Source organism: Nyctereutes procyonoides, unplaced genomic scaffold (assembly GCF_905146905.1).
Source record: "Nyctereutes procyonoides isolate TBG_1078 unplaced genomic scaffold, NYPRO_anot_genome, whole genome shotgun sequence".
Classification (NCBI taxonomy): Eukaryota; Metazoa; Chordata; class Mammalia; order Carnivora; family Canidae; genus Nyctereutes; species Nyctereutes procyonoides.
In genome coordinates, this window is record NW_026575133.1 from 20,453,182 (window position 1) to 20,523,701 (window position 70,520).

The 70,520-nt window shown below is 50.0% G+C and overlaps 1 protein-coding gene and 1 long non-coding RNA gene across 3 annotated transcripts; one reads left to right on the plus strand and one right to left on the minus strand.

Moving 5' to 3' along the window:
- Nucleotides 1-10,204: 10,204 nt before the first annotated feature.
- LOC129493672 (uncharacterized) lies at nucleotides 10,205-22,552 on the minus strand. Its single transcript, XR_008661185.1, has 2 exons — nucleotides 22,270-22,552; nucleotides 10,205-12,169 (listed from the first exon to the last, which is right to left on the minus strand). It is a non-coding gene; the product is annotated as an uncharacterized LOC129493672 (long non-coding RNA).
- A 97-nt stretch (nucleotides 22,553-22,649) lies between these two features.
- Nucleotides 22,650-29,711, plus strand: EMX2 (empty spiracles homeobox 2). Of its 2 annotated transcripts, XM_055345844.1 has the most exons (3): nucleotides 22,656-23,857; nucleotides 25,775-25,959; nucleotides 28,189-29,711. In XM_055345844.1, exons 1-3 carry the CDS (start codon nucleotides 23,449-23,451, stop codon nucleotides 28,354-28,356), a joined length of 762 nt encoding a protein of 253 aa, XP_055201819.1. In that variant the 5' UTR covers nucleotides 22,656-23,448; the 3' UTR covers nucleotides 28,357-29,711. The 2 variants fall into 2 exon arrangements, with proteins under 2 accessions (XP_055201820.1, XP_055201819.1); XM_055345845.1 differs by lacking the exon at nucleotides 25,775-25,959 and having other exon boundaries at nucleotides 22,650-23,857; nucleotides 28,189-28,292.
- Nucleotides 29,712-70,520: the final 40,809 nt, after the last annotated feature.

A 70,520-nucleotide genomic window follows, 5' to 3' on the forward strand; every position in this document is an offset into this window, starting at 1 on the left:
CCTCCCGAAGACATGAGGAGGGAGTGCTGTGGCTTAGAGTTTGGGGAATCTAAACCAGTGTCCACAGGATTCTACGTGTCCAGACGAAGGGTCCAGAAAACAAACTGAACTTTCCCCTTTCTACTCAGATGTTTTCCTGTTGGGTGGCCAAAAGCCTGAAACAGCTGAATTCCTGGGCGCTCTACAAACCTCTCCCATCCCCAACTTTCCCAAATATTTTATTCCAAAACTCTGTCCAAATAAAAAATCCCTAAAGAAACTCAAGTGCTAACACTGAGCACATGAGTCCAAGAACCAGAGATCCGAGTGGAAATAAATACCCTGTCTTTGCCAGGTAGATGTTGTCAAATATAGGAACATGCAAATATATTTATCTCAAGTGGGTTGTAAACAAAGCATGCATCTCCCTCGAGGTCCAAGTTCACTTACAAAAAGATGGTAACTGGTTTTGGAGAATCTCATACGCATGAAGCCAAGGATCCTCCCTTTCTGTGTGATCCAGGAGATTTGGCACTGTGCTGTGAGCAATGTGGTTTTAAAACGAAGCCCAGTACAAGCTTTTGATCTATATAGGACAGTATGTGTGCATGTGCAACCCTCCTGAATCGACAGGCTAACAGTGAATGCTTCTTTCCCGTACAGAATCTGGGTTTATTACTTTGCTTTGGGACACACACATCTTTGGGGTTTTCTACATATATAACATGTGCAGAAGTGAGGTAGGAGTCTGTGGACCAACACCCAAGTATGGCCTTGGCAGCTCGGGACACAGTCCTATTTTCAACAAGTGATTGCTGTTAGAGGGTGAGCTAGTAAAAATGTTCCCCTGAACCCATCGTGAATTGCAACAGGAGGAAACACTCCATCACTGAGGAGTGACACTAATGTATTCTATTAGATTTGCTTATCATGTTAAAGAGCATATTAAAAGGAAATGTTTGGAAAAGAGATGCCATAATGTGGTATGATGGATTGAGAATTCCTAATTTGGAAAAAATGTGCTAAGACAACATGATTGATGTGAGTGACCTACTTTATTTTATAAGAAAGTATGAGTTGCCTCGGGCTCATTGGTACACATATTTGGAAAAAGTTGTTTTTTTTCCACATTAAGTTTTTATTAACATTTTCAAAAGAGCAGAAACACCATAGAAGGATATAAGTTGTGACTTGTCAATGCAGATGTGTTTGTAGTCACTTGCTGCTTAGAAAAACTTATCCCCTTGCTGGAAGGGTTTCTGAATTAGGAGTTTCTTGCCAAGTGAACACCTGATGGGGAGAAATATGACACCTTTTTCACTGATAAAAAACGACAGGGAAGGGGCATTTTTATTTCAAGCACAAATGGGTCTTCTGCTACTTGTAGCTAGTGATCTCTCAAATGATTAACATTTCATGGAGCCTCCTGGCCACCTTCCTGCAGCAGAGCCCAAAGGAAATTGAGGCTGATTTAACCATTTTTATTTCTCCTCTGGAAACTGGAGCCCAAAGTTGTGGTTCTCCATTCTCAAAAGAAGCTGCTTGGTCTGGAATTTGGGAACTCTAGGGGTTTATCCCAGAAGCAGAACTGTGGGGGTTCCAACAGAGGGTTGGTGGCTGACAAAACACTCTGTTACCATTAAAATGACGTTGCCTGGGAGTTTAAGGCTTAGGAAATGCCCACGGTACAAATGTTTACAGAAGAAAGTGGGATCTGAAGAAGAAATATGTATTGAAAAGTGGAGGTAGAAGAATAAATTGGTACAAGCTTTCTGGAGGGCAATTTGTCAACTTGTCACCAAAGCCTTAGATTTCTGCATGCCTGTGGACCCAGAAATCCACTCCTAGGAAGTTCTCCTAAAGAAACAATCATGAATACTCAGAGAGTTTGCAGTAATTAAGATGTTCTCTATAGATTCCTAAAATTAAAGAAATTTACTCTCTAAATGTCTGCAGTTGGGGGTTGCTTAAATAAATTCATGCATTTAATGCAGCTGTTGACATGATAATGTAGAATAACAACACTGTGGAAAAAGGTTTGTGATAGTTTATTAAAGAGGAAAAGTGGGTTAGAAAATGTTATGCATAGTATGATGCTATTTGAACAACTCTGTATACATATACCTACTTAATTCTTAGACCTATGCATTATACACCTCAGTAGACATATGTGCAATGTCATATATGTTATGATACTATTTTATGTATATATATACATATACATAAATGTATATAATATATACAGTATATGTGTATATTGTTTCTTTTGGGGGGGTGAGACATTCATCAAGTGCTAAGAATAACTTTTCCTAAGGAGTAGAATTTATAGGTCCTGTTTGTCTCTCTCCTTTTGTGTGTTTTCATGTTCTACAATAGATATGTTTCCCTTTCGTAATAAGTAAAGCAGCTATTAAGTGGAAAATCCAAGAGACTCAACAGATTACTTAATAGAAACAATAAGAGAATTTGCAAGGATTCCCAGACACAAACTAAATAGTTTTCTCATATAATAGAAATAGCCAGTTGAAAATATAAAAATTGTTCCTTTCGCTACAGCAAAAACAAAACAAAGCATAAATCACCAAAAAATTGGAAATACCCTAATCTGTGTAAGAAATACCTTAGACCTGTTTAGAAGCAAGTTTGAATACACTGAAGAAAATCTAAATAGAGCACCTGGGTGGCTCAGTTGGTTAAGAATCTGCCTTCAGCCCAGGTCATGATCCCAGGGTCCTGGAATCTAGCCCTACATCTGGCTCCCTGCTCAGCAGGGGTCTGCTTCTTCCTTTCTATCTGCCTCTCCCCCGCCTCATGTTCTCATTGTTTTCTATTTCTTAAATAAATAAATGAAATCTTAAACAAAAGGAAAATCTAAATAAAATATATTTCTGCTTGGGATGTCGAAATATTGTTAAGATCTCAATTCTCCCCCCAAGTTAACTTGTTTATAAATGTTATGCAACTTCAATAAAGTTTCTGATTAAAATAACTGGCAAGTTGACTTGCAATATTATCTAGTATTATCTGCCTACAGAGGGCAGATACATGAGGATAGACAATTTTTGTAAAAGAAGAAAAATGAGACGGGGCTTGCCCCATTGGACTTGAAAAGATATTACAAAAGTTAGAATAATTAAGCAGTATGCTAATGTACAAATATCAAATAGATAAAGAAATAAAATAGAATGTAGACTAGAATAAAATAGGCTAACGGAATAAAATGTAAGTGATGTGATAGAGATTGTAATTTGTATTTGTGGAGAAAGGCTACATTCGGTGCATCGATGGTGCTGGAATAATCAGTTACCCATTCAAGAGGGGAAAAAATAGGTTTTCACCTCATGTCACATTCACAGAAAAAAATTCCTAATGTTTTAAAGATGCACACATTTTTCAAAATTATAAAAGTTGCAAAAGAAACAAGATAAAAATAATTCCATAATCTTAAAAATGTGAAAACCCTTCCTTGAAAACAGACAAGCCTCAGAATCCATAAAGAAAAGAAACTAGGGGAATCCCTGGGTGGCTTAGAGGTTTAGTGCCCGCCTTCAGGCCAGGGCGTGATCCTGGAGACCCGGGATCGAGTCCCACATCAGGCTCCCTGCATGGAGCCTGCTTCTTCCTCTGCATATGTCTCTGCCTCTCTCTCTCTCTCTCTCTCTCTCTCTCTCTCTCTCTTTCTGTGTGTGTGTGTGTGTCTCTCATGAATAAATAAATAAAAAAAATCTTAAAAAAAAGAAAAAAGAAACTAACAATTTTACCTGCATAAATATTCAAATCTTTGGTATGGGAGATACACACTATAAACACAAGACAAACTAGGGACATAGTATAACTGATATGACAAGCAATTGGTTAAAAGCTTTACTATATAAAGGGCTGCATTACAATAAGAAAAAGACCATCACACCAAAAAAAGATCAGGAGACAGAAATGAACATTTTACAGAAGAAGAAATACAAATAGCCACTAAATGTACCAAAAAAAAAAAAAGAAGCTCAACCTCATTAACTAGCAGTTTAAAATGAGAAGACAATAATATTTTCCCTCATCACTATCAAAGTCTTAAAAAGGAAGAGAGTACTCAACGTATTGAGGATGCGGAGAAATATTTTTGATCCATGACAGGGAACTGATCCAATGAAAATATTACAAAATGGCCCAAGAGATGTAGAACACTCTGCAGTTGGTTGAAGGAAAGAGGCAGACCTACCTACGTGAAGATTAAAAAAAAGTCCAAGAGACAAGATATCCTTGTGATCTCAATTTCTGTTTAAGAAGTAGGCAAAAAAAAAAAAAAAGAAGTAGGCAAAACTATTGGTGTATTGAGAAGAATTTCTACAGCGGACTGTCAGTGGCAGTGGAATGGGGGAGGCGTCTTCACTGACTCTTTCCTCTTCTGTCACATTTACATTTTTTATGATCATGTATCACTTTTATAATAAAAAACAACATACATCTGACAGCTCTGCCCAGAGGGGTGAGGCAACTTGCCCAAGGTGGACAGTACATGAAGACCAGCGGCTCTGGGTGTCCCAATGCCCAGGCTCCCACTGCCCCCAGGGTTCCTTCTTCCTGCTGAAGAAGAGCTTCACCCCCATGGAACCCATGAAGCACCCTGAAAAATGCCATTTGTCGCCACCTGTCGGCCATGCATGGCATTGGCTTAATGGGTTTCAAGTGGGGCCTGACAGCTCAGTCAGTGCCCGGGCCAGTTTGCCCACTTGCCTCCTAAGGAAATCCTGTGAGGGCGTCTGTGGTTCTAGAAGGACACCCTGGGAAATACAAATCAAAACCACAATGAGATACCACCTCACACGAGTGAGAATGGGGAAAATTAACAAAGCAGGAAACCACAAATGTTGGAGAGGATGCGGAGAAAGGGGAACCCTCTTGCACTGTTGGTGGGAATGTGAACTGGTGCAGCCACTCTGGAAAACTGTGTGGAGGTTCCTCAAAGAGTTAAAAATAGACCTGCCCTACGACCCAGCAATTGCACTGTTGGAGATTTACCCCAAAGATACAGATGCAATGAAACGCCGGGACACCTGCACCCCGATGTTTCTAGCAGCAATGTCCACAATAGCCAAACTGTGGAAGGAGCCTCGGTGTCCATCGAAAGATGAATGGATAAAGGAGATGTGGTTTATGTATACAATGGAATATTACTCAGCCATTAGAAACGACAAATACCCACCATTTGCTTCAACGTGGATGGAACTGGAGGGTATTATGCTGAGTGAAGTAAGTCAATCGGAGAAGGACAAACATTATATGTTCTCATTCATTTGGGGAATATAAATAATAGTGAAAGGGAAAAGAAGGGAAGGGAGAAGAAATGGGTAGGAAATATCAGAAAGGGAGACAGAACATGAAGACTCCTAACTCTGGGAAATGAACTAGGGGTGGTGGAAGGGGAGGAGGGCGGGGGGTGGGGGTGAATGGGTGACAGGCACTGAGGGGGGCACTTGACGGGATGAACACTGGGTGTTATTCTGTATGTTGGCAAATTGAACACCAATAAAAACTAAATTTATTATTAAAAAAAATAGAAGGACCCCCTGAGCTGAGGAGTGGTGAGCCGGCTAGGGATTCCTTCTGCCACCCACACGAATGCTCCTGGATTTGCATACGGGGAAACCTCACAAAGCTGGTGGCACAGGGCATTCCTGGTGGGGTGGTGAAGGTGGGCCTCAAAGTCCATGATGTCAGCTTGTTCCGTAAAGTGCTTTATAATGTGCTTTTCCATCGATTACCTCATTTGATTTCCAGAGTCATCTCCTGAAAGAAGAATCAGCGGACTGTTATTCCCATTTTACAGAGGAAACCACCGAGACTCAGGAGGCTGAGCCACTGGCCAGGTCACACAGCCGGGAGGTGGGGAAGAAGGAATGAGAGGTTGGGTCAGCTTGGCCTTCATTCCCTGCTCCTGCCACACTGCTGCTTCTCTTCTGGAAAAACATCCACCCACCCTCGGTGCCTGGAAGCAAGTTCCCCTTGCTGGAGATTAGCCTTGACCATGGACACTGTGGAGTTTTCTGGGCGGTCTAGGATGACTTCTGGCCCCAGCCCCTACCCCAGTGCCTAGCATACCTGGGTCTCCTCTGCCAGCATTTTTCTCCTTGGCAGCTAAGACTGGTTGAGTTGACTGCTTAAGGGGCCCAGGAGAAGCACACAGATTTGAACATTCTCCAACAGAGGTTATCATCCTGCCCAGGAAAGGCTTCTAACCACCAGAACCTGGTCTGGGAGCCCCAAGAGGCATTGGTTCCCACTTGTGCTACATCAATCTAGAATAATGCCTGCCATACAGCAAGTGCTCAGGAAAGGTTTGCTGAGTCAGTAGATTGGTAAGATCCTGGGTCCCCACTCCAGGTTTTTGGATCTCACCCTGACCTCAGGCTATCCCTGTCCCCACCCTGAGACTCTTCTTCCCCCAATATAGCATGGGTGTGGGCCAGTCTCTGGGACTTGAAGCAATGCCACATGGCTAAGGGACACTACGAGCTTACATTCAGAACAAAGGGGTTGGAGGAGCAGAGGTCAGCTCTGTGCAAGAGACATAGAGCCAGAGGCTGCAGAGAATGGCAGGAGGGTATCCAGAGAGCTATTCTGAGCCCACCTTTCTAGTAGTTTCATTGGCTTCAACTTCCCCAAGAATTTGACTCCACCAAGAGCAGCCCCTTAAAATCAGAGACCTTGCTTTTCTGCTTCTGTTTGTCCTCAGCACATGGCAGGTGCATGTGAATGAATGTGGGCTCTTGTAACAATCTGCCACAGTAGAAATGAGAAGTTTGGGAGTATAAATGACACTATAGGCTACGCAGGCCAGCTCCCTCCATTGGAACCCAGAAGATTTGCCGACAATCCCAGAGAGAGAAGGAGAGGGAAGCAATGGAGGAGATCTGGGCAGGATGAAAGAGATGATTTTCAGAGATCAGCCAAAGCCAAGGCCAGCTCACTTGGCTTGGGTTGGGAGCCAGGGGAACCTGATTGGGAGTCACCTAGCACATACCAGAACCCCCACATTGGCTCCAGCCAAAGCTCAATTACTGCTGGGAGAGGCATGATGCTCTCATAATGAAGTCATATCTATCGAAAAGATCCTTGAGGCTACTTACCTGTGAAATAATTACATGTGCCTCAGAACTAGGAGATCAAGGATTTTTATCCAACATCCCATGATGCTCTTAAAAAAAGGTTTCACTATAAACTGCAGGTGGGGTGGGGAGAGGCAAGATTTCTGAGCCAGGGCACCATGTTTTAATTCCACCTTTTATGTTTTGGCATCATCTCATCTACGTGTATATATCTCTCTATAGACATATTAAAACAACATTAAAGGAGATTAAAAGAGCAACAATTGTCATCCATAGTCATATTGCTGTAACTCAGTTGTACTCACATGCATACACTTTATTTAATTACACAGGCCATACACCAATGTACTTTCACTGTCAGAAGCGAAACCATCAAGAAGTATACATTGTATAGTTGTATACATACATTGGAGTCAGTAATCCTGCCTGGTGCACAGCATTCCTCCACCCGTTCCCCTTTCCTCCCTTGAAGTAACACTGTTGTCACTCGTGTATCTTTCCAGAATTTTTCTCTAAGATCTCATTTAAGTATATACATGTAACTGTATATTAGGTAAGTGTTTTTTAAAACATTAATGGGATCATATTATGTATTGTTCTGGAATGTGCTTTATCCCCCTGTAACAGGTCTTGGAGATGTTCTTATAATACTACATATAGATAGCTACTCCCATCTTTTTAATGGTAACATGATTTTCTGTAGTATGGAAGCAACACAATTTTTTACTAGTCCTCCACTGAAGGACACGTGGGTTGTTTCCAATTTTTCAATATCCTACATAGTGAATATATATATATATATATATATATATATATATATATATATATATATATAGCTTTGTTCAGCCTTAAGCTTTCTGCCTCTATCACGTGGCTGATGAATCTTTTTATTCATGTCAGCAGATTGTCCTATTGGGGAATGTCAGCTCCACGAGGGCAGAGATTTTGTATTTTCTTTACTTCTATGTCCTCAGCGCTCATCCCCGTGCTTGCTCGGTAGCCGTGCACAGTATATATTTGTTGGACGAAAAGTTGACCAGCAAGAAGAGGACATAGCTGCAAACCATTTTAACATTAATGCTGGTCTAATGCTGGAACTTTACAGAGGCATGTTTGCTTCCTAATCACATTCTGTCCTTGGAACAATTGTGTGAAGTCAGTAGATCCTACATTGTTGTTACCCCCAACTTGGTGATTGAACAGCATCAGGAGGAAAAAAACATAGGGGATTTTATATCTGGGCACACTAAATACTAGTTATCTAGTTTCCCAAATAATCTTTGAGAGCAAGAATCATGATCCACTAAATTGTTTAAGCCCTGTTAATTGCTGGTCAGGTGCAAATTTCCTTATAAATGGTAAATGCGCTATATTGATTGAATGACTAAATGATTCCCAAATACTATAAATTCATGATTGATTGATTGATTGATTGATTTTTGAGGGAGAAGCAGGTTTTGCTGAGCAGGGAGCCCCATGTGGGGCTTGATCACAGGACACTGGGATTGTGACCTGAGTTGAAGGCAGATGTTTAACCGACTGAGCCATCCAGGTGCCCCTAAATATGTGATTTTAAGTGGTGCCATACATCTGTGGGCACAGTCTACTAACCCACTTTGTTTTCAATACAGCAACCAAGCTATCCTGGCCCAACTTCACCCCCTGGTGGCTGGTATGGGGAATGGCCTTTCTTTCTTCCCCTGTGTTGGGGTTGATGCTTTTACCTCTTTCACCACTGGGTCAAGTTTTACCTGTGACAATCCTTTTCCGAGGTTTACACATTTTCTAAATTTCCATTCCTTTTCTCTTTGGAATATTAAGTATTGCCCACCTCTGCTCCTTTCTAATTTGAAAGTCAAAACCAAGCAACCCCAAACATGACTGAGAGGTCCAACGGTCATGCTCTGCCAAGAGAAGGAAAGACATATATTTTGAAGTAGAATCAGATCTAGGACCACAGCCCTTCAAAGTGCCCCAGGACCTGAAGGGTGTCCCTACAGAGCTTCATCTAATTCCTTGTCCCAACAACTCACACCGCTTCAAAATGTGTTCTCCTCTGCCAACTAGCATTCACTTCTATTTTTGTTTTCTTTAATTATGACAACCTCTGTCACCACATCTATGAATCTTATTTATTTACAAGGTCATCTTCCTCTACTAGACAGTGAGCTGCTTGAGGGGAAAGATCATGAGATTTTTCATTTTTGAATCCCAAATGCTAACACAGTGTCTGGCAGAGAGCAGGCACATTTTGGTGGGGAGAGGGGGAAGGAATTTGCTTTTCATAGCAGTACAACCAGTACAATTCAACACACTTCTATTCCTACCAAGCCTACAATCCTTTATCTTAGGAGTAGGCATCCAATAGATTTTTGAGGGGAGGAGAAACTTGAAACCTTGACTATTGTTTACCATTTTTAACACTGTTGCTGTGGGGGACAACGTTCTGAGTCCTAGACAGTGATGAAGAGAGAAACTTTTGGAACATAATCTATTTGAAACTTTAGGCCTTCCAGCTTCCTTCCTGACTCAGCACAGATTCTTGTTAGGATCCAAGGGACACCACGCCTCTATCAGGAAATGCAGTTCCTGACTACAAACATGGAGGAGAAACAGCATCAAAGAAGAGAGAGTCTGGTAGATGGTGGGTCCCAGCAAGATCTTAAGATTGCTTAAGGATCCAGTCCTCTTGGATTTAGCCGTGGGCCTGCAAAAGGAGGCTGCTGGGGGCGGCTGCTTTATGGGGCCAAGTCTGGTATTCCTTTCTGTAAAGGTCCAGGTTCTGTGTATGGTATGTCTTAGCTGAGCATCTTATGCTTTTTTTTTTCTTTTACCTCCCCAGCTTGGTCTTTGGCTATGATATTTGCCCAAGATTCTTCCTTTTCTTTCCTTTTCCTTTATTGAGGTATAAAATTCTATAGTAAAGTCCACAAGTCTTAAGTTCAATGAGTTCTGGCAATTATATACATACATACATATTACCATCACCCAAGTCAAAAAAGAGGACCTATCTAACAGCCCTCAAAGTTTCCTTGTGCCTCTTTGTACCCAGACCTCTGCCAGAGGCAACCACTGTTCTGACTTCTATATCCAGTTATGCATTTCATAAAAACAGAACTACATGGCATGTTTCTTTTCTTTCTTTATTTACTGGAACAGCAATAATGAAAATGTGTAGACATAATCAAATTTCTTTTCTTTTTCAAGGTGTCAAAAGTTAACATCCCCAAATGTTTGACAGTGGTGGCCTCTGGCTAGGGGAAATTCAAGTGCTGTTATTTACTTCTTCACACATTCTGGTCTTGTATGAAAATATTCATATAATTTTATAATAAATAATGAGACAAAGCTTTTCCATGGAATGGAAGGACATGGCTCCTGGAGAAGTGCAGAAGTGAGGTTCAGATGGGCATGGAGATGGAACCCTGGCTGTCTGAAGGCTTATGCCATTCCCTGGCAAGTCTCTTCCTGGTGGCAGGGTACTTGGTACATCCCCTCCAGGTTAGAGACCTCCCAAGTAATTTCCTGTATGGATTCTTGGTTATGCTTTTGGATACGGAATCATTTGACCAAAGGATTCCTCCTGTAAACTCTTCCCTTTGGATCTTAGCAAATAGGAAACACTGTCTAAAGCAAGGTTTAAAAATTCCATTAAAATCATGAAAAATACACACATACGTAAACTTGAATTTTTATGATACATCTGAGCTTTAGTGATGAGCATAGGGCAAATGATTATAGAGCAAAATATATAAGTGTAGGTAAAATCTATACACGGTCGTCTCTGAATATCATTGAACACAGACAAGAAGCAATTCCCTGTTTTGTTTCTTTGATGGCTCTGTGACACAGCCGGGTACACACATGGAGAAGGAATGAGTACAAGAGAGGCATAAATGAAGAGAAAGTTTTGAATCCCCCAAATAATATTTGCAGGAACACTTAAAGAGAAAACAACCTAGCAATTTCACAACAGAATGCAAGGCCTGACTCTGTTGGTTAAATGGTCCCATATGTGGTGTGCGGAGCTGGGAGGCTTGGAATGGGCTGGCCCGGGCCAGTGCCAGGGCTCTGCGTGAACTGCCTGGGCAGTGAACACGTTGTTCAACTTTGCTGAGCCTCTCTAACTGGCTAGTAACAGCAGTATCCACCTTGCTGGGCATGTGGGAAGGTGGCTGAAGCAAGGTGTGAGCAGGCTGTCTGCAAGCCATATATGCTACCCATATGCCATCTCTCTTGTCTGTTCCAGATCTGGAATAAATGCTCCGGAGAGAATGTGGGATCTAGGATCTGTATTTTGTGATAATTGACTTACTGGGGGACTCAGAGCAAAGTGTTATCCCTTTTCTCACAAAGTGTTATCCTGATTTCCTCACTGGGGAGAAGAGGAGCATTATGTTAGGATGCAGGGGCTAGGGGGAGGAGGACAAGTTGTTGGAATCACACAGCCCTGGGTTAGAATCCAAACCCCTTCATTTACTAGCTGTGTGTGTGTGTGTGTGTGTGTGTGTGTGTGTGTGTGTGAGAGAGAGAGAGAGAGAGAGAGAGAGAGAGAGAGAGAGAGAGATCTTGGGGGTGAATCCCTTTCTTTCGAAGTCTCAGTTTTCACATCTGGAGAGTGGGAATAGACTGATACTTCCATGAATTTCTGAGAAGACTGGATAAGATAGAACCTTGTAATGGATGCGTAGCACAGCATCTATACAGGTGCCATCAGTGATAGAAGTGGACTGTCTCTCATGCAAGATGCCCCGCAGCAAATGAGCAACGAAATAGACCCTATCTTGTTCCCAGCACACCTGAGCAGCTGCCCCTTGAATCAGAGTCAGCGGGGCTCAGAGCAAGGGGCAGAAATATGGAACTCTCATGCTTACACAATGAGAATCAAGTTTTCCACCACGCTGGGCAGAGGCAAGATGGATCACCTGGATGGAGAAAATGCTACAGATGGGCCAGATGTGCTGAAGCCCATCTGGGGGAGATCCACGTCCACATGGTTGGCACTGTGATCCACTCTTCATCTGGAAGGCTTGGCATCCCCTGCGTGTTCAGACGCCTCGCCATGCAGCCAGGCCTGGAGACTGCAACCACTGGGGAGGGGGAAGGTCGGTTGTTTTATTTTTAGCAACACGAAGACGCTCTCCGGGTCCCCAGCTCTGTCCTAGGAGCCCCCTCAGGGACAGAGCAGGGAGGCCCCAACCTGCAATCTTCCACCCCTGTGACTTCCACCAAAACCTTTCCGGAAGGCTGGGGATTGGACCCAGATCAGAGTTGGGCTCCGTCTCGCAGAGCTCAGGTTTTTGTTGGAAATGGGAAACCCAAATCTCTTGGTGAGCTGTGTGTGTGTGTGTGTGTGTGTGTGTGTGTGTGTGTGTGTGATTACAACTTTCACTGCTTTATTTCACAAGACCAGGTAGCCATTGGGGGTGGGGGTGGGGGTAGGGGCTCTTTTTAAGAAATGGCCCACGCACCCCGTCAGCCTCGGAACCTCCGTCTGGCCTGGCCGCTAGGTCTTCTTGCTCCCCCCACCCCCCCAACCCGACCCAACCCCTCTCCCGGACTCCCAGGCCTGGAAGTGGAAGGAGCCGCCTGCGGCTTCCCCAGCTGGAAAGTTCGGGCGTTTCTCAGGTCTGAAGCTGCCTTGGCCATACCTGGCTTCGACAGTCTCTTCCTTTCCTTTCTCGTCCGCGCCCCCTCCCACCACGAAGTGGGTCTCGGGTGCGGTTCCTGCCTCTTCCAGGGGCGCACGCGTGCGACCTGTGAGATGCCCGAGCCGGTGCTCCCCGGCCCACGCCGCCGCCGCCGTCCTGCGGGAGCTGGCGACTCCGCTCACTCGGGCCCCTAGAAGAAGCGGCGGCCGCGGGCAGCACCGGCCGGGCGGGCGCTCGAGCCCCGGGCAGCTGCTCGGAGCGCGGGCCCCGGAGGGCGGCGGCCCGCAGGCGGCCGAGGCCGGGACCCGCCGGAGCCCAGAGCGCCCCGCGCCGCCGCACCCCCCGCGAGGCCCGAGCCCGCCGCTGCGGCGTCTGCAGCCCCGAACCTCCGCCAGGCCTCGGCTGAGCATCTGCCGCACTCCCCAAATTCATTTTTAATTCATGACATCAGGTTAGGGACCGTCCGAGCCTCTAAACGGCCTCTCTCAAAACCAAAACAGCCACCACCACGCAAATGCAAGGTCCAGAACCACAGTCTCCTCCGTCCCCCGGGGGAATGGGGCGTTTGGAAAAGCGCGCTCCAGAGAGGGACCGGTCCTCCCTCCCGTCCCCAGGGCCAAGAATTGGACCCCCGGGTATTTGTCATAAAGACAGAGCTGGCGTCAAGGTGGTTTCGATCAGAACTCTGTAACGTTGCATTAAACAATCAAATATACACTTTCAGGGAAATTATAAGGCTCCCCCAAGTACTTTTGCGCACACGACACATATATAATACATGTATGTGTATGTACCTATGCATCCAGAACTGTATACAGCATACAATATATACTGTGTAATTAAACACACGTTAATAAGTAATATAATGTAACATAAGAACTAGACGTTAAATATACGCCAAACAGCATGTAATATGATGAAACCATATAATCCATGTTATGTTAAATATTATGTAATATATAGCACATGATTGTATATTATATATAATAATAGGAATGATGCATAATACAAACGGACCATATACAATAATACATGATAGGTCACATAGATTAAACAGAATGTCCTCCTCCGAAATATCCCAGAGGCCTCAGGAAGCCCGAGAAGGAGGCAGGTGTACAATGGTTCTGAATGCTGGTGGCACCAGCCCCAGTCTTTGCTGCATCCCAGTTCCCCACCAGCCCACGTGTCTTGGGGTGGACATAAAGATTTCAAATGACTAGCTCCTTATTGGAGTAATGGAGTTAACAGATTATCTCTTATAGAGGTCAGTCTCCAATGAGGGGGGTGGGGCGACACAAATTTCGTAAATGAGACCCTAGGGCATCCTTCCTTACGTCGCCTGAAAGCCCTGAGCACTTGGCATTCGGTCCCCCCCCCCCCCAGCGTCAACCTAAGTGTTCTGTCTCAGACACGTAAGACAACTTAAAGTGCCATTTTCGAATGTCGGCATTTAGAGGCAATTTGGAAATTGAAACGAATCTTTATATGCAAGACTTGACGTTTCGGAGGCCCTTTAAAGCTGCGGTCAGAAAGGCAGCTAAGAAACCCGTGGATGGGCTGCGAGGAGACGATTCAAAGCAAAGCAAAACGCACAGTTTGAAATTCGATATTAACCGCGCACTTCCAAGTAATGCAGCGTAATGATAATTGCTGCGAGTGTTTACTCTTCTCATGCCGGAGAAATAGGAGAAACGCTTTGACTGAGAAGTTTACCCTGAAGAGTTACATCTTTTAAAAGGGGGAAAATATCTTACAGGCCGACGCTGGCTTCCTGGCAAGCCAAAGCCGGGTGAACGGGAGCCAGTTTTTCTCCAGTTACCTAGAGGCGGCACCTCAAAATCCAGCGTCTGGGAGGTGGGAGCGTGTGCTCAGCGAGGGTGGTTCTGGTGGGAAGGCGCAGCGCTCCCCCAGGGCGGGCCGGGCCCCAGGCGCGGCCTCCCGAACCCCGGCTCCCGGGTCGGAGGCCCGGGGCGCGCGCCGCGGAGAGCGCCCGGCTGCGGGCTTGTCCTCCGTCCCGGGGCGCGCCGCCGCGCCGGCGGCTTCTGTTTGCGTCCCTTTAACTTTCCATTTCTGATTCTCTTCCCTCCGAGCGCCCTGCCGCGGAGCGTTAGGCAAGCTCTGTCGTCTGTGGGCTCTCACCTCAGAGTCAATATTATCTCAGATGGGCACAATAGACTGGAATGAAAAGCTAATATTGAACCAATGAGGTCCCTGCCCGCGCCGCCGCGATGCCACCCTTTGTTGCGCTGCTCCCGGCGAGCCGCGGGCGGCCGGCTAAGCGGAGGGCGGCTGCGCTCCGGCCTCTCCGGGTCCCCGCCCGGGTGGGGGAGACAGGCGGACCCCGCGCGGAGGCCCCGCAGGCCCGCCCCGGAGGTCCCCTCGGGCGCCACTCCGCCTGCCGCCAGGGGCTGGCCACCCGGCCGCGCGGATGCTGGGCGCACAGCCGGTGCCCGCGCTCGGACGCGGAGGGGACGCAAACGCGGGAGCCGGGCCTGATGCGTCCAACCCCCGGGCGCTAGGAGTCCCGGAATGAGAATGTGGTGGGCAGGGGTGCAGCTGCGGGGCCCCAGCTGGAGGGGCTCCCTCCCACGAGTCCTGGGGGCAGCCTGGCCGCCGCCTGTAATTAAAGGCCGCGGGGGCCCAGGCTCCAGGAGTGGGTCTCATCAGGACCCGGGCTGGGTGGGGGGAGGCCGTCTCTGCGGGCCTCCTCGGAAGCTCCCAGTCCCTGGGCACTTTTCTGTCCCCTAGCCGGGTCCGCGCTCGCCGGAGGAGCTAGGGAGGCAGGGGTCGCTGGATGAGGGGCCTTCAGGCCGCCCTGCTGCCTGGGAGGGGAGCTGGGACCACGCTCTGCCTTTTCCGACCGCAGGCGCTGCTCTGTAGGCGCAGGGCCTCTCCGAGTCGCCCACGAGAGCCACCCCAGGGTGCGGGGCGCACGGAGTCTCCGCCGCCGCCGGGCCACCAGCGTTGCCCTGACAGCTCTCCGGCTCCCCGGCTGCAGTGAGGCCGATGTCGGCCCTCTTGTCCTAAACCCCGAGCTTGGATCGCGGGAAGGGACCAGGGAAAGAGAAAGAGGGTGTGGGGGCGAGGCCTGAAAAGGTGGCCTGGATGACAACGGTGGGCAAGTGGCTTCCAGGCAGGCGCCAGAGTTGCGCCAAGTGGGGCCTGGATGAACCTCCCTGCTGCGACGGTTTGGGTGCCCGCCCCCCCCCCCCCCCCCCGTCTGCCAGCGGGTTGGGGGGTGGGGCTGTTTGCTTTCTTTTCTCATTGGCTTGAATGTAGGTGTCTGGCAACACTGGGGGGTGGGGGTGGGCAGGTCGGGCCCAGGGCCCCTCTTGGAAGGGCCACAGCATGCTCAGCTAGGGGGTGAGAATGCTTTGTGTCACCTCTTTGAGCCTCAGTTTTCTTATCTGGAAAACGGGTATTATGGCTCCTTCCACATCAGATTCTGAAGTTCACTGAGATTACCAATGTGAGAAAACAGGCTTTTAAATGCTACAACTTCTAAACCTTCCAGGCATCCTCTCCAGGTTTCAAGGAGAGCTGCAGCCTTCAAGAGAAAGTTTCCAGTCTCCCTCTTTCCTCAAATGGCAGGATCCCTTTCTCAGCCCTAGTCCAGGCCCCTAGAGTCCAAAAAAAGTGGAGAGATACCGAGAGTAGACACAAATTCCTGAAAGAGGGTCTGGTGGGGCACCAGTGTTTCAGAAGCCATCCCCAGGTCTGATGGTTCGTTAGTGCTGACCATCTCAAGGAGCTCCTAAAAGGACCGAACCCCAATTTACGAGGTCGGTCACGGGTGGCAAGAGCAGAGTCTCAAAGCAAAAGATGCCAAAGAAGGCAGTAGAGGAGTTAGAAGGTGTGTCCCCCACCTTCCATGCTGGTCCCGTGGCCTTTTGGACATCTTGTCCAGCCTCCGGGAGCACCGGGCAACAGTCGGTGCCCTTGAGTCCCAAAGGAGACATAGTTATAGGGGTGGGAGGAGGGGAGTGTGACAACTATCTACACAGCGAGGGGGGAGTGCAGGAGAGACAGGACTATCTCCACCCCTGTGGAGCAGTCCCTAGAGCAAGGCCAGTGGTTCCTAACCCCCGCTCGCGGGTCTGTGTCCATAAGTCTGTCCCTCACGCTTCTTTGCTTGGCCTTAGACTCATTTGAAGGCAGCTGAGGGAGATAGAGACCGGCGCCTCCTCTGATTCTGTTTCTTTGCTTTCAGTAGTGAGTCCAGACAGCCTGTGTGTTGAGGGATTGATGAGTGAGGTAAATCTCTAGGGTCAGGTCCTGCCTGTAGCTCCAACCAGGGCGGAGTTCCTGGCTCTGAAATGTTAGATCTAAAATTGGATAGATCTCTGGAGCCCCAGGGGTTCACAAGCCCCTGCTAACATGCAGAGAAGGGCAGCACCAGTTTCCTGCAGTCGCCCGCCCGGGACAGCAGAGGCCAGGCCAGGGTCCAGACACTGCGGTGAGGGCTTGGCTCCCAGGTGGACGCATTGAACAGTTACCTGGGGAGTGCCTCTCGCATTTCCAGAGACCCCCGCGAGGATGCCACGGCTTCACCTCACCGGAGAGGCTAGCCTGCCCCGGAGACAAGAGCAGGTCCGCGGGCTCCGAGAAGAAGGAGCCTGTCACCCGGCCCGCGGTGGCGGGGCCACCTAATTTCTTCTGATGACCAATCGCCGCCTCGGCAATAATCACCAGGACCCCAGTCTCGAGCGATCATTGGCCGCCCACGAGGGGGCGCGAAGCCGGAAGAGCCGCGCCCCGCGCCCCTAGCTCCTCCGACTCCACCCCGCGTGGGGCCAGCGCTGGGGAACAGGGGTCCATTCTCTGAACCACCGCGGTTGGGCGGCGGGATCTGGGACCTCAGGCACGGGTTTGTGGGTGCATTTGCGCAGTAGTTGGCCATCGCCCTGGCCCAGGTGATCACGGCCCGCCTGGTCCTTTTGAGAACTGAACCGGTTCCCCCTTCCTTGCACTCTTCGGAAAGAAGCCCGACTCCTCCAGGAGCTGGGATTCCAAGAGCTGGAGCTGATGGAGGGAGGAGGGACCCATTTCCAAGTCGTCCTCTCTACTGTGTAGTCAGTGAGCCTCCATAGACCGCCTCTCCCGGCCCTGATGGCGGGCCCCGCAGGAGCTTGGCAGTGGGGCGCACCCCAGCACTCCCCAGGGCGCGCGGGGCTCAGGGCGCCGCGGCTATGCAGCCCGCTCCGGCCCTCGCCACTAGGCGCCGCTGCGCGCACGCGGATCCCGGCCCAGGGAGCTGCCTCGGGGAGGACGCCAGGGAGGGATTTTGCTCTAATAACAATTTTTAAAAAACATGTTTTTAAAGGTATGAATTCTTTTCCTCTTCCCACCCTCTCCCTGCGCGTTCGAAGAGGCCGGGTTGCTGGGAATCACGGTGGGTGGGAGGAGTTGTTAACGGAGCCCCGAGGCCCTGACCATCCCCAGGTACCTTTTGCTTGTGTTGGGCCCAGGAAGGGGCTCTCCCGGGAAGGGGCTCACCCTTCTCCGACGTTCATGCTTCCCCTGCTTCCTGGAGGGCTCACGGACCCCCTACTGGCTCCCAGGGAGGGCCCTGGACATCGCTGGGGTGCACGAGGCCGCCTGGACCACCCCAAGCCGTGGCCTAACAATAATATTTGATGAACGGTGACTATGCCAAACATTAACTCACTTACCCCTCAACAACTGTTAGGATAATGCTATCTCCTATTCACGGATAAGAAAACCGAGAGTCTAGAAGGTGGTCGCAAATGTAGTGATCCCAGGCAGCACCTGGGCATCTATCCTGAATTGCAGGAGGCGGTGAATGCACCCCAGGGAGGAAACTCAGAGCAGAGAGCTATGGGAGATTCCCCTCTCCACACACACACATTTCTGCCCTTTGATACCTCCCACTAGCCAGGAATCCAGGCTTCTCTCACCTCAGCACCAGCCCAGGGAAGTCCTTGGCCTTTTGGGGGAGCATGGAGAAGCTAGTGGCAGGAGTGTGAGACCAGCAATGGCTTATGCTTGCACAACTATATTGTTCAGTTTTGAAGCCCAGGAACAAGCCCTGGAGGTGGCAGGTAATAATAACAGCAACGCAGGAACAGGAGCTAACTTTTATTACAGCTCATGATGTGCTAATCACAGCCTAAGTAAGCACTTTGCTTGGCTTATCTCCTTAAACAACCCCAAGGGCCAAGATACTATTATTTATCTCCAGTTCACAGGAGAGAAAGGCACAGAGAGGTCAGGTAATTTGCTCAAGGTCACCCAGATCTGACTGCTGTTTTGGGGTGGGGCAGATTCATTAGGGTCTAACATCTAGTGAAATTCACCCTTCATGGTGTAGAGCTCTATGAGTTTTGGAAAATGCTCCTAGAGTTGTAATTGCCACCATCATCAAGAAATAGAAGGGTTCTATCACTCTTCAAAACAAGCCTGACTTCTACGCTCCACTGTCTTGGGGGCAGCATTGGCCATATTTTTACAGATGACAAGATGGAGGTCTGGAGAGGTTGGGTGTCTGCCCCAGATCCCTCATCAGACAGTAAGTGACACATCTCAGATTTGAACCTTCATCTTGTGTCTCTTAGTCCCACTGCCTGTTTAGTGGAGATTCCTGAATCTACAGAGTCCCACTTGAGGTGGTTTGGGGCATGTACGAAAAAGAGCCCCTTGCCCTAAGAGGGAGCCTCAGAAATCCCCTCATGGCTCACTGCATACTCCAATACCTCACCAAACACCCATCCTGCTAGGGCAGCTAGGGAACAAAGAGGGGCCGGATTCTGCAAAGGCCTAAGCCTCCAGGAAAGTAAGTGGCGAGGAAAGTAAGTGGCAGCCGCACGGTGCAAGGAGCAGGGGTAGAGTTGGCCCAGGGTCCGAGTCCAGATCAGAGTGTCCAGTGCCCTGTTGAGCCTCTCCCACTGGTCTTGGTTAATGAGTTACTGTCCTCCTTAATTCTCCTGTATGTCGGGGCCGCCTTTCGAACCTTCCTGAGTTCCTCAGGTCTCTGGCCGCATGAATTAGCATAGATTATCTGGCTTCCCCAGCTTCTAGGAGGCTCAAACTCATTTGTCCCTCCTGTGGGCCTGAGTGAGACTTGGGGCCCCCAGCACTTGGGCCAGAGGAAACGGACCCTGCTGCTCCTCCACCCTTGCCCACCTGCCAGCCACAAGAGACCCTGAGGCAAATCTCTGGGCACTTTGCAAGAGGCGGGTGGCTGCAGAGGATATTCCGTGACCGTGACCAGAGAGGAGGCTCCAAGCAATCTGGGCCCTTTGCCCCAGGGCTAAACGTTCCTGCCTCCCGCGGCAGGAAGAGGAGGGGTCTGGGCTCCAGACTGTGGTTCACTCCCTTCGGCACTCTGGATGCTTCTAGCCAAAGGTAGGAAAGAGTTTAAGGGAGTACCACCAGTACTTGAGCGCCTAGCCTCTGACTTTTAAAAAAGGTCAAATGCCCTACATTTCACACGCCACAGCGGCCTCACTCCACCTCCCAGACACTAACTGGATCCCCTCTGCCCTCAAGGTCATCTACTCTCATGCCCCTAGCCAAGATCACTAATACTGTGAAATAAATTGTCATTCCCCACCCTGCAGCCAGGGCAGGGCTTCTAAGTGCCCCTAGTTCGGACCCTCGTCTTTCCTGGAGAGCCTGCCCAGGAGAAGGAGGACCTTGCCCCCTGGTTCCAGGATCCATGATCTAAGCCCAGCTAAATTGGGTGTCCTTTTCTGGCTTTAGAAATGGAGGGCTGACCTCTACCCTCCACCCCCAGGCTTCTGGCTAGCAACAGCCAACCGCCTTTTCAGGTGGCTTCAGGTTCCCTGCTGGCCTGGGCATGGTGGGGTTTGTGTCCCTACAGCTTAACTGAGGGAGAGATTTCTGAACTGGAGACGATATTTCTGGAGGAGAGGATATTTCTGGAGGAGGTCGGTGGTTCACGCCACAGGCAGGCAGGTACATCTCCAAATGCACCCCATTACAAGAGGCTGGACTGAACACCCTGCATCCTTGGGCCTGGGGAAAAGGATAGGGGGATGCTGCAAAGCAAAACCACAGGAACCTGGTAAGGGTGAAAACCCAGCCACCACCCCAACCCAGAGCTGGCGTCAGAGGTCTGAAGTCTGAGACAGGGTCAGGTTTCTCAGGGCATGAGGGCAAAGCCAAGGCCCACACCTGTCTTGTGTGTGAATGTGTGCATGTGTGCATGCTCTGGGAAAATTGGTGGTGGTGGTGGGGGGGGAGTGCGGCAGATGATCTCTGCTAGTTAAGGTCAGGTGCCCAGACAACCCCAGAAGACACATTTCTAACTTCTCTTGCCTGGAGAGTTTTCCTGAAGGGTTTTCCCTCCCCACCCCCAAACAAGTTATGCCTGGAATAAAGAAGTCAAGAGATTGATGTGAACATAAAAATACATCAGATGAAACCAGAGAGGGTCAAGGGAGATCCCAGGGCAGGGAGATGGGTGGTTGGGCAAGCAGGGGGCTAAGTGCAAAGACCCAGACCCTCCACTGATGAAGCTGGTGGTGGTAGCCATCTCCCTCTCAGGACTTTGCTCTTCTTCCCCCTCCCAAATCGACTTTTCCTGGGTCTCACGGCAACCTAGTCACCAAACACTGGCATTTCTTCCTCCTTAAGAGAAATGGCACGGACCTCTAAGTGATAGATTTAAAGGATGCCGGATTTTTTCCCTCATTAATTGTAAACGTGCAAAATACCTGCTGGTACTTCACTTAGGAAGAATGCAATTGGCAAGAAGAAGAAAAAAAAAAGGAAAAAAAGAAGCGGCTGATGAATAGATAATAGATCTTTAACCACCAATAAACAGAGAGCAGCGCCAGCAGCCTGGGGGATGTGATCATAATTATGCCGCGGCGCGAGCCAATGGGGACGAGGGAACTCGGCCCTAAAATCATCCCAAAACCGAAGGCGAGCTCGAAAATGCGGACACGGCCTGGGACCGGAGACGCGATCTGCAGTCCCTAGCTGCAAGCCCTGCTCAGCAACCCGCCCCTGGGACGACAGATGGCGGAATAATAATAATAATAATAATAATAATAATAATAATAATACAGAAATAATAATAATAAAACAATAACAACAGCAGCAGCAATAATAATAATAATGCCAAAACTAACGCAAGTAATACCGACAGCGTAACGATAAGAGTAACACCACATCCGTCTTTCCCCTGACCTTGGACCCCTTGGTCCCACATATTACAGAAAGGAACAGTTTGGGGGAAGGAGGGGAGGACCCTCCCAGAGAGAAAAAAGCCGGGAGCCCGCGGGGCCGGTGGGAAGCGCGTCCCCCGGGCAGGGTCGCTGACTCGTGTCTCAAGTTGCAAACGAAGGAACCCGGTGGAGGATCGCGGACGCGGCGACCCTGGGACCCCAAGGCCAGGCGCGGCTGCAGGACCCCCTCCGCCCCCACCCCCGAGCCCGGGCGCCCTCCTCACCTGGGAAACCGCCCCGCGATCTGCCGGGGGGGTGGGGACTGGGGAAACGGAGCGGCCCCGCTAGCCCACCCTCGCCCGGAATCCTCCCCGCCGTGCTTACCCTCGCGGGGCTCCGGGGGCCATCCCCGCTTCCCCGACGCGGGGCCGCGGGGGGCAGCGGCGGCCGAGAGCTAGCGCAGGGGCCTGCGGGTCCGTCCGTCCGTCCGTCCGTCGGTGCGTCCCACCGGCTCGGGATCCAGGGGGCCGCGGCGGAGGCGGCGCGGGCCGGGGACTCTGCGGGGACCGGGGTGCCCCGGAGGGAGTGGTGGTGGTGAAGGAGGAGGCGGTGGCAGAGGGGGAGGAGGTGGGGAAAGAGGAGGAGGAAGGAGAGGAGGAGGAGAAGAGGGAGGAAGAGGAGGAGGAGGAGGAGGAGGAGGAGGAGAGGAGAGGAGGCCGGAGGAGGAGGAGGAGGAGGAGGAGGCGAAAGAGGAGGAGGCGAAGCCGCAGGGGCGCCGCGGAGCGAGCGGGCCAGGAGCGCGGGGCGAAGGCGCGGCGAGCGGGCGGCCTGGCGGGCGCGGGAGGCTCGGCCGAGGCCGCGGCGCCGACTCCGTTCCACTCTCGGCCGGGATCCAGGCCTCCGGGTTCCCAGGCGCTCGCCTCCCTCTGACGCACTTTAAAGAGTCTCCCCCCTTCCACCTCAGGGCGAGTAATAGCGACCAATCATCAAGCCATTTACCAGGCTTCGGAGGAAGCTGTTTATGTGATCCCCGCACTAATTAGGCTCATGAACTAACAAATCGTTTGCACAACTTGTGAAGAAGCGAACACTTCCATGGATTGTCCTTGGACTTAGGGCGCCCTGCCCGCCTTTTGCAGAGGAGAGAAAACTTTTTTTTTTTTGCCTCCCCCGAGAAACTTTCCCCCCCTCCTCCCTGCCTGTAACTCCGATCCCCCCACGCCATCTCGCCAAAAAAAAAAAAAAAAGAAAAAAAAGAAAAAAATTACCCCAATCCGCGCCTGCAAATTCTTCTGGAAGGATTTTTTTCCCCCCTCTCTCCAGGTTGGGCGCGTTTGGTGCAAGATTCTCGGGATCCTCGGCGTTGCCTCCTCTCCCTCCCCCCTCCCCCCTCCTTTCCTTTTCCTTTCCTTTCTTTCTTCCTTTCCTCCCCCCACCCCCACCCCAAACAAACAAGTCCCCAATTCCCGTCCGTGCTCGCCGCGGGCAGCGGGCGGCGGAGGCAGCGCGCCGCGGTCGGTCGCCGGGAGCCGGGAGCCTCGGGCGCCCGCTCCTCGGCGCAGCATGTTCCAGCCGGCGCCCAAGCGCTGCTTCACCATCGAGTCGCTGGTGGCCAAGGACAGTCCCCTGCCCGCCTCGCGCTCCGAGGACCCCATCCGTCCCGCGGCGCTCAGCTACGCCAACTCCAGCCCCATAAACCCGTTCCTCAACGGCTTCCACTCGGCCGCCGCCGCCGCCGCCGCCGGCAGGGGCGTCTACTCCAACCCGGACTTGGTGTTCGCCGAGGCGGTCTCGCACCCGCCCAACCCCGCGGTGCCCGTGCACCCGGTGCCGCCGCCGCACGCCCTGGCCGCCCACCCCCTGCCCTCCTCGCACTCGCCACACCCCCTCTTCGCCTCGCAGCAGCGGGACCCGTCCACCTTCTACCCCTGGCTCATCCACCGCTACCGGTATCTGGGCCATCGCTTCCAAGGTACGTGCCACGTCGCGGGGCTGCAGCGCGCCGCGTCCTGCGCTGCCCTCGGCCTGCGCCGGGTGGGCGCTTGGCAAGGCCTGGGAGGAGGCGCCTGCAGCTCGCGGGCCCGCGCGCCCCGGTGCGGGAGCTGGGCGGCGAGGGGCCCGGCGCGGGGCGGGTGCCCGGGTCTCCGGGGCTGCGGCCGCGCTGGGGGGCCGGCCTGGGGCCGCTGGACCCCTTAGAGAGGGGGCGCAGACGGAGAAGTTGTCCCCGGGGCGCCCTCGCGTTGGGGACAGGCTGGGCAGCCTTCCCGGAGCGCCGGCCTCCGCGCAGTCCCGGAGCCCGCGGGGTACCCAGGCTCTCCGCCTCCTCCGCGGCGCCCCGGCTGCCCTCGCGCCGAGGGCGCACGGCCACGGCCCCGGCCCGGCCGCCAGGTTCGCCGTCGCCTGCGCAGGACCCTGTGTGTCACCCACTCCTCGCGCCTTCAAGCCCAGCCCTGCGACTTCTCAGCTTCCGACCCTCTTCGGGCGGCGAGGAGACCCCCGCGCCCACAGGGCGAAGTCTAAGGGGGTTCTTCTCCCCCCTTTCTTTGGCGGCCCGGGGAGGGCCCTGGAACCCCCGCGGGTAGTGACCTCGGCGGCTCGGCACCCTCGCGGAGACCTGCTCGAACGCGGCGCGGGGCGTCCGCGGCGGGGAGGCGGGTTCGCTCTGGGTTTTGTTTTTGATTTTGTTTTTGTTTTAAAAGAAACGAACCGGATCGGGAGACGGGCTGGACAAAAAGATCTGTTTGGGTGTTTTCCCTTCCTGCTATTTTTTTTTTTAAAAATTTTTATTTATTCTTTCTCTGGGTGGAGGTAGGAGAAAAGTTAAAACTCCATAAAAGGGGAAGAGTAATTAGTTTAGCGGTCGGAGCCCCGGGAAGAGACCTTCCTCCCCGCGACAGCCGATCAATACTCCGCGGCTGGTCCATCCATTAACCCTTTGCGTTCCTGCCAGAGCCTAGAATCCGGGAGATGCCACTTCCACCCCCCAATTACATACAAAACAAAACAAAACCAAAAACGACCTTTCGTCCTAATTTTGGGGCCGGATTTGCCTCGGTTCTCGCCTAAACTGTCCGTTTGTTTTTCTTTGGGTTTTTAGCGAATCGATTAGCCACCCTCCAGAGTGAACCCGAAACTACTCTAGCTCTGCCCACAAAGTTTATGGCTCCTCTCCTCCTTCTCTGCCGGCTTTGCTCTTGGTGCCCCCAGCAGGCCCGAAGTAGCCGGGATCTTCTGGGACCGCGGACAGTCCCATAGGGCGCCCGCGGCTCGGCAGCCCCGGGTTTCGATCCCTTCGCCGGTGTCTGCTAGTTCTCTGGAGCGGGGCAGTGAGGAAGCCGGGTCCTCGGGCCGCGGTGGCCCCGGCAAACCCGCGCACCCGCCGGCGAAATTTCGGTCCCGGCCGGGCGGCAAGCACGCGCCCGGTTGCTGCACTTTCCCGGAGGGGAAGAGCCTTAAATAATTTAAAATTAAGTCCCCGAGAAAACTCTGGATAGCGGCCCCCCCCCCCAAGGGTTAAAGTTCCCCGAGGGTAGAAAGAGGAGAAAGTTTCGGGCCTGGATCTGCTGCACCTCCTCTGCCCGGAGCGCGCGGCACCGAGGTGGTGAGGACCGTGGCGCCAGGGCGGCTGCAAAGCCCGCGGAGGTCAGGAGCCTGGGGACTTGGCCCGCCAGGCAGCTGCTGGGTGGGTGCCGCACAGGTAGAGGCTCGGTGTTCCGCGCAGGGAGGCTGGGCCGTCGTCCTCCTCCCGCACCCCCGGGTCCCCACGGGCCGTGTGGCATCGGCTGCGCGAAGGCCATGAGCGCTGTGCCCCACCAGCCCGGCTCGGGAGAAGCGCGAGGCCCGGGCCAGGACGGCCCCGCTAACGGGACTTCTGCTATGTCCCTGGCAGGGAACGACACAAGCCCGGAGAGCTTCCTTTTGCACAACGCGCTGGCCCGAAAGCCGAAGCGGATCCGAACCGCCTTTTCCCCGTCCCAGCTTCTGAGGCTGGAACACGCCTTCGAGAAGAACCACTACGTGGTGGGCGCCGAGAGGAAGCAGCTGGCGCACAGCCTCAGCCTCACGGAAACTCAGGTGAGCGAGGCGTGCACCCTGCGAACCCAGCCCACAACTCTGGCCCCACGCAGCTAGCACACAAGTGCGGAGCTCGGAGAGGGCCTTTGGCGAAGAGCCGGGGAGCTGGCTCCACGCTGGAGTTCATAATGTATAAGTTTGGAGGCGCCTGGCTTCCCTGGGCTCCAGCAAGGGACTGCAGGAGCCGACCTACCCCAGGCTCTGGGGAGACAGGCTGAGTATCTCCTTCTGTCCACTGGGCATGACTTACAGTTCCTGGCTAAGGCACCTGTGCACTTTTGGTGACACTTTCAGTTAAAGTCTGGGGACTCGGCTGAGTACTGGAAGAAGGAGAGGCAGGAGGTGAGGGGTGGTGGCGGAGGGGATGCATGAGGTTCGAATCTGGAGGTGTCTCCAAGTGAGTTAAGCGCAGGTTCTGTGCCACAGCAGACCCAAGGTACACACAGGCGGCTCCGGTTTCTCCCCTTGAGGGGATCAGAGAATCAGAAGGCAGAGGCCAGACATCCTAGGTGCGTCCCTAAATCAGCGAAACAGAGCTGAAGGCTGCGGAGAAGGGCTGCCTCGAGGGACAGATCCTTGCGGCGCCACGGGGCTCGGAGGCGGGCCTGGCTCTGGCCTGCTGGGGTCGGGGAGGGGGCTTAGGGCTACAGTAGGCGCTACTGTACGTGGAGCTGCAGGGCGGGGTCAAAGTTCCCGACAAACAGTAACGTTTTGGGGCAGATTAAGTTGTAACACTTTTCCTGGGAGGCGCAAAGAGGTCGAGGCTTTTGTTTTAAAACGTCCCCCTGGACAAAACCGAGGAGGGCCTCGCGCGTTGGTGCGGGGCCCGGCACAAGGCGCGGCCCGGCTGATTTCTCCTGGATAGCCGAGGCCGCGGTGGTCTTTGTCCGCCTCGCTGCCCACGCTGCCTGGAGTCTTTGTGTGCGTGTCAAGCCCGGAGCGCACCGACGCGCGCCTTGGGCGAGCGCCGGGGAGAAATGAACCGTCCTCCCCCTCAATTAGCAAACTCAAAGCAAATTAAACTCAGCCTTGTTCCAGCTCGGCTTTTTCATGGGGCACTTTGGGGGACTGGGGCATTGGGGAGAGCAAGCTGGGACCTGGGCCGGCCTTCTAAAAGGAGGGAGTGGCGAGGGCTTTAGGGGCCTGGGCTGCTTGCTGCTTTGGGGACTGGACAGCCTGGGGGCAGGGGAGGTGCAGTCACCCGCTTTTCCCTCACTGTACCGCACTGGTGGGAAGGTGGGACAACGTTGGTGTCTCCTCTGGTGGCTGAGTGGGGACTCGCTGCCCAGCTCTCCCAGGGGGTGATGGTGATTGCAGTGCAGCCCCACATCATTGCTCCCCGGACCTCTAGCAGCTGCTCTGGGGAGATGAGGCCGCCAGCCCCACTCTGCTGGGAAGTGATGTGACCAGAGTGGGAGCCTGGGCCTGGTGGGTCCTGGGGGTGATGGGGGGGAAGGGAGGGATAGGAGGGTGCTCCATCTCTTCTCTCCTCTCCTCTTTCTTAGTTTCTCTCTCACTTCCTCTTTATCCAAAGGTCTTTCAGAAGCTTTCACTTTTGAGTGTCTTTTCCTAGCTGCAAATGTACAGCTGGGTTGGTCCCCAGGCCTCTGCATCCCACCATCCCCTCGCCTTCTTCCAGTACTCCTGCACCCCCCAACTCCTGCTCACCTGCAAGAGTCCTGGGCAAGGAAGAGGAAGCTCAGGCAAATCCTGACTGCCTACCCCAGGCCGAGGCCTTGCAGAGGAGGCGCTATATTTAGGCAATGCTGCGGAAACAGGCAAAATAGGAAGCACATTGGGCCTTGCACAAGAAAGCTGCTGCGGCAGGGAATGAAGTCTTGCCTGCACTGGCTAGGTACAGGGAGTCAGGGACCTGTCTCTTTTTATTTTACCTTACTTATTATTGTTGTAGGGGTTTCCCAGGGTTTGTAAGACTTTGGCTTCCCAGCAGGAGGTGGGTGTCCCCTCCAAGGCAAGGGAGCAGGGGCCCTGTGCACCCTGGGTCACCTGGCCCCGAGGAAGCACCCTGCCAGGGCCCCAAAGGGTAGGAAAGCCAGGCTTCCTAACTGACAGCAGTAAGGGCTCGGCTCCCAGAAGGGAGGCCTTGGGGAGGCCCACCCTTTGGATGCACAGCTGGGGGACTGGGGTTTCGCAGGCGCGCTCACAGGAGGGAGCGGGAGGAGGGCGCTGTGGAGGAACTAACGTGCCCCATCTGCCTCTCGGCCACAGGTAAAAGTATGGTTTCAGAACCGAAGGACGAAGTTCAAAAGACAGAAGCTGGAGGAAGAAGGCTCAGATTCGCAACAAAAGAAAAAAGGGACGCACCATATTAACCGGTGGAGAATCGCCACCAAGCAGGCGAGTCCCGAGGAAATAGACGTGACCTCAGACGATTAAAGACATAAACCGCACCCCACCGAACGGACAACACGGAGCAAAACAGAGACAGGGAGAGGAGGGGTAGAAGGAAAACAAAACAAAAACAACAACAAAAAACCCTATGAAACAAAACAAAACAAAACAAAAAACCGCACACACATGCACGGAGAAGAGGAAGAGGGATTCGGAGAGAGCGTTGGCGCGTCGCAGACTTTGGGCAGCGAGGGCACAGGGTCCTGATCCCAGGCTGCGTGGAGATGGCAGAGGACGGAGGCTTCTTGATCAACATGCAACCCTTGTCTAAAGAGGCAGCTGAGTGAGAGAGGGAGAGAGAGAGAGAGAGAGTGAGAGAGGGAGAGAGAGAGAGAGATCCAAATGTGGCACAGCCCGAAGGCGCTCTGAACAAGGGAAGCTGCCAGTCAAACACCAACCCAGCGAGACAAGATGATTGGCAGGTATTCCGTTTATCGCAGTCCTGATTAAAAAAAAAATGATGATGATATAATGATGCTAAAAAAGAAAACCCCAACCAGGCACAGGACTTTTCTTTTGCACTTCGCAGAGTTTCCCCGCCCCCCCAATCTTTAAAAATAATCAGTAATAATAGCAATCGAAATTCCGTATCCAGCCCCATCCCACACCTGTTCAAAAACTTGAATTGCATGTAGCAGTTGTTGGGCGAATGGTGTCTAAAGACAGAAAATGAATTGTAATTTTCTTTTCCTTTTAAAGACAGGTTCTATGTGCTTTTTATTTTGATTTATTTTTTCGAGAAATGTGCAGTCTGTAAACACTTTTTGATACCTTCTGACGTCAAAGTGATTGTGAAAGGTAAATGAAGTAGGCTCGACGATAGTGGTCCTCTTACAGAGAAATGGGGAGCAGGATGGGGGGCTGGGGGTGGCGGGGGAGGGTGCCCATGAGAGGAGTCAGGACTTGTGCTGGGAAAGAAAAAACCCTAAATTAATTCTATTTCTTGAACATTCCCTTTTCCTAACATCCCGAAGGCTTAAAACCATGAAGTAAACTCCTTTTGGTGGTTGGAGAGATTGGCCAAATTCAACCATTCGCTGTAAAGGCCATTCCCAAACTTTAAATCTATCTGTTGCAAAAACTGAAGGACTGTAGTTAGCGGGGATGATGTTAAGTGTGGCCAAGGACATGGCGGCAAGTTTTCAAGCACTGAGTTTCTATTCCAAGATCATAGACTTACTAAAGAGAGTGACAAATGCTTCCTTAATGTCTTCTATACCAGAATGTAAATATTTTTGTGTTTTGTGTTAATTTGTTAGAATTCTAACACACTATATACTTCCAAGAAGTATGTCAATGTCAATATTTTGTCAATAAAGATTTATCAATATGCCCTCAGAGTAGTCGTTTTGAGAAATTGAAGTGAGTTTTTTTTTTAAAGTATCTATAATTTGAGTGTGGTCCTTCTCCAATGAGGCTCAAGAAACCCAGGCTCCTCACCCACAAAGGGCCAGACTGATGGATTCTTGGGCATTTTAAAGGGAGATGAAGGTGCAAAAAGGAGAGGATTAGGAAAACTTAAGTCCTTCAGAAAAGGAATGGGAGAAAAGTTTTCCAACCAGACCTTTGCCCACTGCAAGGCTCCCCGAGGGAGTTTGGTTTGAATTTCAGGTTAAAAATGCTTACTTCTCTTAACTTCTAGTTTGTCATCATAGTCGTCGTTGTTGTTGTTTTAATCCAGACATGTAAGTTTTGCGTTGAAGGATATTCCCCTAGGATTGGAGGAAGCACTTAGCAGAATCAGAATCCTGGGACTTTTAAACTGGTTCTGACTTCAAACCCCAAAGTACAAGCTCCTACCCACCTCCCACCAATCTTTTCCTTCCTTCCTTTCCCTACATTCCTCCTTCTTTCCCTTCCCCTCCCTCCCTCCCTTCCTTCCTCTCCTTCCTTCCTTCCTTCCTTCCTCCCTCCCTCCCTCCCTCCCTCCCTCCCTCCCTCCCTCCCTCCTACCTTCCTCTCTCTCAGGCCCCAGTCTGCTGGAGGTGAGGAGGCAAGCCCAAGGGTCTCGGCAGCCTTATAAGGCAAGCATTCCGAGAAACCTTCAACTTTTAATTTTAACATTAAAGAAAAAGTTGTAACCAGTCTTGGAGGAAACTTAGCTTTTTTCCCTCCTCCTTCCCCCTTCTGGGGGTACGAGGTTGTTTTTGCATGCTTCATTTGCTTCTTATCCTGATAGGCTGCATTAATCAGTTTTATTTCCATTGATAGAGAAACCTCGTCTGTTCTGTTCGAGCTACAAAGCGTCCTGCGAGCTTTTGTGAAAGTGCAAATCAGTTTAAGCAATTATCATACCAGGAATATGAAGGGGAAAGAGGAGGCCTGGCCCAGTGGTCTCCTTTAATCTCTTAATCCACGGATCCAGGGGGGCTGCCTGGACATAATTTAGGACAATCTCCCCACCCTTTACACTGTGATAAGGCCAAGTTACAATGCAGGGCAAAAATACAAGCTTTGTTAACATCCTGCCTTGAAAAGTTAAGATTAGACATTCCGTGCACGTGTGGGGACTATAGGGCACTATGGAAATTTTTCTTTCTTTCTTTTTTTTTTCCTCCCCTCCTCTCTTCTAAAGTAGAATTCATTCTTGGTTTCTGTCTTTTTTTTTCCTTTATCTCTGCCTGTCTCTTCTTTTTTTTTTTTCTCCGTCTCTGTTCCTTTGGAGAACCCTGGCTGTCCATGGCACATTTTCTGGCAGACTGTTCTGGGAAGGTGTGTGTATTATGGGGAACACTTGGTTGCAGGAGGATGCGGGGTGAGGCAACCTGCCCAGGGAGATCCAGGCTTGCTTCTCAAAGGGACAGGTGCTACCCTGGGTATCCTGGAAACTCAAGTTGGTTTTCCCACCGCTTTGACAGCCAGAACTCTCTGTCGGATGGCTGTTCCCAGTACTTTGCAGTCACTGCTACAGTACGTCTTCCCCTTTTCTTAAACAAGTCACCTTCTCTTTCCACTCATTTTCCCAAACCCAGAATGCCTCAAACACGGAGCACAGACATGTCAAAATTCCAAATGGCCTTTCCAGAAAAAAAAAATTTTCCCATCTTAATAAAAGGCTTAATTTTGCAGAAACTATATACTTTTTTTAAGTACAAAGAAAGGGGTAAGGTGACGAAGATTTTTTTTTTTTTGGTAAACGTCCTACGTAGTGTAACAGCAATAAAATCATCAGAGAATACTATTAGCTTTGAAAAAAAAAAAACTAAAAGCTTTATTACAAACCAAGCTTTGAAAATAGGGGGGATTAGGCGGCTGAAAGGGTCCCACAATGGTAAGAAGAAAAGGTTTCATGCTAATGAGGTTAATGCCCTTTGTATCTCAGGCCTCCACATCTTCATTACGCGCTATCTCCGGCTGCACCGAGCGGCTCAGAGAGCCGCAATCCACTCCAACGCCCCCCTTCCCGGCCCAAAGAAGGATTTGATAGCAGCTCTGTTCAAACTAGATAATTATATCTTTTCAAGTCGGAATTAAGATAAAGAAAGTGAAGCAGAGGCGGCTCGCCTTGATCCACTGCAAACAAATTTGGCGCACTTTCGAGTCCTTCCCCCGCCTCAAAAAGGCAGGACAGTCAGCTTATTAGCCGCTCGTTTGCTTTATTAATTCATCTATTTAAAGTGGCAGGATTAGAGTGTCTAATGTGGACGCGGGCTGCCGTGGCGTTGAGGAATATAAATATTTGCGAGATGCCATCCCACGATGACTATCTGTGCGAGGGGCGCAGGGCGCGGGGCAGGGTGCGGGGCGCGTGTGTCTTGCGGCTGAGGCTGAGTCCCCTTTCCAGTGAGCGCATGCGGGACTGGAGGGAGCCCTTTGGGCTGGGGTACGTGGGAGCCGTGTGCCCCAGGTCTGTGTACTCCTGCGTGGTATACGGGTACCAGGCCTGGATGCCCCTGGCAGGGCTCTGCGGGCATCGAGGGGCAGGTTCTGCGTTCTTGCCTGCACATGGTGGAACCAAATGCAAGTTGCCTTACGGCCCGCCTGTTACCCCGAATGAGGCGTGGGTTACAGTGGATCTGCATCTTGCTCCCTTGTGGATTGCTTGCGGGCCTTTCCTGAGTAACCCCCCTGTGCCAAGTGGATTTGGGGGTGGGTTTTCAGATGCGTTGCCCTGAGAAAGTAAAGCGGAGCGTACAGTGCATGTGTGCTCCAGCTACGTTCTCCTGCGGGGTACACGTGGGCTCCGTGTGCGTTTCTAGCTTGGAGTCCTGTTCCTCCGCAGCCAAGGGTCGGGTCTGTGGGCGCCGGGCCGGGCTTTTTCGAGGCACCATAAACTCCGGGGGTGGGAGCAGCCTTGGACCCCGAGACAGTTACCCCTTTCTGCTTTTCGTTCTGGGTGTCCGGTGCCCCCAGCTCCTTCCAGCCCTGCTCCTGGCAGCCGAGCCGAGCTGGAGCGGGAGCGTTGGCGGCAGCCCGGAACCTGCCGGGCCACTTTTGTGCTAGGGGCGGATTGTGGCAGGCAGACAGCCACGCCAAGTGGGCCTGGCAGAAAGGGGGCTCGGGCCTGCGCGAGGCCCTGGAAACCTCGGCTCCTCCCCGTCCCCGCCTCAGAGGCTCAGGAAACAAAGTCTCCGACGCGCAGGCCGGCTGGGGAGGGACTCTGGTGACTGGGCCCCGGGCCCACTGCGCAGTGGGGGCATCTGGGCTGGGCTGCCCGCCTGTGGGCTCTTTCAAGTCGGAATAAGCGGGTGGATGGAGCCAGAGCGAGAGGCCATGGTAGTGTGTTTAGGTCTGTGAAACAGTTGTGTCCGTGTGGAGATGTAATTGTGTGTCTGAGCCAGGACTCAAGTCAGGATGCATAGGTGCTGAATATGCCAACTGCGTGTTCGAGGCCGAAGCGGCCAGTGCTACCTGTGTGGCTAGTGTGAGCGTGTCAAGGTGTCCAGCTTGCCTTGTGCAACGAGATCATATTGAGGCAGGGTGAGAACAGTGCAGCTGGGTGACTGTAGTGTCTGGTGAGGGGGTTAGAAATGCGGTTTGTCTAGGGAATCTGTGTGCCAGGGTCTGGTCCAAGAGTGTGTATCTGGGAGTCTTGCTGTAGTTGTGAATCTCAGGGAATGGGAGTGGCCTCACTGTGTGTGCGTGCGTGTGACCCGTGGGAACAATTCTCTGTGTTTGGGTGGAGGTCCCCGTGTGACGGCGTCGGTGCCCAGCACCAGGGCAGCATTTGTTCGTCTCAGGATCTAGGCGCGTGTGTCTAGCAAGAAGCTCGAGTTCACGTATTGTTTCCGCGGTGCACCACTCGCTCCGGAGTTGGGTAAACAACAGCCGTTTTTGGTAACTGCGCATTTTTTCTAGGCCGGCCTTTCGTGTTTCTGCAGCGGGCCTTAGGCTTGGGTGCCGCCTCCGAGCAGCGAGCAGCGGCGGGCAGGCCCGACAGGAGAGGGCCTGCGAGGTGGGGGTGCCGGGCCGAGCTGCGGGCCGGCTGGTGGGCCCAGCGCCTGGCCGCCAGATTGACCTCCTCCAACCAAGCCAGCGGGAAGTGGGAGTTTTGAGAACCCGCTGACCCCAGCCGTGACCCCGCTCTGGGAGGCGGCCTCTCCCGGCGCGACCCCGTTCGCCAGGAAACCCGAGGCGGTGCCACGCTTGAAAGCGAAAGGTCCATTCATCAGCCGCGCCCGGCGTCTAATTGGCCTTTTGTTCATTAGTGCCTATTGCCCAGCGGGAGCGGGAAGGGGGCTTGGGAGGGCCCCGGGGGCTGCAAGCAGGGGTGCTTGGCGCCCCGGCCCGGGTCCCGGTAGGGCAAGGCGCGTCGCACTCCTCCGAGGGGGCGCCAGAGCGCGCCAAAGATCACGCCCACGTGCAAGGATGCTCGGCGGGAGGCTGCGCTTCTAGCGTCCCGGCCGGGTCCTCCCAGCTGTGGCCGCAGGCCCACGCCCCGGTCCTTGCCCACACCTCCGCCCGCCGACCCAGGACACGTCTTTCCTCGGCTCCCTTGGGATTTCAGGTCTGCCTTCCCGCCTCTCCCAATTTCCCAGCTCGGGCGCTGGCCTTGGGGCCGGGCTGGGCTCACCTCCCGCCTTTCTTCACGCTTCTAGGGTTCTTTCGCCCTGGCCTTGCCGCCTCCCCCATAGCGACTCACGGTTCCCCTCCCTAGGCACCAACAGTGCTCTCACGTCGGGCCAGTGCCCCGCTTCTCTTGGGGGAATTGGGAGAAAATTTTGGGAGGTAGGAGGCGGCCCACTTTTGTGGGATCCTTTGGAGGAGGAAGCCCAAGTCTCCAGCGCTCCGAATTCTAGCTCCTTCTCCAAATCAAATCTTACCTTCTCGCTCCCCATCTCCTACCCAGTGTCCACATCAAGCCTCCACGTCCCCTTCTCTACCCCACACCTGCTGCCCCTCGGCACACCCGGGGAGGAGTCCGAGAGAAAGTGCAGGGATAAGGGCTCCTCCCAGCAGAAGCCCAGAGGTCCAGACGCACCTGTAGGGCCCAGGAGGTGCCTGGAGTGGGGGATGCGCTAGCGCTTGGACAAGCATCCAGGCCCCCAGCCCCCATCTTTCCCCTCTTTCCCTGGGAAGCCGGGGTTTCCTGGCGGTGGGCTGGCTGCTCCGGACCTCCCGGCTCCCCAGCCTCAGCCCAGTCCCAGGCCACCCCTGCCCCCAGCCCACTTCAGGCCCTATATATAGCCCGGGTCTCCATAGCCCTCTGCTGGACCTGACGTCAGGAAGAACTTGATCTTGCCTGCTTCGCTCCTGCTTCTGAAACTGATCCTTGAAATGAGAGAACAGACTCTACACAATTCCCATGGCCTTGACATAAGGTACAGCGATAAATATACACCACTAATGAGCAATTACCATATAATCACCTTCCAATTAGCTCGCATAATGATGAATTAAACATTCTAGCAGGCGGGATTAGGTTTCTTACTTTGTATATTATTTACGAAGGCTATAGCGTCTGCAAAGAACCAAATATCAAATTAGATGGGGAATTTTCGCGTGGGGGTAATTATGCATTCAGGCCAGCGGCTGTGTGCTGGTCACTTGTCAAATGAGGCCTGCAAGGTACTGACCGGTTCGTTTGGGCATTTATTTCCCCCCTTTCCTCTTCTCTCTTTAGGTGCAATTGCCTTGCCTTTCCCTTTTACCGCCCTGGCCGGCGGGGTGGGAGGATGAGGGTTTTGGGGGAGGGGTTTGGGGAGGGACCCGGGTCTCAGCAGGGAGGATGCGGGTGTGGATGCGGTGCGGGCTTGCAGCCCTCTAGTGCCTCGCCCCCTCTGGCCCCCTCTGCTCCCGGGGCGCATCCTGGGGCCTCGGAGCCCTCGGAGCTTTCGAGCTTTCAGAGAGGAATCACGCTGCTTGGGCGCTACTGCCCGGCTCGCAGCGGACGGCTGGCCTGCCATCCCCACGCGGGCCACCTGCCCCAGGCCCCTCGGGCTGTTGGCCTCCACCCCCCACTGCCACCCCAGCGGCGGTGGGGAGAGTGTGTGCGTCTGGGGGGGCGGGGGAGGGACACTGAAACAACCAACCAACCTCCACCCGCCCGCCCACGGCCACCTCTCTTGTTCGGAAATGAATTTTGGCAAGAGATTAGCTCCTAATCTGATCTAACGCTGCTGACATTTGGGAAGAAGATGAAAATGGCAGCTCAATTTCATTCAGAAACGGGGTCACTTCTCGGGGCTCCGCTCTGCTCCCCAGAGAGCGTGGATGCTCCTCCCCTACCACCCCCCCCCAAACGGAGGAGCTAGTCTGGAACTGGGGGGCAGGCAGGCGGGTGGGTGGTTCTCTGCTGGACCCTGTCCTGTCCCGGGTGAATGGTGGAGGTAGGAGGGGGTTATTGGCTGGGGCATCCTCCTCTGTCCTCCCCCCTCCCCTTGCGTGTCTTCAGGGTACTGTACTTGGGCAGACGTGGGGACTCCTGGGCCAGTATGAGGTCTCTTCAGGTGGGAGAGCCTCTTTCCTGCAGGAAGTTCATGGAAAGTAGAAAGTCAGCAGTCACCACATAGTGAGGTCATTAAAGCCAGGAGACTCAAGGCCTGCTTCCTGTCCTTCCCCTGGGCTCCCTGGGCCTACCTGTGGGGAGGAGGTGGGGAGGTCAGGGGGGCAAGGGGGTGGATCAGTACCTGCAGCCTTGTCAGAGGGCCTGGCCTCTTTAGAAATGGTGGACCTGGACATAGCCTCCCCTCTGTTTAACTCCAAGAGACTGCAAGGTCCTGAGGGGTAGGAGTTAGGGCTTCCTGGAGACGGTGCCTCCTTTTCTCCTGAGATACCCACAGGCACCCACTGCAGACTCCAAAGGTGGGCAGGCCATGTTCTCGGCCACCTAGAGGGCTCCACAATGCCCAGCCTCTCCCCTCAGCTAGGACTGTGTGGGCAGAGGCCTCATCCTACTGCTGAGTAACAGGGGACAGGTGGAGTCATTTGTGGGGGATCCTGCTCACTGGATCCTGTTCTTGAGACAGGTTTCCTACGGCCCTGCCTATAGGGTGTCAGCCTGGGATGGGGGTTGATCAGCAGCACAGCCCAGGACAAGGACAAGCTGAAGGATCTGTGCTTGGGCCCCTTGGAGTGAACATACTAAGGAAGAGAGTTTTGTGCCTGACTTTGATTGTGTACCTAGCATGCACAGGTGGCTGTACCTGAAATGTGCTTACACAGCAGGTGGGTCACACACATGGATGTGTAAGTGGACACAAGGTTGTGGGGATGGGGAGGCTGCAGCCCCTCCTGTGCCTACAAAGCTGAGGAAGAGGCATTCCTTGGGTACCTAGGAGAGTGAGGTGTGAGCTGGATCTCAGCCCTCCGCCCCCTTAGGCAGCAGCCGGGCACACTCTGTATTCCACACACTTGAGTTCAGATGGGCTTTCTGTGTGTTGGCTCTGATATTATTGAAGGTGCCTATATTATCGAGAGTCAGCTTTGTTCTGATTAGTCCTTCCTTCACTGGGTGCCCACAGGGCAGAAGTGGGGGGACTGCCCCTTGCCCTCCGCCCTTGTTCCAGCCTGGGGTTCTGGATGCCACAGCCCTGGTTATCTGCCACTGTGGAGTTACTTCGAGTCAGGCAGAGGGGTGGTAACCGCAAGTATGTTTGCAGGCCTGGGAGGGGGAGGAGCCAAGTAATGAGCTGTGAGGGCATGTGTGCATGTGAATGTTTGGGAGTGCATGAGTGTTTGCGAACATTCGTGAGAACCTGCAAGAGTGTGTGTGTGTAGGCGAGCATAGGGTTAGCACGGCAGGAGGGCAGGGCTGTGTGTTGGTGGGAGCCGTGTAAGGGTTTGGGGGTGCAGCTGGCTTTGCTGCCCTGGCTCTCCTGGCCTCCCTGGGCCCCCTTTGGTCTGCCTTACAAAGGGTTCACCCTGCACCGCTTCTTGGCCTCTGCTCTAAATGACTGTGCCTGTGTCTTCATGAGAAACAGAAGTGGTGACTAATGCTGTGGATCGCTTCAAGTGGAGGCCACAGCTTCGGAAACCATGTCATGCTGATGGAGATGTCACTTTCCCTATTGGTCATCTGGGACAACCCAGAGGGTCTTCCTCAGCTCCAGGGGCCTCCTGGTTGTGTGTGTGTTGGGGTGTGTTGGGGTGGTGTGGGGTGGGGTGGTCAGTGCTGAAATTTATGGGAAGCCAGAGCACTTTCAAGGTCCTTCTTCTCTGCCCACCTTCCTGCCACTCATACAATCTGCTCCCCTCTGCCCCAACCTTGAGTTTTCCCAGCTGAGAAGGAGATTTTTATCTAGAATATACTATAGGCCAGAAGAGGAGCAGTTGGACCAGCATGCACATGTGTAATCTTTATGTGCAGCCTCATGACCTAGGTCCTCATTTGCTCACCGTCCATCATCTGTCTGAACAGGTTTCTTCAGAGCAAATTCAGTGTAAACCTCAGGAAGAACAGTCCAGAGAAGTTACTAGATTCCTGGCCCTGGGAATGGGAACAGGTGATGCCCAGGAGCCTCTGGAGTTTGCATCTGGCCCTGATGCTCATCTCAGAAGCTCTGACCCCTTCCCTGGCCCCTGTGCTAGATTGTAGGCCAACTGGGAGCAGGGAGTGAGTAGCCATTGCTTCTGCCTCAAATACTTGCTGTGGGCCAGCACTTTAGAAGCATTACATCACATCAGCCTATGCCTTCCCTCCGCATAGGTCAGGCCCTTGTTCCTGACCTCCTGCCCACTGCTTTCTCCAACCTCTCTCTTTAGTGCAAGTGAATGGGGCGATGGAGGGCAGCTGGGGCGGAAGAGGCCCTTGTGTGCTTCCTTCCCAGTCCCAGACTTGCTCTCTCCTACCAAAGACGTGAAACCGGGGTGGTGCTGGGGTCACCCAAAGAGATAGGAACTAAGACAGCTCACCCTGACCCTATATCCTTTCTGCTGCCTCTCTGATTGTGCTTTTTTTATCCATGTTTCCATATCTGTCTCCAGGATGGGTGGAGAGCCATTCCCCGGAGCCCAGCGCCTCTCTCTAGGCATTTCTTACCTCCCTCTTTTCCTCCTGGCACCCTCCCTTTTTTCCTTTTTCCTTTTACTTATATGGATTTATTCTACAGCTTTAATCACTCATCTATGAAGTGATATATGTGTGAGATTAATTAGTAAGTCTTGTTTGCTATAGGGAAATATTTGAAGCAATCTAAATATCCATCGGGAGGGGATTGGTAAAATAATTTACCCCCAGACTAGAATTTATACAGCAGCTAAAAAGAATGTTCTAATATGGGAGGATCTCTAAGATATGTAAATGTCCACTGAAAAAAGCAAAAGGAGTACGGCAGAGAATACCATTAGTTTAAAAGAAATACGTAAAGGGCGTGTATATTTGTTTGAAGTTGCTTATAATCTTTCTAGGAGGATGCAAAAAAAAAAAACCGGTGGAAATGGATTCCACAGTCTTTTTTAGGTGCCACGGCATGCTTTCTACTTCCCTAAGCACCTGGCTGCCCCTCGCCAGATGTAAGGCTGTCGTTCCTAAATGCTTAATGTCTCCTTTGCAAGAGGCTTCCTGGAACGGAGCACTCGGATCCAGGTGGTTGCCTTCAGTCCTACCTAGAACAGGACTGTGTTCTCTCACCTGTGTTTTGGCTGCTGTACTTCTCTCCCTGTGGCCCAACACAGCATTGGCTTTTTTTTGCAACCATGAGTCAGAAGCCTAGCTCCCTCCTCTAAGGAATCCTACAGAAGGCCCCACTGGTGATCACGCAGCCTGGGCTTGGATGTTTCCAGGGCTGGGAAGTTCACCACCTTCAAAGTTGCTTTGTCTCTTCTGAAACAGATTTGAGTTTTAGGATTTTCTTTGAGGCCTAGAGAATAAGTCTCATCTCCCTGGAGTTCATCTGGTGGCATGACAACTGTTTGGAGCATTGCCTCCCTGTGTGCTTCCCTTTCTTATTATTATAAAAAAAATACAGATTTATAGACTGCAGAGTGCATAGTTTGAGGTATATACCCTCCATCTCCAAAAATTATGTTATGAATTGAATCCTGTCCTCTCCAGGTTCATAGGCTGATGTTCTAAGCTCCAGTCCAGAATGTGACTTTGTTTGGAGATAGGGTCTTTATAGAGGTGATCACGTTCAATGAGGTCATTAGGGTGGGCTAGTGTTCTTATAAAATCCATCATGACTGGTGTTCTTTATAAAAAAAGGAAATGGGATGCCTGGGTGGCTCAGCGATTAAGCGCCTGCCTTTGGCTCAGGGCGTGATCCTGGAGTCCCGGGATTGAGTCCCACGTCAAGCTCCCTGCATGAAGCCTGCTTCTCCCTCTGTCTGTATCTCTGCCTCTCTCTCTCTCTCTCTCTCTCTCTCTCTCTCTCTCTCTGTGTGTGTGTGTCTCATGAAAAAATAAATAAAATATTAAAAGAAAAGAGGAAATGTGTGTGCGCGATCCAGACACACACAGAGGGAAGGCGATATGAGGAAGACACAAGAAGCGGACACCTACGAGTCAGGAGAGAGGCCTCAGAAGGAACCAATCCTGTTGACATCTTGATCTTGGATTTCTAGCCTCCGGAAGTGTGAGACAAGAAATTTCTGTTGTTTAAGGTAACCTGTCAGTGGCACTTATTATAGCAGCCTGAGCAGACTCATACACATGATAAATTCAAGGTCAATCTTGTTCTCTGTCTCTTTCCCAGGCACTCACCATCCTGTTGCTGTTTTGAAGCAAATCCCAGACCTCATACCTTTCCTAGTAACAGTTTTAGGTTGTGTCTTTCATAAGAGTCTTGTAACAGCTTAACCACAACACTATGATTCCTTAGTAATTCTGCTCTCGGTGAGCTCATGAGCTGATCTGTGAGTAGATATGGCCTACACCTATGCTCCCATGGGTCTGGGCTCCCCACCCCAGGGTTATGAGGAAGAGAGGCAGTCCATCTGGGATGGGGGCAGGCCCATCTGCACACGCCAATGCCCTCCTCCTAGAATTTCCTTCCAGGAAGATCCCTGTGTGGGCATCTTGGGAAGAAACTTGGGTGCCTCTCCTTTCCTTCATAGGGAGCAAAGATCTTTTTTTTAAATAATAAATTTGTTTTTTATTGGTGTTCAATTTGCCAACATACAGAATAACACCCAGTGCTCATCCCGTCAAGTGCCCCCCTCAGTGCCCGTCACCCAGTCACCCCCACCCCCCACCTTCCTCCCCCTCTACCACCCCTAGTTCATTTCCCAGAGTTAGGAGTCTTCATGTTCTGTCTCCCTTTCTGATATTTCCCACACATTTCTTCTCCCTTCCCTTCTATTCCCTTTCACTATTATTCATATTCCCCAAATGAATGAGAACATACACTGTTTGTCCTTCTCCGATTGACTTACTTCACTCAGCATAATACCCTCCAGTTCCATCCACGTCGAAGCAAATGGTGGGTATTTGTCATTTCTAATGGCTGAGGAATATTCCGTTGTATACATAGACCACATCTTCTTTATCCATTCATCTTTTGATGGATACTGAGGCTCCTTCCACAGTTTGGCTATTGTGGACATTGCGGGAGCAAAGATCTTAAGGTTGCCAGTCTGGCCATACTGCAGACATTAGCAGGGCTCGAGGGTTCTTGGGAAGGGGCTGCTTCCATTGTGGCCTGGCAAGGTCCGGGGCCCTGGAAATGATGGCATCTCCAAGCATTGCTGAGCCTGGCTTCCCATTTCCTCTGGCTGTGGCTGCATTGCTAAGTAGTGTCCTGGCAAAGCCATTCCACCCACGGCAGCTCAGTTGCACCCTAAGCAAATTAGGTGCTGACCCGAAGGTGTAATTGAGCAACAGTGAGTGCAGTTTAGCAATGGCAAGTGTCCTTGCTGGGGTAGCAATCAGAGGCCGAAAAAGTCGATGAAGACCTGTTGGAGGCCTGTTTTGCTTCCCCGACCCTCCCTGTTCTAAGCAGAGGCGAAGAGATGCCTCGCAGCCAAGTTCTGTTTGATTTTTAAAAATTGGGGCGAACCTTTGGATGTGTCAGGGTGCTAAACATAATTAGCATTCTTTAGGAACAAAATAGACAACAAGCCTGCTATTGTTTCCTTAATTATATGTCTTCTGATATAAAACAATCCCTTGGTGTTGGTGATGTGTTGATTAATTATCCCAAACAGTTCTTTTTGAAAGTTAGGAAATGTGTCTCCTGACCTTGTTCTCTGTTTTAAGGGAGCAGGAGCCGAGTTTCTTCCCTGAGCCCCAAGAGCCCCTTGGTTACCTGTGCTGGGAAGATGGAGCGGAAATGGGTATCTGGGCTGAGGTAGGGCCAGGCTGGCAGGGAAGTGCTGGGGGGTGGGTGGGGGGTCGGGTGGGGTGGGGGCCTCAAAGGCTTCTGGGGGAGCAGAGCCGGGGGACTTTCTGGATTGATCCTCTGGGGACAGATCAGCAGCCCCTCCATGTGCCCCAGACAGGAGGCCCAAAGGGGGAGGGACACAAGAGGGAGGAGCCCTTGTGGTGTCTGTCTGGAGTCTGGACCCTCCAGGCGGGATGTCCTGGTGACTCACTGAGCCGTGTCTCCCCACAGCCCTCACTTTCTTCCACCCTCTTTTGTGTTTTCGGCCCTCCCAGCAGCCTATGAGTCGCATGCCAAGGTGGCAGCAGGTGCCAGGCCTGGCCTGAGAAGGTCCATGAGGCTGCAGCCAAGGGCCTGGGAGCTTTATTGGGTGTGTGTGGATGACAGTGTGGGTGCTGAGGGGGTGGAGAGGCCCCTCCAGAGAGCCGTGTGTGCATGTGTGTGCATGTGTGTGCGTGTGTGTGTGTGTGTGTGTGTATGGGTGCATATGTGTCTATGTGCGTGGGGATGTGGGTGTGTGTGTGTTATGTCCAGGCAATGGGGAAGGGTAGGGTGTTTTCCTGCTGGGGATTCCTTTAAGTTCCTCATCTCAGTCTTTGCTCACAAGGGCCTAAAATGCCTCCCTCTGTCCCCTTTCTGTCCCATGACACCTTCCTTGTGCTTTTAGGGCACTTCCACCTCCAGGAAGTCTGGATTGCCTGGATTGCCCAGCCAGCCCTCTGGAGCCTTTGCTTGTACAAAGCCTGCCACCCTTTCTCCACCTTGCTGCCCCAAATGCTTACCTCTCTCTAAGTGGGTAAATCCAGGCTCTGCAATGGACTCTAAGATGCATGTGGGAGCAGGGCTGGCCTCACCCATCTTCATTGCTCCTCGGTGCCTGGCTCTAGCAAGACCTGCTCAGTCCCCACCGCCCCCCCCAGCCCAGTCCTCCTTCTGCTCTCTTCTTCCTTTTCCCTCTCTCCCTCCCCATTGGTTCTGTTGGTGTCCGTGGGTCTGTGTATCTCATGACAAAAAACATTTGAGGTGGCCTGCAGGGAGTATAATTAAGCTTAATTCATGATACATATGACGTACAAACAAATTATAAGGTAAAAATAAAGCTGCAATAAGTCAATACTAGGGAAACCATAAATGAAGAGTCAGGGGGACGTTAGGACATGGCTGTGCTGTAAGATACTATTAGGATTTCAGTGTTGGCAGTGATGCTCGTTAAATGTGCTCCATGCTGGGCTCTGAACTTGACGTGCCTTATCTCAATTAATCCTCTTGATAATAACTTCAGACATGAGGACTCTCTTATCCCCATTTTATAGATGAGGACACCTGGGCTCAGAGTGGTTCAGCATCTTGCCCAAGGTCACACAGCAGACATGAGACAGCAGGGATTTAGTTGAGGTGCTGTCTGACCTTGAATGAAGCCCAGCTGCATCTTCTACAGAGTTCTACAGAGGCATGACGGGCTTGGCCTAGAGGGAAGGGGGACCTCACAGGGCAGCAGCAGTTAGAGGAAGCTTGGGGAGCAGAATGCAGGGGAGGGTGGGAGGAGGTTAACTCCCAGTGATCCAGAAATGTCAGGAGGGATATGAGGAGGAATGGGGGGAAAATGGAGTGGGGCAGGGGGAGAAGAGATCAAGCAGATCCAGCCAGAGGGTCCTCGGAGGGGAGATCCCACCTGGCAGGAGGAAGCAGGGCCCCTTCCCCCCATCCCCACAGGGGCAGCTTCTTCCTGGAGAGGAAAACCAGCCTTGTCTTGGGGCACACCTGGCTGCCCCACAGGGCCAGGCGTTGGGTTTCAAGAGCACCTGATAACATGCCCAGGGGCAGTCCCCTGGGGAGGGGGCTGTGTTCTGCTCTCTGTCCGGATCCAGTCCCCTTAACTGGCTGCCCACCAAAAAACTACTTACTTTCCTGAAAGCAGGTATGCACACAGGACACCTGTGTGGTGTCAGGGGCGCTGGAACAAATGGCTGCTGAATTAAGTGGCTGGCCTGAGCTGAGCTGAGGATGGTGGGAAGCGGGGGGGGGTGTGTGAGGTGGGGGACGCATAGGGAAGAGCCATTCAGAAGGAAAGAGGAGAAAGTGTCTTGTCTCAAGGGGCGAGTTGCAAGGCAAGGCTTACAAGCTAGAAACATGACCACTTTCCACCTCCTGTCTAGGGCGTGAGTCTTGGAAGATCTCGCAGTCAGGTGGGTTGAAGAATCTTAGCTGCAGGGACATTTGGGTGGCTCAGTGGTTGTGTTTGCCTTCGGCTCAGGGCGTGATCCCGGAGTCCTGGGATCGAGTCCCACATCAGGCTCCTTGTGGGGAGCCTGCTTCTCTCTCTGCCTCTGCCTCTCTCTCTATGTCCCTCATGAATAAGTAAATAAAATCTAAAAAAAAAAAAAAAAAACAAAAAAAAAAAACCAACCTTAGCTGCAATGAATGACTTGGGCAAGAGGAGAGGTGGCTAGACCATATAGCTGCCTTTGACATGGAGAGAGGGGGTTTGGACCCCGGGGATTTGATGATGGCCATGTTCATGGGCCCTCCCTCCCGCCAGCTGCAGAGGCATTCGAATGGTCTATGGAGCCCAATTTATTGAGCCTGAGGATGCCAGCTTCTTACCATGGCCCAAAGTGCATGCCACTCACCTAGCAGCTTTGTGACCTAGGGCGAGTTTCTCAGCCTCAGTTTGCTCATCCATAAATGAGGGCAATCATAAAACTTGTGACATGGAGTTGGCCGTGTAAATTAAATGAGCCCAGCATACAGTAAGAGGTAAGAGCTCCGTAAATGCTAGCCAATATTATAATCATTTCTGTGGTTTGGGGATCAAGTGGCTACCAGTGACTACTTGAGAGTTCGGCTTTCTTGTGACTGTGTCCTGCTCTCAGAAAGAGTCAGTTTGTGCAGTAGGAGGAGTCCTGGACTCAAAGCAGGGGGCCCTGATTCTAGTTCTAGACCTTTCTCTGGTGGGTATGTAACTTTGGGCAAGTCCCTTTCTCTCTGGGCTTCTCATCTGCACAGTGAAGGAGCTGGACCAAAGGATCTGCTCAGCCTGCTCACCACAGGTCTGTGGTGCTCCTTGAACAGCATGTGTAGAGGTCCTCAGGAGGAGCCTCTGACCCTCAGAGGTGGACCTCACAGGAGGGATCCTCGTCTATAAGGAACAATTCCAACAGGAAAGAGGATTGGAAAATCCTGGTGAGTCTTCCCCTACCACCCCCTCTCCCACCATGCTTTGTTCAGTGATGAATGAGGATGATGGCTCAACCCCTGTGCCAAACAGGCTCATACCTACCTACACGCAGAGCACACTCCCAGGGGGTTTGGGGCACACACAGGCACACACATAACGTGCACACACACACACACACACACACACACACACAGAACTGCTTATGTGATCTGTGTAGAAACCACCCCCTTTGCCTTCCCCCAGGGTGTGGTGTGTGGTGTGGTTAGTGGTCTCTAAATACCTGGCTTCTGGGAATGACGTTGCCAGATTTAGCAAATAAAAATATAGGATGCCCAGAAAAACTAAGAAAAGAGCTCTAAAAGGGCTGAATGTTTTTTATTGATTGATAAAAGCTGAATCCTGAAAAAAAAAAAAAAGGAAAAGAAAAAAAAGCTAAATCTTGTTTGTGGAGGACATCCTGCTGGCCCACACGGGGTGTGGGACATGTTTAGCAGGTATAAGATATTCTGATATACAGGATGCCTGGCAATCCTATTCTGGAGGATTGAGAAGGCTGAGATGAATTGGACTGAAACCTATGGAGAGCTTCCTGGCTTGGAGACAAGCAGTTCATCTGGAATGTTCTCTAACTAGAGGCTTGGGGAAAGTGGAGAAAATATAGGAAGAGATCCAGAGCAGTGCTCAGGGCTTTGCTGGGGGAATAGGGACCTGGCTGCACTGTCTTCCAAGAGCTGGTCCTCCTTCCTCCTTCACTGACCAATGCCCTCCTCACCACTCTGTTGGCCTGCTGTTTTGGTGGTGGCTGCCCCGGGCGCTACTGCTCTTACAAGGTGGAACTGACCTAGAGAAAAAAAGGACAGTAGGAATGACCCAGCTTAGATCCCATCTTAGCCTCCATAGGTCCCCAAGCTAAGGTCAGCCCTCTTTCTCTTTGTTCATCAACCCTCTGAGCATGCAGGGTCCCTCCCACTTTGCAGATGAGCAAATCAAGGCCCAGGGAGATTCTGCTGGGGCCTCTAGGACTTTGGCTGCTGACCTCTCCTGTCTTGTGGGGTCACAGCCTGTCAAGGATGAGGGGGGAGCTCCAGTCAGTTGGCACCACCATGTGCAGGAGACCAAATGAGTTGTGTGGCAAACTGAGGCTTGGGGAGGGAGCAGTGGTCAACCCTCCACTCTATCCTCCCTTCTCCCCTCCTGGATCGGAAGCTGTTCTCAGCCCCCCTCAGAGGTGTGATGAGCCTCCAATCATACATACATGGGAAGTGGTGAAGGGTAGGGGCTTGGGGCCTGCAGATTTGAGTACAAATTCCTGCTTTATTTCTTTCTTTGACCAAGTCATGGCTCTCTTCTCCTCATCTGTGAAGTGGGAGGAATAGCACCTGCTAGGGTTGTTGTGGGATTGAGTTAATGCAGTTAAAATACTCTGCCCAGGGCACAGCACATAGTAGGTGGTCGGGAGACGAGCCCTTCAACAGGCATCTGAGTGCTTACAGCGTAGCCAAGTGATGCGGTCACTGCTTTCTGCCCACATACATTTGTAGAGCAGTGGTAATCAATCAGGCACTGCGCTGAGGACCAAGGCGGTCCCCAGGGCAAGTACCAAGTGCTTCGTATCTCCTAGGAGCCGCCAGCAGCCCGAGTGAGGATCTATGCAAGCCACACATGACATATTTAATAAGCAAGGCAAATTGGTGCTAAGTGGGAAGTCACGTACCTTGGTCATAAAGTATAAAATGGCTTTGAAGGTAGTCAGGGAAGGCTTCCTGGAGGAGGTGAGGTTCATGTTGTGGTCTTGGCTGGGTCTTTGTCCAGTGTGTCCTGAGCTTACAAGCAGGCCTCACACGAGTGTGGTGAGTGACCTTAGCTGTGTATCTAGGGGCTGAACAGAGAGACACCAGGAGGAAGAAAGGGGATGTGAGCATTCACGGTCTGGATGGAGTTTGGAAGAGCTGGGGAAACTTCAGCTCCTCACCTGCTCTACAACCTCCTGAGGCCCAGCAGGGAGGAGGCAGGTAAGAGCCAGGTGTTTGCCATCAGGTGGCCCTGGCCAGGAGGCTGCTCTGCTGAGAAGCTGATAGGCAGCCTCTCCTGGGCCACAGTGACCCTAGGTGCCCACCTTGGGCTTTGTCCTACTGCCCAGGGGTGGGGAAGGCCCTCTCTCCATCTCAGGATTCCATCTGGTTTTTATTTTCATGTGTAGCAGTGACAAATGTTACTAAAAAACAGAAAAAGGCAAGAGAGCCCTACCTCCTCCCTGAACGGGACGTTTCATCGCTTCCTGTCCACGCTGCCTGACTGATGGAATTTGACATTCCGAGCTCATTAGTGCAGGGATCCCTTACAGCAAGCAGCCTGCCACGGGGATGTCACAAAGGGGCTTTAACTTGGGCGTCATTGAGAAATTTGGCTTCCAGGGAGAAGCTGTCTGACCAGGCTGACGCCCATTCCGAGGCTTTCCCTTCCATTCAGCAGAAGCTCGGCCCAGCCGGACTCTGTGTCCCCTTCTCTGGGAGGAGGTCCTTTCTGGGTCCTGGCGGCCACCCTCTGCCTGTGTCTCTCAGATCAAGACTCTTGATGGTCAGAGTTGCGAGAGAGCTCAGCAGATCCTGCTCCAGTAATTTACACATGGGGTAACCAAGGCCTAGGGAGTGGAGGGATTTGCTCAAAATCGTCAGCCTGTCAGGGTCAGAGTGGTGGCAGATTAGAGCATGGGATCTGGAGGCAGAAAGACGGGGGTTCGGGCCTGCCAGCCTTGCAGGGCTCCTCACGGGCTGTGCGAACTTGAACAGCAAATGCCCTCAGGGGAAGGCAGAGGAGAGGGAGCGCGTATATCGGAAGTGCCCAGCTCTGTGCCTGGCACCAGCTGCCTACTGCTGCTCTTGTCGTTACTGTCATGAGGCCGAGACCTGCTCATCTGCAGCGTGGCCCGTTAGTTCACGGGCAAGTCTTCTCTGCCTTGGTGAGGTGCTCAGCAAAAGTCCAACAGCAGCTGGGTCGAGGACCCCCAGGGGTACCTCTGCCCAGGCTCTGTCCTGTGGCCCCGACCTAAATGGTAGAGGCCACCGCAGACCAGACCCCAGACCGAAGGGAAGCCAAGCTTCTGCAGGAGGGAAAACGCTCCCTGTGGGCAGTGGCGTGCGGCATCATTGTCATCACGTCCTGTGGTTGAGCTCCAGAATGCCCGACTGAGTGAATGAATGATGGAATATCTCCAGACCTGGGCCCCCCTCTGGGGCTTCCCTCGAAGGCAGAAAGAGCGGGGGTTGGGAGCCAGCCGGCCTGTTTCTTCATCTGCAGAGGGGGTGATGGTTATCCCGCAGGGCTCGCTGCGGGGACTACTGCGCGCAGAACCCTCGGCAGGTGATCCTGAATCAGAAGCTGCTGCTGAGCCTCTTCTTACCTCCACCTTCACGGACAGCCTCCTCCTTCCTTTGTGCTCCTCAGAACCCTGCTGATGGGAGAGACATAATACTCCCATTGTGCAGGTGAGAACACTGAGGCCCTGAGAAGGGAAGTGACCCACCCAGGTAGTCCTCCGCAAAGCCAGGGAGGGCCTCAGGCCAAACATCTGGGCTCCCAGGCCAGTCCCTGTGCTGCCGTGGTGCTTTCGTGTCAGCAGACTGATAGAAATCGGGATAAAATGGATCAAGTCAGCAGGTTCTTGATCCTCTTCACCTGCCCTTGGGGATCTGGTGCATTTTCCTCCGCAAGGCATAAGCAGCGCTTTGGGGTGAGAGTGCATTGGGTTGCCGCCCCATGGATCAGGGTCAACTTTAGGCAGGGCTCCAGGAAAAAGGGAAGGGGCCCCAGCTGCAGGATGGGCAGTGTGGGTGGGGGCACTGCAACCCCAGGCCAGGGGTCCTCTCTGGGCTGACTTCCAGGTCAGATGTGTGGAGATTGCTCCCCAGGAGCCCCTCTGGCAGCCCCTGACCAGCAGGCCTCGTCCCTGGGGCTGGGTGTCCCTGTGAACACGATTTAATGAGCTGGCTGCAGAGAGCTCAGCGATCTGGGGCCATTCTTCTGCCTCTGTCCTAGTTGGAATTCCAAGTTTTGTGTTTCAGGCCAACTTGCTCCTTGTATATCTATTTGGAACCAGCAAGCCCCCCAGAGCATTTTATCGGGTTATTTTGAATTAGGAGTTTTTAACAGCCTGCAGGGCAAACATAGAAGCCTTTAAGGAGAGAAAGCAAATGAAGTCAGCAAGGGGGAGTGCGCTGGGGAGAAGGGAGGAAGTCCCAAGCTGAGTTTTGGAATGGGGCTTGATTATGTTGGTGACAGCAGGCTGCATTTTGCAGGACAGGAATCCAGCCCCTGTGGTTTGCAAAACACTTCGCCCCACATAATTCCATTTAAACCACACAAGGACGCTGAGAGGTAGCGATGGTTTGTTTGCCTTATTATCTTGATCCTACAGACTGAGGCCCAGAGAGGTACCGAGGCTGGCTCAAGGTCACACAGCAAGGAGAAGGCAGGGCTGAGATTTCTGACAGTGCAGGATCCCCCCAAAGTCTTCGTTTTTCCGTTCTGGAGTTAGGGATCAGCGGCAAAGCTGTAGTGGGTGCTGCGGAAGCTCTGCCCACACCCATGGGCTCCCTTTGCCTTCTGTGTGTATGACCGCCCGCCTGCTTCTGGGTGGTTTGCTTCCAAAGGCTCTTTGAGGCGCTCGAGCCATTTATTTGCCCAAGCACGGGGCTGAAAACGCCTGAGAGTTCACATCCCCTGGGTGGTCCATAGCCAGTGTTTGACTAGAGCAAGAGTATGGAAGCCCGGCTCCCTCGCTTGGAGACCCAGACAAACTCCAGAGTGTGATTTACTCTGCAGAGCTCCTGGGGGATCAAGCTGGCACGGGGGCTTCACGTGGAATGGCACCCTGCTTCTCCTCTCTCTCCTCCCTGCCCTACCTCACCCACTGCTTCCCTCCTCTCTCTCGGAAGCACTTCCTTACTAAATCCCTTGTAAATGAATTCTTATCTCAAGGTCTGCTTCTGAATTTGATCTCACACAGGTCTGAACAAGACGGAGGATCAACACTGGGAAAGACATGGGACCAGGGAAGAAAAGGGGGTGGGGGTGGGGAGGCCAGTTGCTTTGTTAACTTCTGACCTTCGAGGGGAGCCCTTAGTGAAGCTGTGGCCAGCATAGAGGTGGGGAAGCAGTCATCTGAGAATGTGCTGGAATCGGTGGGAGAATGGACAGTGAGCTTAGAGGTCTGAAATCTCATCTACACATGACAGAGGTGGGCACTGAGGAGTGGTCCTGGCTCGGATGGGGGTGCAGACGTGCTGGGTGTTGCCTTGGGTCTGAAGCAGAGGTGAGCATGCAGGACCTCTCCTCGGGTGGGGGGGGGGCAGCAGGTTAGGAACCAAACCTGTGAAGGAGTGAGGAAGGCAGGATTGGGCAGAGGGAGACAGGGCTGCGGTGCAATTGTAACAGAGCCTCTGGTGGATGCCTTGGGGACCTGGAGCTGGGCTGGCACCTCGCAGGTATCCTGAGCCAAGGCTGAAGGTGGGCTCTTTGTACGCCAGTATAGACCAGGCACTGGACACTGGCTGCCTCCAGGACAGGTGTAGTCTTGACTGGGCAGCTTCTCCCAGATGAGGCCAAGTTCTGGAAAAACGTGCCTGCTTTTCGTTCCACTGAATCCCACATGATTTCCAGGGGACTTCCTACAGGTTAGGCCTTCCCCCTGTGGGACAACTGAGACATGGAGAAAGCAAGGCCCCTGTCCTCAAGAAACTTTCATCCAGTTGCAGAGACGCTGCTTTTGTCTGTGAAACGTGAAATGATGTAGTTCGGAGGAACTGCTGTCATCAGGGTTAGTGAGCTTACTGCGTGCCAGGCACGGTGCTAGGTACTTCCCAAGCATTTATTTGCCCTCTCGTGGCAATTCTTCAGTCTTAGCCTCATTTCACAGATGGGCTCATCGACTGTCCCATGACTATCTCGTAAGTGGTCAAATCAGAATATGTTTTTTCCCATGTATTTATTTATTTAAGTAATCTCTGCACCCAATGTGGGGCTCGAACTCACAACCCTGAGATTGAGTCACATGCTCCTCCTACAAAGCCAGCCAGGTGTCCTTCAAATCAGAGTTTTTAATTCGAGCATTCTGAGTCCAGAACCCGATCTCTGAGAAACTACCTTCTACTGTCTATGTAGGAGCTGAGAAGACTCTGGAATTCCCTGTAGAGTATGGGAGAGTATGGTAAGGAATATCAGAAGACTGCCTGGAGGTGGTGGCCCTGGGCCTAATATTGGAGCATGTGCATTAGGGGACTGGGGCTTGCTTCAGTGTCTTATAGAGGGAAGGCAATCTCTCATTGTGTAAGTGGTTTATGAAATAAATGCTCTTTCCTCTGAAAGGTCTCCCTATTCTAATCTGTAGTTTAATGGGCTTGTGGTTCCCCTACTCCCGAGTGGAGGAAGAACTTTCCTGTCCACTCTTTGACTTCTTCAGTGACCTTCAAATTCCAACAGCTATATCCCATCTCTGCTGCTACCTAGAGGTACACTGGTATGTTTTTACCAACTTGCTCTCTGGGGGAGGGGGGGCAAAAATAAAAGAAAACAAGCACCCCAACTTGCAGTGTTTGCCAATCCTGCGGTGTAAACATTTCCACCATGGCCAATTCATACTACCAAAGTGATGTCACTGACAGTGGGAGTAGGGAAGAGGTACCCAGGTGGTTCTTGTAAGCCAGCGTGAGCTGGCCTCAGCAGACACTGCATGTGACCTCTTATGTCTGTAACATGTGTACTGCCAGAGTTGGACTCATTCTGGGAAGAGAAATGATTCCCTGGGTCCATTTGGCTATGGCCCAGTGGGTGTCATACTGATAAGCTGAGGACATGGATTTCATTGTGAAAGTCAGCTGTTCCCACAGAGCGGATGTCTCCCACCCTCATCCTGGGATTTTTCACTGTCCGACCCCCTTCTTCTGCGTCTGACACTTCCAGCTGTGGGATCTGCATGGGGCTCATTCCTGCTCTGTTGCCACGATAACCCCTTATACCTGGACAGCACTTTACAGTTTGCAAAGCAATTTTCACTGCCATGTTCTCCTAGAGCCCCCTACAGAGCCCAAGAGGTAGGCCGTGTGGGGTGTGATTACCATCACCTGACAGTTAAATAATCTGAGTTTGGGGAGCTTCAAAGACTTGCTCAAGGCCACACTGGTTGGTAGCTGGTGGCAGAAGCAGGACCTAAACCCCAGGCCTCTGCAGCCCAGCCTAGCACATTTCCATCTATTTTGGGCGGTTGAGCATCATGAACATTCCGAAGTGCAACATGAGTTAAAAGTTGGGTTAAAAGCCACATGACCAGATTTATCCTTTTAATGTAGAAATGCTAATTTTAAAAGTTCTGCCAACTTATACCCATTTTTTTTTCATCCTTCCCCTCTTGGTTTTCAGTTGTAGGTGAAAACAGAAATCCAGGAGCAGGAGGGGACATGACACTATTCATAGGTGGCCTCCCCCAGACCCCAACACTGCAAGAGCCCAGGTGACTGCACAGAGTGGGGCAGAGGTAATATTTCAGCCCTGGGCGTTTCAGGTAAACAGCTTCTTTGGTCAAGATGACAAAGGTATTTATTACAGGAAATCCCTGGCAAGGATGATCTATGCTTGTCCAAGAGACAGCAATAAAGGCACTTTTGCCCGGAGCACTGGGCTTCCGAGCCTGGCCTGCGAGTGTCTGACTGGGGCGGCACTCACATTCCTGCGGGAGACACAGTCTGCTCTTCTGCTTAGGAAGCTGTGCAGAGCCTGCACCCCGGGTCCCGCCAGGGAGATTGACACCTGCGACTTTGCTTGCGACCTGCTGTCCTCTCAACTCCTGGATGGAACAGCAGCCGCGTTTGACCAGACTTTCAGGAAAGATAAACCTGCCATTGGGCAGCCACACCCACCGGCCTGCACACCCACACTCACACTCCATGTCAAGCCCTCTCTGTTTTCTCCCAGTGTGGTGGTGAATTGCTAAAACCTGGCTGAATGTTTCCAAAACTTGCCCCATGGGGGAATTTGTTAAAAAATACAGATTCCCAGGGCCTCTGCCACCCAGTCTGATTTAGTAGGTTGGCGGGGTGGTGTTAAGAAGTTGTCACTTTAACAAGATCACAGGTAGTTCTTGTGATTGGGTAAATTCTGCAGGTGTGGCCCAGGGTTTCTCCAACTACAGCAGGTATCTGAGTCAGCCCGCGGGTTTGTGGAGAAAGGAGTGCTGACTTATTTTATTTTATTTTATTTATTTATTTATTTTATTTTATTTTATTTTATTTTATTTTATTTTATTTTATTTTATTTTATTTTACTTTTTGAGTGCTGACCTTAGCTGGGCCTGAGAATTTGCATTTCCAACCAACTCCCAGGTGACGTGGATGCTGCTGGTGTGGGAGTGGTGGGTTGAGAGCCACTGGGTGTGTGTAAACAGACCCTGGAGCCAGGCTGAAGCTGTTTAAACCTCAGGGTCATGGTTTGTAATACGGGTTTGGTCATAATATTTACTAGTAAGGGGTGTTATGAGGATTAACTGAGTTATGTTCGTAAAGCTCTTAGAGCAGTGTGTGGCACATGGTAAATTAGTTATTATGTAAGTGTTTGTTAAACAGATAAAATGCTGGACTAGGTTGTAGGTGTCTATTTATTCATGCACTTATTGAATACTAAATGACACGTATCCCGCTGCTGGAACCCTCATGAGTATGGGACCTTGCGGGGGTGCAAGAGGCTGACCCAGTCCCATCTCATTCTGATCAAGAGAGGCAGACTTTCTGGTTACAGCTGATGCATTCTTCCAGCGTGCTACTTACCTCCCCAGACCTTAAAAACATAATGTGATCAACATCAGGACCCTGTCCTACAGTCCTAGCACCCTGGACTTGTCTTCCTGGTACCCATCCCAATCCTTAACCACACATTCATCTGTGCGATGGTGTAACAGCTAGTTCCTTGCGGATAGCATGCCTGGTTAGGACAGGCTTTGTTTCTGTGGCTTGTCCCTGCTGAGTCCCCAACACACAGGGCAGGGCCTGGCGCATTATAGCTGCTCAGTAAACTTGTTGAATGGATGGATGGATGGATGGATGGATGGACGGACAAGTGGATGGATGGTACACAATGGTCCCTCACCAGCCTCTTCCCAGGTGGCTAGAGCAGTCAGGCTTTCCCACCTCCATTCTTGATCACTTTAACCTTTTTTCCCCACTGCACCTGCAAAGGTGTTTCTAAAATCTGGGTCTGATCTGCCCATTTCCCTCTTTGAAACTTCTTCTGTGGAACTCTTATAATAATTTACTCCTATGGGCCATGTATAGACTAAACTCCACGGCTTATGAATGAATGCATGTCTCCATTTACAAATAATCAAAGCCACATACTGCCAAACAGACCTGTTGATTAGCAGGAGATAAGAAGTACTAATAAAATTTCAGCTCAAAAGAAACTCCATGTCTCAGTGACCCATGCAGATTTACCTTGGAAAATGTGTGTTTCCTGCTAAGCTTCTAGAATTGCTGAAAAAAGCTCATAGATATCCCCTCCCCATAACTGTCAGGGACGCCTGATGGAGAGACGTTCCCAGCAGGAAAGTCTCACGCAAACCCAGAAAAAGCACCCTCCTCCCCACCCATTCAAGAGGATGAGTGGGTTTTGAACATCCAGCAGCACATGATTACATCTGAACAAGGAAGTCCTCTTTTCCTCTTCTCTCTCCTCTCCTCCAAACCTGGCGGGCTCCTGAGTGGTTGAGGGTTGGGGGAAAAAGAAGCACAAGGCTGGGGCATGGAGAGGCCACCCTGTGCTCCTTGCCTCCCTGGCTATAGCTGGCCTGAGCTGGGGTGGGGGAGGGGGGTGATACTGGGTGACGGTAGGCAGTGAGTGATTATGACCCTGGGCCTGACAGTTTAATTACTGAAATGAGATTGTGCCTGGGACTCAAAGTGGCTGCAAGACTGTTTTCAAAGAGTGACCAGAGAAGGATGGCACCTGCCTGAGATTTTCTCCCCAGGGCAAGGGAAGAACACTGCGCAGAGCTGGATGGAAGGGGCTGTTGGACTTGGTAGGGGGAGGTTGGAGAAAGTTGGTTAGTATAATGGCTACACGACCATATTTACAGACACACAGGAAATATTTACATAAATATACAGATATAATGGATTCATATCAATATATGTACATATGGATTGAGCCATATAGGTGACACATGTATCCATATATACAAACTACCGTTTTTTGAGAATCCGTTAGCACACATGCTCGAGGCGAGGCATTTTTACCTACATTAGCTTTAATCCTCAAATAAAATAGATATCATCCCAAATTTTAGGTGATAGAACTGAAGATTAAGGACATGAAATATTTTATCCTGGGATCACATAGCAGGTGGCAGTGGTATGCTTCATGCCTCACCCTGTCTGTGGCTCCCATAGGTGCCAGCCCTGAGCCGGGTTTGTCCCCAGGGTCCACCTTTGGCCACTTCATGCAGCCTATAGATCTGACAATTCCCATGTCTCTATATGGAGCTCACTCTCTTTTTTCCTACACGGATAGGTTGTGATTAATTGATAGGCTGTTGGCCCAGGTTAAAGGACTCTCCCTTCCTCTTAGCTTGGTCAGGTCTTGGGTGGCTCCTGGACAGCACAAGGTCACATGTCTAAAGCACATGAAGAAGGTGACTGAGCTGTGGAAGCTTTGAAGACCAAAATAGTGCTGGGGGTGTGGTGGGGTGGACGACATGGGCATCGTGTAGAGATCAGACTCCCAGCTCGATAATTTGGTAAAATAGGTCTGCTTGCCCTGGCTGAACTTCAGGGTCAGCACATCTCCTTTTTTCTTCCCTTACTACCCTCCCCACGTGTTGCCTTTTTGTGGAGAAAAGTCATTTATCTCTGGAGCAGTCACGTTCTGGGGACCGTGCACAGCCCACAGCTGGCCATTTATTCCATCTCATTCGGCACTGTTCTAGGTGTCCCTAAATCTGTCTCCCTAAAGCAGCCTGTAGTTCCATGGTGCTGAACCAGGGGAAGTGGGGGAAGAGCTGGGCACACGGCCCCCTCACCTGCTTGGGTTAACACTCAGCTGTCATAGTCTTGATATTCTTTGAATAAGGTGCCCCTCATTTTCATTTAGCACTGGGCCCTGAGAATTCTGTAGCTGATTCTGGAAGGGGCTACCTTTCGTCTGACAAACCCGTGTGTCTCCCATAGTACCCAGCACCATGCAAACTGACCCTGCACCGTGTTGTGTGCGAAATTGTTCAACAGCAACTGGCCTGAGCTGCCATGTGCGGTCAGTGTAGGGGCAACCTGGGCAGGTCAGGTGAGGTGTGTAGGTGTTCCATAGGTAGGGACCTGGCTCCTGCCCGAGGGCAAGGAAGAAAAAACCCACTATTGACCCAGATCTCCATCAGGAAGTCACTCTTCTCAACTAAAGGAAAGAGATAAAATATTTCTCCTGTTCCTCTATCAGAGGCAAACCCCAGAAACAAACACACAGAGCCAGGCATCTGGCCATAAAAGCTTGAAAACAGAGAGAAGCCATCCCCTTGGGTAATAAGTAATTAGCAGCAGGTATTTTACTGAAAGGATCAGAGGAATGCAAAGCTTCCCCAGCAAAGCGATTGATAGAGAACTGGTGCTTACAGTGGACTCTGAGCGAGCACACAGGCAATGGCAATTAATGTTCTGCGAGTCCCAAGGGTACTACATGCCAGGTGACCAACCACCTGTACGGTCAGGGGCTGGCCGGGAAAACAGAAACCACGTCAGGTATTTATAACAGAGGGAATGTAATACAGGGAATTTGTAACAAACAGGGTTTGGTGAAGTAACTCCGATTAGTCAGGGCTGGATGCCACTCCTACCTGAAGCTGGAGAAACAGAAGGAAGACACCGTGTTACTGGAGCCCAGTGCCATCTGGAATCAGGGAGCCCTGTTTGGTGACAGCTAGAGCTATGGAGGAGCTGCTACTGGAGAGGACATCCCGGGCAGAGAGAGAGGTAGAAGCAGAAATACCCTGGCTTCTTCTTTTCCCTGCCCTCCAATTCCTCACTGGTGCCTCCCGTTGGCTGACACAGGAGTCTGGGAAATGCAGCCTGTTGGGTCATTCCTGCTGCCATACAGAGCAGGGGACGGATGTAGAACAGAGCTGAGCGCAAGCATGACCACAGAATGGCAGGGGACACTGCACACCGCGGGACTACAGGGGCATCTCATGGTCCTGAGGAAGTCTAATAGGCTAAACAACAATAGTAACAACAGCCAGTTACTGAAACATCATGTGCCATGTGCTACTGAAACTTTCATGACAACCCTGGGAAGGTAGATGGTCTTACCCACCCTACCCCCCATTTTATGGATGAGGAAACTGAGGCTTGGACAGTAAATAGCTTGCCCAAGGTCTCAGCCACTCAGTGATAGAGTTGGAGCTAGAGGCCAGGTTTGTTTCTAACTCCCACAGTGTGCCCCTCGCTTAGCTATTCTAGGGTCAAGTGAGGGGGGAATTGGCGATATCAGAATCCCCTGCAAATCATTCCTAGTTTGTTGATATGGATATATTCAAGGTAATGGAGTCATAAAATGTCTAGAATTTTCACTTATGGATTGGTTTGTAAAATTCTTTTGTTGCTCTCTGAGTCTCAAGGCACTGGCACCTCCAGGTATTGTTTTGGCCAAGTACTTAAACTGGGCTGACCCCTCCTGAAAGTCTAATTGAGGTTCTGGTCCCCAAAGTAGTCCTTCTACACTAGCAGAACACCTTGAGCAAGTCTTATTTTGCATTGTCTTTTTTTTTTCTTAAATAGCAGTTCTAGTGGTTGTACAGTGGAATCTCATTGTACTTTTAATTTGCATTTCCCTAATAACTAATGGTGTTGAGCATCTTTCCATGGACTTGTTGTCCATCTGTACATCTTCTTCTGTGAGGTATCTGTTCAAATCTTTTGCGCATGTTTTTATCATTGGGTTGTTTGGTTTATTGAGTTGTAAAAGTTCTTTATATATATTCTGGATGCATATGCTTTGTGATATATATATATATATATCTTTTCTTATAGTCTGTTGCCTGCCAGTTCTTTCTATTAATAGTGTCTTTTGAAGAGCAGAAGATTTATATTTGATGAAATCTACTTAATTTTTCCTCTTTTTATGGTTAGTGTTCTTTTCATGCCTCATCTAAGAAATCTTAGCCTATGTCATGGTCACAAAAGTCTTTCTCTTCTCTTTTCTTCTAGAAAATTTTATTATTTTAGTTTTTATGTCCAGGGCTATGATCCATTTTTAGCTTATTTTTTTGTATAAAGTGTGAATTCAGGGTCAAGATTCATTTTTTCCCTATATGAATATCCACTTATTCCAGCACCATTTGTTGAAAAGACTCTTCTCCCCATAAACTTAGATTGGTATCTTTGTGAAATATTAATTGGACACTATTAATAGACCTTTTTCAGGACTTCATGCATCTGTTCTTACTATAATACCATACTGTCTTGGTTATCGTAGTTTTTTTTTTTTTTTGCTGTTAAGTTTATCCAGTGAATTTTTTATTTCATATATTGTATTTTTCAGTTTAATTATTTTATTTGGTTCTTTTCCTATTTTCTATTTCTCTTCTAATTATGTTCATGCTTTCCTTTAAGTCCTTGAAACCATTTAATATAGTTGTTTTATTTTTTATTATTTTAAAAAATATTTTATTTATTTATTCATGAGAGACAGAGAGAGTGAGGCAGACACAGGAGGAAGAAAGCAAGCTCCATGCAGGGTGCCCAACCTAGGACTCGATCTGCGACTCCGGGATCATGCCCTGAGCCGAAGGCAGAGAGATGTTCAACCGCTGAGCCACCCAGGCGTCCCTAATATAGTTGTCTTAAAATTGTTTTCTGCTCATTCTATCATCTAGATTACTTGTGGGTCTATTTCTATTTGCTCTATTTTTTTCTCGTAGGTATTGGTGACATTTTTTGTTTTCCTCTTAGCTTGTCTCATAATATTTGATTGGATACTGAACATGTGATTATTAGGCAGGTGAGTATGTGGATTTTGTTCTCTTTAAAAGTGTGTCTTATTTTCCAGACAGTTAAATTTCTTGGAGAAATAGCTCATTTCAACACTTGTTTTAAAATTTGTTAGAATGTGTCTAGAACAGCTTTTAGTTTAGGACTTCTTTAACTCTATTCCGAAGGCATGGGCTTTTGGGGGTCTCTAGGATTCTTTCGATGCTGAAGGCATTTCCTCCAATCTGGTTAGTTGGTACTTGCGTATCTCCAAATCCTGTGTGAGTTCCTGAGTTTTTCTTACCCTGATAAGTTGTTTTCTTGCATAGTTTTGTAGAGTCTCATTTTGTACATTAAACACTTACTATTCAAAGACTCGGGAGGTCTCCATAAAGATTTCCAGAAAATTTCTCTGCATGGTTCTTTCTTCTTTAGAATTCTGCTCCACAAATTCCAGTTATCTTAACCTCTCTGAACACCAATCTTTGTCTCCTTATCTGAGCAAGTCCATTATACTCTGCTTGGGCCTCCCCTCTCTGTGCCATGGTATAACAAGTGCCTCCCCCGCCCCCACCCCCGCCCCCAGCCTCCAGGCAAGAAGTTGATATTGTGAAACCACTCATCACTTTCATTTCCCTTCTCTCTGGGATCACAGTCCTACACTGCCTATATTTCAATGTCTGAAAACAATTGTTTCAGTCCAATTTTCTCATTGATTATGAAGGGAAAAGGCTAGTTTTTCCTTCATGGCCATAGGTAGAAATTCCCTCTTTATGAAAACAACTGTATAATATTCCATTGTGTGTTGTATCATAATTTGTTTAACCAGTTTCCTATTGATAGACATTTATGTAGTTTCCAATTTTCCTTTTATAAACAATGTCGTAGGGTGAGTCATCATGCCTAATTAATTTCATACACATCTGAGCCTATCTATAGAATAAATTCCTAAAAGTGTCAACGAGGGGTCAAATGATATGTCTATTATATACATACATATATATACGTACATGTAGATACACATATATAGTCATTTATTTGTATTTGTAGTCCAGAAAACATTTTCACAGTACTCTTATGGAAACTTTTTTCATTTTTAAAATTTAAATTCAATTAATTAACATGTAGAATATTATTAGTTTCAGAGGTAGACGTCAGTGATTCATCAGTCTTATGGAACATCCAGTGCTCACATCACATGCCCATCACCCAGTTACCCCATCTCCCCACCACCTCCCCTCCAGTAACCCTCAGTTTGTTTCCTTTGATTAAGGGTCTCTTATGGTTTGTCTCCCTCTCTGATTTCATCGTGTTTTATTTTTTTCCTCTCTCCCCTATGCTCCTTTCATTTCTTAAATTCCACATTCTCCTGGAATTTTCTAGTTATTTTTTTTTACCAACAATGTAAAAGCATGCCTTTTTCTTACTTTTGACAACTTCTTGATCTTAACATATTTGGTGAGTAATTTTTATTTCTCTTATTATGCATCAGGGTGATATATATATATATATATATATATATATATATATATATATACCACTAGTAGTTCTTTTCTGTGAAATATGCATTCATAACTTTTGCTCTACTTTCTGTAATTAAAAAAATCATACAAAGAAAATGGAAATAAATACATAAAGAAACGAGAGGGCTAGATCATTAGCTCTTTTAGGTCCAATGTGCTCTAAAATTTTAAAGTAAAACCACTGCAATGCAAGTAAAATCAACAAAAAGAAAAAAGAAACTCTAAAAGACACAAATAGATTTTGACATTTGGAGCAGAGAGCAGAATCAAGAAAATTGAAGTATAACAAAGATAAGTGAGATTCAGTGTTTGGATTAATCTGCATGCAACCACCTAATGAGAAGCCAAGGGAGTGTGCCTTATTGACATGTGTGAAACAGACTTAGCTGGCTTAAAGAAAGTCCAGTATAAGACTAAAGTCTGGGAGGAAATGCTGCTCCAATTTCTAACTGTGAGGATAGAAATGCTGTTGCTGGGAAGGGGGAGGATTTCCATGCTCTGGACCGGTACAAACTTTCCGATGGCTTCCACTTGTGGCTTTTGGAACTATGAAAATAAGTGGATCTCTGTTCAGAGATGAAGTTGCTGAAGGGACTTGAAACCAGGTCATGTGAGAAGTGATGGCAGGAACTGGGGATGCCTAACAGGTAGACGAAAAGGCTCAAGGGTCCTCTGAATCAGTTCCTCAGATGAAGAAAGTCCAATCCTGTGGAAGAGAAAGCCAGTGGGTTCTGCTTGTTTCAAAGCGGGCAGATCAAAGATCTATGAAGAGACTAAGCAGGAAGATAAATTTCAGCTCACTATGAGTAAGGGCTTCCCAATAAAACCGTCCAAACATGATACATGCTTCCCCAGGGAGTGATGAGTTCTCTGTCATCAGAAGTATTCTAGTATAGGTTCCACCTCCTCCACTGGAAAGGGACTCAAGAATCTCATGGATGGTTGGAGTAGATGACCAGTAAGATTGATTGTAATTCTGGCATTCTCTGATTTTTACACCCTTTCTAAGGGTGAAAAAATCAGGCTCCAACAGAATGACTTGCCACGGACTGAATGTGAAGTGATAAAGCCAGGTCTAGAAACTAGGTTTTGAAAGTCATTGTGGAGTTTGTTCTAATCCATCTCCATCTATGTAACCTTGGACAAGGCTAAGGAAGACATCCCTAGCAAGTTGGCAGTGAGAGAAGGCATTAGGACAGAATGGACACGTCCGGAATCCACATTCAGGAGAACCGAGCTCCAATTCTGGTTTTACCATCCTCATTGTGCAAACCATTTTATTTTTCTAATGTTTAGTTCCCTTATATCCTAAACATTGATGAGCTCAAGTTGTACCATCTCTGCTCAACCAACCCAGAGGAATTTCTTCTTCCTTAAAACTTCTGTAGGATTGTCATTTGTGCCAAGTACTGTCTCCTTTTCTTTATGATTCACATGTGTGTGCTCTGTGTTGACAAGGACCATGCCTTGTCATTGCTTGCACACCTGAGTCTCCTGGCCCTGTTTCTAGCACTTAGCAGGTGCACCCTAAAAATCTTCTTGTTTTCTAACCTCCCCTCGACCTCAATTCCTAGGGCCTGGGGAAGCTCTGTGAGCAAATGAATAGGATCTCCCTTTACACATGTTAGGAGAAGGTAATAAATCAATAAAGGTGTTCAGCAAGATAAAAAGAAGATCAGGGCATCTGCTTTGCCCAGGTGGTTGAAATCAGCATGTTTCCTGAAGAAGTTTTGCCCAGTCACCTCAAAAGTGTTCTGCTGTTTTAACTGTTAGAAGGAGTTTAATGATAAAAATATGTCCTGGACACGAGTCTCTGTCAGATATGGAGCTCAGCCAATAGCCCTGTTTTCAGCCTTGACTCTAAGATGCTGGTGATTTTGGATACCAGAAATGATGGTAAGCGTCACAATAGGGAAGACTGGGCACATCTACTTTGATAAAGGTAGCTCCATGGCCCCAGGGCTTTCTCCTCTATGGGAAGATAAGACCTTATCCTCATGTCATCTCCTGTGGACCTGAGCATGGAGAAGCTTCAGGGAAAGTGCTGGTCACTTGGCAGGGCAAGTCTGGTGATTGTTACCTACAGCTTTGAAGCAATGGAACAGGGGTGGGGGGAATGGAAAGGTGAGTTGGGATGAGATAAAGAGGTTTTGGTAGATTAAAAAATTGAATACAGGGACGCCTGGGTGGCTCAGTGGTTGAGCATCTGCCTTTGGCTCAGGGGGTGATCCCCATGCAGGGATCGAGTCCTGCATCGGGGTCCCTGTGAGGAGCCTGCTTCTCCCTCTGCCGGTGTCTCTGCTTCTCTCCATGTCTCTCAGGAATAAATAAATAAAATCTTTTTTAAAAACCTGAATACAATTCTTCACTTTTATCTAGGAATATTCTACATCTATACCCTTCTCATGGCTTCTTGGTGGACAGGGGAAATCTCCCTGCCCTTTGACTTTGGGCTTAGGTATGCGACTTGCGTTAGCCAATGGGATGTTCACAGATGTGATGTGAGAAAGGATTGAAGTGCGGTTTTGTAGTTGGGCATGCTCTCTCTGCACCTTGTGTGTCCTGGGTAGACACTGCCTTTTTGGTCTAAACCCCAGAAAGTCACACGTGGAAGGGCACAACTTCCGGTAAGTGACAGACCTGCAAAAAAGAAAAATGGGTACTTTTTGTAAGTCATTGCTATTTTGAGGTTGTTTGTTATGCAGTATTCTGTGTCAGTGGCTAATACAGTGGCCGAAAGTTGGTGTGTATGTGAGAGGTGTTGTGTTAGTAAGAAGTTCCAGTTCCTTTCTCAGAATTCCCACTAGGCCTGACAGCTCTCAGCTACTTCATGTTCTCCCTGGCTCCCCTGGTGGTCTTCAATGCTCTGCTTCCTTCTTTTTTTTTTTGATTTTATTTATTAATTCATGAGATACACACACACACACACACAGAGAGAGAGAGAGAGAGAGAGAGAGAGGCAGAGACATAGGCAGAGGGAGAAGTAGGGTCCCTGCAAGGAGCTGGATCCCGGATCCTGGGATCAGGACCTGAGTCGAAGGCAGATGCTCAACCGCTGAGCCACCCAGGCGTCCCTCAATGCTCTGCTTTCTAGAGGAGTGTTTAGAGTGGGGCCTCAGTCAAGCCTGTTTTAACAACCTGCCTAGTGTGATAGGTTGTTGGAGTGATGGCTCCCAATACATTTAATGCTTCCTGTGACAATGCTCATGTGTGGTTCCTTCCCAGAATGACTCTGGGCTTAGCTGTGTAACTCGCTTTGACCAGTAAACGTTAGCAAATGTGATATGAGCAGAGTCTTAAAAAGTGCAGGTGCATTGGGCTTGCATCCTATTATTGTCGGGAACTCATCTTCCATTTTGTGAAGGAGCTTGGCTAGCCTTCTTAAGGATGAAAGCCCATGTAGAGAGAGGGGCCGGTCATCTTGGAAGTCTCAGACATGTGAGCGAGGCTATCTTACACCATCTGGCTTCAGCTGAGGCACCCGGACGAAAGGAACTGCCAGCCAACCCACAGAATCCTGAGAACTAGTACGTGTTCATTGTTTCAAACCACATTTTGGGGTGGTTTGTTATACGTCAGAAGTAACTAATACACCTAGGCAAAAGATAGTTTAGAAAACCAGTGAGGCATTATTCATGCCTATTTACTTGTTGAGCACTTACTATGTTTAGATGTTGTGCTACGGGCTGGGCTTGAGATCCTGGAGGAGCGGGAAGGTTTTACTTTTCAAAAGCAGAACCAGAACACAGATGGCATCTCAGGAGCTTTGTCTAAAGTCACGCAAGATGGGTTCCATGAGTGAAGATCAGGGGATCTGAGGCAAAGAAGAGTGTGTCGAAGAAACATGGGTTACTATGAGGGCAGAGGCCTGAGCTGCAGGTCCACGTTAGCCCAGCTGTGAGCAGCAGCAGGTGAAGACAACAAAAGGGGAGATGCGTGCTCCAGAGAGGAAACTCTTGCTCCTTAACTACAATAGCAGGCTAATGAGAATAAGCCCTGACAGCAATTGGACACCCCACCCTCTACATAGTTTCTCATGTGATTCTCATGATGCTGTGAGTAGGTGGGCCAGGTGTTCTTAGCTCCATTTACCAAAGTGGAATTGAGGTAGAGTCACCTGCCCTAGGCCACATGGCCACAAAAAAGCAAAAACAAAGCTGGGCTCTGCTTGAGTCTATGGCCCACTGTGCATATCCAGCCACTGCACTGAAATCTTCCTAGACCTGGAGCCCAGCATGGGTCCCTCAGTTGCCCTGGAAGATCCCGAGGACCATGGGGAAATAGTAAGCACTGGGGTAATACGGTAAGCACTGGGTGTTGGTCAAGGCAGGGAATTAGGTTCAAGGAAGTTGGGTGAGTGCAAAGGATCCTGGAAGGAGAGGCTGTGTAGTGCAGGAAATACATTAAGCCTATCACTGAACAAATCAACCTCTCTACCACCCACCCATCCAACATAAACCAGCCATTCACCTTCTCATCTACCCACCCACCCATCTACCTATCTATTTCACTACTTGTGTAACCAACGACCTATCCACCTAAGTATTAACCAAGTGCCCATCCATCCATCCCTCTCTCCCATCAACCAACTCCCCAGTCAATTAATCATCCAGATAACCAACCAGCCAGCCAACCTACCAGTAGACAACCAAGCATCCAACTAGTAATTAGTTCCCATTATGGGCATGCTAGGAATAGTGATGCTGAGTTTCACTTGACTCTTTTTTCCCTTTATCCTCTGCATCAGTCCATTAGCAAGTACTTATAAATATCAATTTATATAAAATCTGACGCTTCTCATCCCCATTGCTTCCTCCCTTGTTTGGGTCATCATCATTGCTCCTTGACTTCTAAAATAACCTCTTTTCTGGTGCTCCAGTTCTGCTCCTGCCATTACGCAGTGAGATGGATCAGTGAGATCTCTCTCCTGAGTAAAGCCTTTCAGTGATTTAAAGTTTATCACACTTAGAGAAAAATCCAGGTTTCTTACTAGTGTCTTCTAGATTTTCCATGATGGTACCCTGGCTGACATCACTGACCTTGTCAACCACTCGTTCTCCTAATGACCTCACTCTACCCTCACTGATCTTTTTGTTACTCACACTCATAAGCTTGTTCTTGTCTTAGTCTTCTAACTTGCTTTATACTGTAGAATGATCTGTTTTCAGATCTCAATATGGCCACTCCCTCATAAGGAGTCCCACCTCTGGGTGTGGCCTCATCAGAGAGGCCTTTTTTAAGTGCCTGCTCCAAAGGCCACTTGGGTCTCCCTCTCTCATCTTTCTCTCTCTCTCTCTCTCTTTTCTTTTAAGATTTTATTTATTCATGAGAGAGAGAGAGAGAGAGAGAGAGAGAGAGAGAGGCAGAGACACAGGCAGAGGGAGAAGCAGGCTCCGTGCAGGGAACCTGATATGGGACTTGCTCCAGGACCCCAGGATCACACCCTGAGCCAAAGGCAGATGCTCAACCACTGAGCCACCCAGGCATCCCTACTTTTTCTTCTTTAAAACAGACTATATTTTAGAGCAGTTTTAGGTGCACAGAAAAATTGAGTGGAAGATACAGGGATTTCCCACATACCTCCTGCTCCCACATGTGCACAGCCTCTCCCATTATCAACACCCACCCCCAACAGATTGGCATATTTATTTTAATTGATGGACCAACACTGACACATTATCATCGCCCAGAGTCCAGAGTTTACATTAGGGTTCAGTCTTGATGTTATGTATTCTATGGGTTTGGACAAATGTATAATGACATATATCCACCAGTAAAGTATCATATAGAGTAGTTTCATTGCCCTAAAAATCCTCTATTCTCTGCCTTTTTATCTGTCCTCTTTCCAACCCCTGGCAACTAGTGATCTTTTTACTGTTTCCATACTTTTGTCTTTTCTAAAATGTCATAGAGTTGGAATTACACAGTATGTAGCCTTTTCAGATTGGCTTCCTTTACTTAGTAATAGGCATTTAAGTTCCTCCATGGCTTTTCATGGTTCAATAGCTCATTTCTCTTTAACACTGAATAATACTCCATTGTCTGGAGGTACCACAGTTTATTTATCCATTCACTCACTGAAGAACCTTTGGGTTGCTTTCAGTTTTTGGCAATTAGGAAAAAACTTCTATAAATATCCATGTTCAGGTCTTTGCGTGGACATAAGTTTTCAATTCATTTGGGTAATACAAAGGAGCACAATTGCTGGATTGTATGGTAAGAGTATATTTAGTTTTATAAGAAACCATTAAACTTCTTCCAAAGTGGCGGTGCCATTTGCATTCCCACTGGCAGTGAATGTGAGTTCCTGTCACTCCACATCCTCACCAGACTTTGGTGTTATCAGTGTTCCAGACTTGGGCCATTTTAATAGCTGTCTCTTGGTTGCTTGACCTTCCCTAAGAATGTACCTGTAAGAAGAGGTAACTACTTTTCTTGATGTCCTGTATATGGTTTAGGGATTATGACATAGATACAAGCAAATGTGAGTATAGATTCTTATTTCCTACTCTTTTACCCAAAAGGTAATAAATCACTCTGTCATTTTTTTCATCTCAAAATATGTCTTAGAGATCTTTCTATTCCTGTTCAGAGACACCTTGCTCATTTGTTTGTTTGTTTATAGCTCCATAGTATTTCACTGTATGGCAGATCAAATATATAAATATGAGTATATATATATATATATATATATATATATATATATATTATACTATGACATGAGGAGGCTCTCCCCATTGGCCTTATCCATGGTAAGCATCTCTCTCTTGGCAGGCGGCCTGCAGTAGTGGAAGGCTGGTCATAGCCCCTAGAGAACCATTAGAGTAAATAGGACTAGGACCAGCCTCAGGGGTGATGTCCTTGCTCAGAGAAGCAGCCATGAGGCACCATGAATGTCTGGAAAAGGACCAGTTGGAAAAGGACTTGAAGGCAAGAAAAGGACCTGCCTTTGCACAGGGAGGGAAGCCATGTCCTTCATGAATTTTGAATCTGTGGGTGCTGCTGCTTCTTGGCTTATAGGGGGCAATGGGCCTTGCTCAGAGTAGCAGCTCACCCAGATGTGTCCATTCTGCAGCCCTAAGAAGTGTGTTGTGCTTGGAGGGAAATGTAGAGCAGTAGACCTGAGACCTAGGTGGTGGTGTGGTGGTTTATGGTAAAACCTCTGCTGAAGTCTCCCTTTTATTGCATGAAGAACCCAGTCTGGAATCCTCCCATTCTTTGCTCACAGTCTTTCAGGGTAGAAATGGCTTCATTTAATCTGATAACTAAACTTATAAACACATGGTCAGTCATTCACGTCTTTCTGATTGGTTAGTGGTAGCAGGTGGACCAAAGCGAAGTCCTGGTCAGGGTAGAGGGGTCTTGCCAAAGAGACATCTGGGCACAAGAAGGAGGTTCAGGTCAGGACAATGGAGGAAAAAAGTGTACTATGGAGGTTGCCCCCCTGTTCCTGGGGAGGCAAACACATTTAAAGAAGTAACAGACAAATAGTGATGATGGTCATTATGCCTCTGCCCTTGACACAGTCCTGGAAGCATCAAGCCTTGGAATCAATGTAGACCTAGTTTTCAATCCTGGCACAGCCACTTACAGGTTGTGTGACCTCAAGCAAGCAACAACCTCTCTATGCCTCCGTTTCTTCATCTATACAGCAGGGATGCTAACATCTACCTTGCAGGACTTCATGAAAATTAAATGAGTTGTGGATATGAATGCCTGGCACAAGTAGACATTCAGTACATACCAGCATTTCTCATCCCTTCCTGCCTATCAAGACAAAAACCCAGCTCAATTGTTTTCTCCTCTCTTTTCCTTCCCTGCCTCCCTTGTCTTAGAACACCTAAGTACTTTGTAGTGATGAAGCTGAGAAATTGGACAGGAAAGCTCTGCAAATCTGTTCTCTTGCTGTAGATTGAGTGTATGCGTGTGCAAAGAGAGTTCGGGTGGAGGAGAATGCGTCTTCTCCAATTTTAACCACAAGCACACAATGGGTACCATTACCTCTGTATCTTCTTTGTATCCCAAATGATTTATTTTAAGGTCTGCTATAAAAGCAAGACATTGCTTAATTGTCTCACTATAAAATATGTAAAGTATTACACTATTGGGGCTCATTAGCTAAAGCAGAGCTGCCGTTTAGTAATCCATAAGGTGATACTTGTTAATGAACACTGCAAATGATTCTCCTAACTACCTAAAGAGTAATAATAGATATGTCAGTTCAAATAAACAAGTCCTCAGTCCCCAGGGGGTGTGGGCCACTGGATCATAATTAGACAGAGGGGCAGAGCAGATACATATTTTTTTGGCTGTGGCTCTCTGTGTGCTTTTCCATCCATTGTCCCTTCTGCGTGTGCCCAGGTGGAGTGCCACTTTCGTCCGCATGCTGGTTCAGGTGAAGGGTGTTTCCCTGCTCACAGTTGAAGTCACCATCAGATATTACTGAGTTCCATTCTCCGAAATGTGGGGCAGTTGGGATCCTCATTTAGAAGCCTTTCTGGCAGAGTGGTGCTTTCAGGGGCTTTCTCAATCCCCTGAGAGATGGAAGCTGAAGCTCATTATTATTATCTATTCAATGGCTTTGAAGTCTACAATAAAACAGGGAGTAGATGTGGGGGATGGGGGAGCATGCGTGGACACTGATGTGTAAAAGCCATTTGATCCTTGGAAAATAATATGGTGGTTCCTCAAAAGTTAAACATAGAATTACTATGTGATCTAGCAATTCCACTGCTGGGTATATGCCCCCCAAAGGGCTGAAGGCAGCAAAAACAGCCCAAATGTCCATCAAAGGGTAAATGGATAAACCAAATGTGGTTGGTATGTCCATACACTAGAATACTATGCAGCCTTAGAAAGAAGTGAAATTCTGGTATATGTTACCTTATGCATGAGCCTTGAAGACATCATGCTCCGTGAAGTGAGCCAGACACAAGAAGGCAAATATTGTACAATTCCACTTATATTAGAGACCGAGACTCACCAAATGCACAGAGATAGAAAGTAGAACAGAGGTTACTAGGGGCTGAGGGGAGAAGGGAGTTCGTGTTTAATGGGTACAGAGTTTCAGTTTAGGGGGACAAAGAAGTTCTAGGGATGGATAGTGGCGATGGCTGCATGACTGTGAATGGACTGGATGCTACCAAAGCGTACACTTAAAATGGACAAATACACAAATGGTCACGTAATTCTGACACCATAGAATGAAAAGGCACTTGGTACTAATTTCGGTCAAACCAGTACCCTGTAGTCAGAGGTGGCTAGAAGTGGGGCCCACACTGAGCCCCAACCCCAGGGCTAGGAGGAAGTGGAGAGTAGTCGGGTCAGAGCGTGGGTGAGCTTTGGAATCCTTCGTGGGCCATGAACTAAGCTAGGCCTGGAAAGCTGAATCTGAGTGCAACCATCAGGGGTCTCTGCTTCAATGTTGCAGCCTTCCATCATTGCAGAAATGCTGCCTCTGTTCTTTGATTTAGTTTTGACACTGTCATTGGACCCTTTGGCCATGCTGTGAGACCCTAGACAAGTGACATTCCCTCTCTCCATTTATTCCCCTCTTGTGTTGGCGGAGGGGGTTTTAGGAGGATCTTAGAGACCCCCAAACCCTAGGGGGTCTAAATTCTAGGAAGCCAGGGACACCCCTGGGGGCCTTGGAGAGCTGAGAGGCCCCTATACCCTCAGTGAGGCTTATATAGAGCTTTGGAGGGCCTTGAGGTTGAGGGTGAGAGGGAGGTATCTGGGGCTGCTGCCCAGGCTG

What these genes read in the sequence shown, in the direction of transcription:
- EMX2 (XM_055345844.1), top strand. Translation starts at nt 23,449, where the DNA reads ATGTTCCAGCCGGCGCCCAAGCGCTGCTTCACCATCGAGTCGCTGGTG. An exon ending in TCTGGGCCATCGCTTCCAAG is followed by an intron (nt 23,858 to 25,774) that starts GTACGTGCCACG and finishes TGTCCCTGGCAG; the next exon opens with GGAACGACACAAGCCCGGAG. An exon ending in TCAGCCTCACGGAAACTCAG is followed by an intron (nt 25,960 to 28,188) that starts GTGAGCGAGGCG and finishes TCTCGGCCACAG; the next exon opens with GTAAAAGTATGGTTTCAGAA.